The sequence below is a fragment of the Silene latifolia genome, chromosome 1 (genome assembly GCF_048544455.1).
Source record: "Silene latifolia isolate original U9 population chromosome 1, ASM4854445v1, whole genome shotgun sequence".
NCBI lineage: Eukaryota > Viridiplantae > Streptophyta > Magnoliopsida > Caryophyllales > Caryophyllaceae > Silene > Silene latifolia.
The window spans coordinates 118,671,592-118,743,680 of record NC_133526.1 but is presented as its reverse complement, the minus strand read 5'-3'; the positions used below and the strand labels follow the sequence as shown (position 1 = coordinate 118,743,680).

The 72,089-nt window shown below is 40.0% G+C and overlaps 1 protein-coding gene and 1 non-coding gene across 2 annotated transcripts; both read right to left on the bottom strand.

The window, feature by feature from the left end:
- Positions 1-1,581: 1,581 nt before the first annotated feature.
- LOC141619787 (small nucleolar RNA R71) lies at positions 1,582-1,688 on the bottom strand. The gene has a single exon (XR_012531807.1). It is a non-coding gene; the product is annotated as a small nucleolar RNA R71 (small nucleolar RNA).
- Positions 1,689-27,634: 25,946 nt separating this feature from the next.
- Positions 27,635-33,216, bottom strand: LOC141608712 (factor of DNA methylation 1-like). Its single transcript, XM_074428058.1, has 8 exons — positions 33,067-33,216; positions 31,779-32,665; positions 31,247-31,428; positions 30,567-30,656; positions 30,192-30,479; positions 28,645-28,860; positions 28,285-28,547; positions 27,635-27,924 (listed from the first exon to the last, which is right to left on the bottom strand). The coding sequence occupies exons 2-7, from the start codon at positions 32,656-32,658 to the stop codon at positions 28,320-28,322; spliced, it is 1,884 nt and encodes a 627-aa protein (XP_074284159.1). The 5' UTR covers positions 32,659-32,665; positions 33,067-33,216; the 3' UTR covers positions 27,635-27,924; positions 28,285-28,319.
- Between the last annotated feature and the right edge of the window lie 38,873 nt (positions 33,217-72,089).

Below are 72,089 nucleotides of genomic sequence, written 5' to 3'. Positions count from 1 at the left end.
CTTCATTTATTCAATCAAAGCAACCATCTTTACTCATTGTTGGTATATTTCTCCTCTCATTTACTTTTTTAGTCAATTGTTTACATTTCAAGTTGTCTTTTTATAGTTGTTTGAATTTATATCATGTCATCTCTTTTGATTACTTGTTTTTATACCTTTGTTTGTATGAACAATTTGAACATGAGTGAGTAGAAATCCTTCTAGGGTTTAGGGGGAGTCTTAATGGAATTGATGGGCATGATTGTGTGATTATTTGAGTCTTTGGTGAAATTGTTTATCTTTCTTAATCTTGCACACAAGGTGTTTGATGATTTGCATGAGTGAAAGCTTGTGCCTTTTTTCATTGTTGCTTAATCCTTCCATTGAATGAAAGTTTGTGGTGGTCTTATTGTTTACTTAAGAGAGGTGTGATTCTTAATGAAAGTTATTGGTCACCCTTAGGATAATCAAGACATTGATTCATCATCCTAGGATAAACTCTCACCATAGACCTTTTAAATCATCATGTTGCCCCTTAAACCATTTAGATGAACCCGAAAACCCTAGCCTTTAATCAATCGTATACATTTCCTCTCAATTGCTTGCATTAGTTACATCTAGTAGTTTAAATCAACTCCTTTCCTTTCATTTTTGACTAGACTAGACTCCCAATTAAGCTGAGTAGAAACCCCTCTATCCTCGTGGTTCGACCCCGATTTATACTACTAAATTGGGTTAAAATTATTGTTGGTGATAAGAGACTCGACCCTACCTACATCTTACTCATCAAATGGCGCCGTTGCCGATGATGGCGTTAGGGTATATTTAGTTTATTAAGAGTCTTTGCTTTAGTTATATCTCACTTATTAGTTTGTTTTAGTAGTTGTGTGCTTCATTGTACGGTGTGTGATTTCTTGCCCTCCCCTAGTGTGTAAAGACACTAGGAGACTAACGGTTTGTCGAGTGCATGCCTAGAAGGAACCATCAAACTCTACTCTTCAATTCCGACCCCGAAAGGCTTTTTAGGACCTTGAGGACAAGGACACTTGATAGAGTTCGGAACCTTCCTCAAACAAACATAGACCAACCAAACCCACACACCCTACCAATCATTGATACCACAACCCCACTTCAACCAAATAACACAATTGAGATCCCCATAGAAAACCCCTTTCACAACTTTCCACTTCCAAGTCCACCACAATCACCACCCCCTCATATACCAAATCCACCACCACAAATGGCTCTACGAGATCACAACCGGCCTAACCATAATGATTCATGTAAACCTATTAATTTTGGCACTTTGGCTCCCAACAACTTTGAGATGCATCCCGCCTAAGTTGGGTTGATCGAGAAGAATTTGTTCGGGGGCATATTAAAGAAGATGCCCATGCTCACCTACGAAAGTTCAAGAGGAAGGTCTCAATGATGAAGAAGAACGGGGTATCCGAGGACACTCTAAGGATGATGTTGTTCCCATTCTCTTTGACGGGTAAGGCGGGCCGGTGGTTGAATATTCACCCTCCGGATACATTCACAACATGGGATGCTTTAGCTAAGGCGTTCATGGCCAAGTACTATCCGTCCTCCAAGACCGCCATGCTTCGTAATGAAATTCATACTTTCCAACAAGAAGATGGGGAATCCTTGGGTGAAGCTTGGGATCGATACCAAGACCTTATTGCAAGTTGTCCTCACCATGGGATCCCGGAGTGGTACATCACCCAAACCTTCTTTCAAACATTGTTGCCTAGAACTAAAGAGATGGTAAATGCCTCCGCGGGGGGAGGATTTGATCCTTTAGGTGATGAAGAAGGCACGGCACTAATCAAGAAGATGGTAGACTCGGAAGCAAATTATGGCTCAAGAGGAAACATGCTTAGGAGAAATGGCAAATTTCCTAAGGAGAACTCTTCTAATGCAAATGCCGAGACAAATGCCAAGCTTGATTTTCTCACCAAGCAACTTGAGAAATTTCAAAGGAACCAAGTTCACCAAGCCACCACCTCACATGGTCCACCCATGGAAGAAGTAGCTCAAGTTTTACCTTGTGAGCTTTGTGGGGGGAATGGCCACACTTTTGACATGTGTGCCAACAACTATAATGGTGGGTACGAAGAAAATGTCCAAGATGTTAATGCTTTCCAAAGCTACAACAATAATACTAGACCACCAAGACCCCCCTACAACAACCCCAATGTCTACAATCCAAACACTACCTTCTACCATCCGGGTTTAAAGAACCATCCCAACATTAGCTACAAGAATACCATTGTTCAAAACCCACAACATCTTCAACCACAAACCCCAAATAATCCACCCGGCTTTTCTCAACCAAGGGGAGGATACTCCAACCAAAGAAATAACCCCGGAAATCAAAACCAATGGCCAAACAACAATCAAAACCAAAACTACGGCAACCAACCTCAAGGTTACCAAGATTTTGGAGACAATCAAAACAACCAAGGGTTATATCAAGGGAATCAAGTGAATCAAGCTAATCAAGGATTTGGGCAAGGGTATGCTCAAGGGTTTCAAGATCAAGGGCAAGGGCCAAATTTCAACAACAATGGTCCTAGAGGAAATTTTCAAGGGGGACAAAACAACAACCAAGGCCCCTACACTCGGTATGACTATGGTTTCCCTTTACCCATAGCCAACCAACCTTATCAAGAACCCCAAAGTGAACCCTCCCAAAATGAACTTTTGAAGATGATAAAGAACATGCAAATGCAACATAGCCAAGAAATGGCTAATCTAGCAAAGGCAAACCAACAAGAACAAGTAAACTTAAGGGCTACCTTCCTTAAAGATATGAGGGAAATGGAATCAAGGATGGCCTCTCATGCTATGGCTAACCCTCAAAGGCTGCCCGGTGGTCTATTAGCCCAAGGACAAAGTTCCAAGGACGCCTCAAATAGCCACCATGGTCATGCGGTAGTTTTGAGGAGCGGTGTAGAGCTTGAGGACCCCTACAAAGATCTTGAGGTAGAAGTTGATGGGGATCCAAAGTGGAATAGGATGGAAATGAGTGGTGAAAAAGATAACCCGTCCTTAACACCGTCGGCTAGAGTAAGTGAAGCCAAGAAGGGTAAGAAAGCTTGTGAAGAGTCTTCAAGTGGGGGAATTCAAGTGGAAAAAGATGTTGATGGATATGTGGAAGACCTTCCTTATGAGGAATAAGCAATTGAAGAAGTACCTTTGCAACACACCAAAAAGGTAACAAAGAATTCGGTTCCTCCAAAGGTATCTTCCAATTCTCAACTTGTGTCTAATATTCCTTATCCCACAAGAGCCATTAAGAGTAGGGAAAACTTTAAGTATGCCAAGTTTTGTGATATGCTTGAGAGACTTGAAGTCACCCTACCCAAAATATTTAGAGGAACACACCAAAAATTATGAACATGCCAACGTACTCAAAATTTTTAAAAGACATCTTGACCAAGAAAAGGGTTTTGGGTGACCAAGAGATAGTGGCTATGGAAGAGGCATGTAGTGCTCATATCCTTAACAAAATGCCCACTAAACTTGGTGACCCGAGAAGCTTTTCAATCCCATGTGTAGTTGGTGGTGTTCCTATATCAAGAGTTCTTTGTGACTTGGGAGCAAGTGTGAGTGTCATTCCTTTAAAAGTTGCAAAGAAGATTGGCATTCAAAATCTTGCTCCTACTACCATGACTCTCCAATTGGCGGATAGGTCCGTCAAGCGCCCTTTGGGGGTGCTTGAAGACGTGCCCGTCAAAGTTGGAAATCTTTTAATACCCGCCGATTTTGTTGTCCTTGACATCCCGGAGGATAGCCATACCCCCATCATCCTAGGTAGGCCATTTTTGGCTACCATAGGAGTGCTTATTGATGTCAAGAATGGGCGGCTAACCTTCCAAATTGAGGGCAACAATGTCGAATTTAACCTCCCACATTTGATGAAAGGACCAAGAGTTGAAAGGTTAAGCACTATTGAGGTGATTGACCAGGTAGTGCATGAAGTAGCCCGAGAAGAGGCGGAAATGGAAGAGGTTTTTCAAATCTCCTTGCGTGATGAAGCTATGAAAGAAGATCATGATGTGGATGAAGAACTTTTGAAGAAAGTGGAGGGCTTTCTCCCTCCAAAGGTACAACTCAAACCTTTACCTCCCTCACTCAAGTATGCTTTCCTTGGTGAGGGGGAGACTTACCCCGTGATCATAAATGCTAATCTAAGTGAGTCGCAAGAAATGAAACTTTTGCAAACCTGGATATAGCATTGATGACATCAAGGGGTTAAGCCCGAGTTTGTGCATGCATAGAATTGTCTTAGAAGAGGGGAGTCGACCCAAGGTAGATGGTCTTAGAAGGATAAACCCTAAAATGGCCGAGGTAGTTAAAAATGAAGTTTTGTAACTACTTGAGGCCGAGATTATCTATCAAATAACGGATAGCAAATGGGTAAGTCCGGTTCACATGGTACCAAAGAAGGGAGGGGTGACCATGGTTGAGCAAGAAGACGGGTCCACCCTACCTACTAGACCGGTGACGGGATGGCGAATGTATATCGACTATAGGAAACTTAATGCCGCCACCCTTAAAGACCATTTCCAAATCCCCTTTATAGACCAAATGCTCGAGAGACTTGCGGGTCATGCATATTATTGCTTTCTAGATGGTTACTCCGGGTTCTTCCAAATCCCCATTCACCCGGAGGACCAAGAGAAGACGACCTTCACTTGTCCCATAGGGGTCTATGCTTATCGTAGGATGCCATTCGGGCTTTGCAATGCGCCCGACATCTTCCAAAGGTCCATGATGGCAATCTTTTCGGAATATCTAGAGAAAAGTATGGAGGTTTTCATGGACGATTTTAGCGTCCATGGAGACTCATTTGATCATGGTCTAGTCAATTTGACGAATGTGTTGAAGAGATGTGAGGAGCACAACCTTGTCCTAAATTGGGAAAAATGCCATTTTATGGTAGAGGAGGGGGTTGTACTCGGTTACATTGTCTCTAGAAGGGGTATTGAGGTTGATGGTGCTAAGGTTGCCGTCATAGAAAACTTGTCACCTCCTTCCAATGTGAAGGGAGTGAGGAGTTTTCTATGCCACGCCAGATTCTATAGGTGTTTTATTAAAGATTTTTCAAAGATAGCAAAGCCATTAACTTCGTTACTCCTTAAAGATGTTTATTTTGTATTTGATGAACCTTGTCTTGAGGCTTTCCATAGGTTGAAGGAAGCATTGGTCACGGCTCCAATAATCCGGGCTCCGGATTGCAACCTCCCTTTCGAGATCATGTGCGATACATCGGATTTTGCGGTTGGTGCGGTCCTTGGGCAAGTGGTTGACAAGAAGCATCATGTCATCTATTACACAAGGAAGACCCTTGACCAAACACAATGTGGCTATTCCATGACCGAAAAGGAGATGTTGGCAATTGTGCATGCCGTTGAAAAGTTTCGGCAATATCTAGTTGGGTCTAAGGTGGTGGTTTACTCCGATCACACCGCCTTGAGACAATTAATGGTGAAGAAAGATGCAAAGCCCCGACTCTTGAGGTGGGTCTTACTACTCCAAGAATTCGATTTGGAGATTAGGGATAAGGCCGGGTCGGAAAACGTTGTGGCCGACCATTTATCAAGATTGACCATTGAGGATCATGGAATTCAAGACAAGAGTGGACCTATCAATGAGTGGCTAAAGGATGATGGGCTCATGGAAGTTAGCTCCAAAACTCCTTGGTTTGCGGATCTTGCAAATTACATTGTGAGTGGTTTCATACCGGATGAGATGGAGCCAAGGGAAAGGAGGAAATTGAGACATGATGCCAAGCAGTACTTTTGGAATGATCCCCACTTGTTTCGCAAGTGTGGGGATGGAATGTTCCGAATATGTGTTTCTACAGAGGAGGGCTTGGAGATTGTTGACCGGGTCCACAATTCCGCTTATGTGGGATATTTGGCCACCTCAAGAACCACTGTCAAGATCCTCCAAGGTGGATTTTATTGGCCCTCCATGTTTAAGGACATCCACTACTTAGTGAAATCGTGTGATGCTTGCCAAAGGGTTGGGAACATTGGCAAAAGAAATGAAATGCCCCTCACCAACATATTGGAGATTGAGCTCTTTGATTGTTGGGGAATCGACTTCATGGGACCGTTTCCCAACTCTTGTGGGAATGATACATCTTGATAGCGGTGGACTACGTGTCCAAATGGATTGAAGCGGTGGCCTCCCCCACCAATGATAGCAAAGTTGTGATGAAGCTTTTCAAGGGCACGATATTTCCAAGATTTGGGACCCCAAGAGTGGTCATAAGTGATGGCGGATCACACTTCCGCAAAAGTACTTTCAAAGCTCTACTTGAATCACATGGAGTGCGGCATAAAACCGCCCTTGCCTACCACCCTCAAACTAGTGGGCAAGTGGAGGTTTCTAACCGTCAAATTAAGGCCATATTGATGAAAGTCACAAAAAATAGCCGAAAGGATTGGTCACAAAAGCTTTCGGATGTGCTATGGGCATTGAGAACTGCCTACAAGACACCCCTTGGTACCACCCCCTATAAGCTTGTGTATAGGAAAGCTTGTCATTTGCCCGTTGAACTAGAACACAAGGCTTGGTGGGCTCTCAAGGAGATGAACTTTGACTCTGATGCCGCCAGAGAGGTGCGATTTCTCCAAATGAGTGAGCTTGAAGAATTAAGGATGGAAGCTTATGAGAGTTCTAAAATCTACAAGGACCAAACGAAGAAATGGCAAGATGGCAAGATCGTGGAGAAAGATATTAGTGTGGGAGACCTTGTTCTCCTCTTCAACTCCAAGGTTAAGGTGTTCTCGGGCAAGCTTAAATCAAGGTGGTCGGGACCCTTCAAGGTGATGCAAATTTTCCCTTATGGCGCATTTGAACTTTGGAGTGAAGAAGGTGGAACATTTTTAGGGTCAATGGTCAACGCATCAGGCGTTATTATGATGGTGACAACAAAGGACCGATTGAGGTGCTCTACCTCGGGGAACCCCTCCCCGAGGAGAGGGCAAATTTAAATTTTTGAACAAGAATTGGTTTGGTGGAGTTCCACAAGCACCACTATTTGTAAATAGCATGCATTATTAAATAGATAATGAGAGATTTTGGAAGCACATTTTGTCGACTTTGGATTGGTGACGGAAGTCATTTTGGAGGAAAATAAGTCTTAATTTCGTTTGACCCGAAATCCCGACATGATGCATCGGCTTGATAGTGGAAAACACGAGTCCCGAGGTCAAACGAATATTTCGATTTTCAAGTTAGTGCAAACTTGGAGAAGTTGGAAAATTGATGAAATGAGCTGAATGTTGTGCTCTGCCGGTGGACCGACAGCCGGTTCGTCCATCGGTAGCGCGCACAAATTGTTTGTAAATAAATTGAATTGGAATTGTGTCCTGCCGGTAGGCTGGCAGCCGGCTCATCGGCAGGGACAACATTGTACTTGGGAAATTGAAGAATGCTGCAGCAAGAGTGTGTTCTGCCGGCAGCCGGCCCACCGGCTGAACACACATAAAGAGTTTAGTAATTGAGAAAGAGGAGTGTTCTGCCGGCAAGCCGGCAGCCGGCTCCCCGGCAGGACACACTGGTCAGGGGGTCAAAATGTTTAAAACTGAATTGGGGGAGTGTTCTACCAGCAGCCGGTTCGTTCACCGGTAGCGAGAACAAGTGAAGTTGAAGGAAAATTCGAAAAATTGAAAAAAGGGGAGGTGTGCTCAGCCGGCAGACCGGCTGCCGGTCTGCAGACCGGCACAACGCAGCATCAGACCTTAAAATAAAACACGAGAAACCCTTTATGTTTCCTCATTTCTTCACTTCTCTCCTTCATTTCTCCTTTATTTTCCCTCAAATCTCCTCCTAACTCCATCAAAACTCACCCCATCTTCACCCCATATCAATCAAAAATCAACCCATCCTCTTTAATCTTCAATATGGCGGGAAGGAGAACATGAGCTGATGTTGCACGGGCACAAGCGGAGCTTATTGCACGCGCCGCCAGCGACACCAACTGAAGCAAATCAAACCGAGGAAGGCCTCATTTCACCCGGTTTTGGACCTCGTCACAATTTGAGGTCTAACACCAAAACCGTCTAAGAAGTCATGGCTCCAACCGTCCTAATTCTTATCTTGGGTGAGTTTGGGACGTTTTTGTGTAGGATCTTTTATCTCCTAGAGCTGCCATTCAGATTTTAATTCAAGAAACATTGCAATGGTACAAGGGGACCCGGTTTTGAACAATGAGCTTAATGTCGCTATCAATCTTTCTTCTTTTGTTCCAACAAAGCTCAAGGGACTTTTTGGCTGCAGCAAGGAGTCTTACACGGTTTCCTCAAGCCCCATTCAGTCCATATAATCATAAATAAGAAGTTGAGCTACAAACAAGGAAGAATGGACTATTAGTTTACTTTCTTTACTTTATGTCATTTTCATTTCAGCATTGTCATAGTCCTTGGCTGCCGTTTTTCTTGGTCTTTAGCTACTCATTTTGTGGCCCTTAGATGTAACTAGTAATCAAGGGTCAAGATTGTAAGCCTTGGTCTATATAAACCAAGCTAGGCACTTGAGAAACATCAGATTTGAATGAACATTAATACAAGTGAAAACCTTGTTTTCTCTCTTATAATTCTTTGCTTAGTGCTAGAAGAACCTCCTTTGCTTAGTGCTAGGGGCTGAGTAAGTTCATTGCTTTGTGCTTGAACCAACTCTTAGTCTTAAACCTTGGCTTTGTGCTTGGTTTAAGTCATATCCCAATACTCAATCCTTAGCATTTTGCAATCGTTCTATTATTCAATTTCTGTCCAAAATCGAGTTCTAGTAGTTTTATTCCAAATTGGTTATCAGAGCTTTGGTTAACAACACAAAAGCCTTTCTTTGTGAGTTCATTATACCCTAACCACATTAAAAACACAAAAAACAACCATGAGTGAGGAAAGGCTTGCTGGAATTGAAACACAAGTTACTCAACTTTCTGAAAAATGTGATTTGTTGCTAGATTCTTTCAATGTCATCATGGCTAATATTCCAACACCACCACCAAGAGGAGGACAACCACCTAGAGGCAGGGGTAGAGGTCGTGGCCTCATGGGAAGAGGACGAGCTCATGGTGGCCGTGAGGAAGAGGAGCTTTCAGATTCGGAGGAATCCATGGCCGAGGCCTTTCATGGAGAGCCCAACAAAGACTTAAAGGTAGAGATTCCTGATTTTCATGGTAGTTTAAACCCCGAGGATTTGTTAGATTGGTTTAGGACCATTGAAAGAGTCTTTGAGTTTAAAGGTTATTCCGATAGCAAAGCTTTTAAAGTTGCAATCTTGAAACTCAAAGGCTATGCCTCCCTTTGGTATGAGAACTTAAAAAATCAGAGAAGAAGGGATGGTAAGGAACCTATTAAGTCTTGGTTAAAACTGAAAAAGAAGCTTAATGAGAAGTTTATACCTAAAGAGTACACTCAAGACATTTTCATTAAGCTCACACAACTTAAACAAGACCAACAACCACTTGAGTCATATCTTAGAGACTTTGAACAACTTACTTTGCAATGTGAACTCAATGAGAAGCCCGAACAGAAAATTGCTAGATTTGTTGAAGGTTTAGATACTAAGATTGCTCATAGGGTTAGAATGCAACAAGTATGGTCCTTTGATGAAGCCGTTAATTTGGCTTTAAGGGTTGAGAAATTGGGTAAGGGGAAGGCTACAACCACCAAACCAACCGCCAAAACAGCCACCTTTAAACCCCCAACCGGTTTCAAAATCAATGAACCACCCTCTCAAAACAAAACCCCCATACTTGACAAAGGCAAGGCAGCCGAAACCTCACAAAAAAAGACCATGCCTCTCAAAAAATGTTACCAATGCCAAGGTTATGGTCACTTTGCCAAAGAATGCCCAACCAAGAGAGCCCTTAGTAGCTTTGAAGTGGTTCATTGGGGTGATGATGAGATCCTTGTGTGTGATGAGGATGAGGGAGGGACGGACCATGAGGAGGCTGATGTGGTTATACCGGATGCGGGTCTTAGCTTGGTTACTTGGAGAGTGATGCATACCCAACCCCAACCCTTGGAAATGGACCAAAGACAACAAATCTTTAGGTCTAGGTGCACCATTAAGGGAAGAGTTTGCAATCTTATCATTGATGGAGGGAGTTGTACCAATGTAGCCTCTAGTACTCTCATTGAAAAGCTATCATTACCCACACAAGACCATCCTAGTCCTTATAAATTAAGGTGGCTTAACAAGGGGGCAGAAGTTAGAGTGGATAAGCAATGCCTTGTGACCTTCTCCATTGGCAAGAACTATTCGGATGAGGCTCTTTGTGATGTTCTACCTATGGATGCTTGTCATCTTCTTCTTGGGAGACCTTGGGAGTTTGATAGGGATTCGGTACACCATGGGAGAGACAACACTTACACCTTCAAGTTTGGCTCAAGAAAGGTCATTCTAACACCACTTCCACCCGTCCTTAAGCATACTACACCACCATCCATGCTTGAGCCTTCAAAAGAGGTATTATTGATCAATGAGGCCGAGATGCTCCAAGAGTTAAAGGGTGATGAAGATGTCTATGCTCTTATTGCAAAAGATGTGGTTTTTGGGCAGAATGTTTCACTTCCTAAGGAGGTCCAAGAGCTCCTCCAATCCTATGAAGATGTGTTCCCAAATGAGCTTCCAAGTGGCTTGCCTCCTCTTAGGGGCATTGAGCATCAAATTGATTTCATTCCGGGTGCTACATTACCAAACAAGGCTGCCTATAGAAGTGATCCTAAAGCTACTCAAGAATTACAACAACAAATTGGAGAGCTTGTGAGCAAAGGTTTTGTGAGAGAGTCCCTTAGTCCGTGTGCTGTCCCGGCCCTCTTAGTGCCAAAGAAAGATGGGTCTTGGAGGATTTGTACGGATAGTAGAGCTATCAACAACATTACCATCAAGTATAGGTTCCCAATACCTAGGCTTGATGACATCTTGGATGAGCTTAGTGGAGCTCAATTGTTTTCAAAGATTGATTTAAGGCAAGGCTATCACCAAGTAAGAATCAAAGAAGAAGATGAATGGAAAACGGCATTCAAAACTAAGCATGGGTTATATGAGTGGCTTGTGATGCCCTTTGGTCTTTCTAATGCACCAAGTACCTTCATGAGGCTCATGACCGAGGTACTTAGACCTTACTTGGGCAGATTTGTGGTTGTTTACTTTGATGATATCTTGGTCTATAGTCCTTCCAAGGAAGAGCACCTCAAGCATTTGCAAGTGTTGTTTGAAACTCTTAGGGAGCACAAGTTGTATGGCAAGCTAGAGAAGTGTTCTTTTATGCAAAATGAAGTCCAATTCTTGGGCTTTATCATTTCTGACCGGGGCATATTGGTTGATCAAGAGAAGATTAAGGCAATCAAATCATGGCCTATACCTAAGAACATCACGGATGTAAGGAGTTTCCATGGGTTGGCATCATTCTATAGGAGGTTCATCAAAGATTTTAGCACACTTATGGCTCCTATAACCGAATGTATGAAGAAAGGGGAGTTCAAGTGGGGAGACAAGGCTGAATCATAATATCATCAAAGAGAAGCTATGTGAGTCTCCTATTCTTACTTTGCCAAATTTCAATAAGTTGTTTGAAGTTGAGTGTGATGCTAGTGGCATTGGCATTGGGGTTGTCCTTGTTCAAGAGCACAAGACAATTGCCTACTTTAGTGAGAAATTGAGTGGTGCTAAGCTCAACTATTCAACCTATGATAAGGAGTTTTATGCTATTGTTCGAGCCTTAAACCATTGGAGTCACTACCTAAAACCTCGACCATTTGTCCTCCATTCTGATCATGAGGCTCTCAAATACATTAACGGTCAACACAAGCTCAATCATAGGCATGCTAAATGCGTGGAGTTCTTACAATCCTTCAACTTCTTAAGCAAGTACATAGAGGGGAAAGATAATATAGTGGCTGATGCATTGTCAAGGAGGTTCATTATGTTGAGTTTCATGGAGCAAAGGGTCCTTGGGTTTGAGTACATGAAGGAATTATATGTGGAAGATCCGGATTTTAAAGAGGAATGGGAGCTCCTTCAATCTGGCCAAATCAAACTCAAGAGCAAATACTTGGTTCAAAATGAGTTCTTATTCCTTGGAAACAAGTTGTGTGTGCCTAGGGGACCTTATAGAAATTTAATGATAAGGGAAGTTCACTTCAATGGTCTTGCCGGGCACTTTGGCATTCAAAAGACCTATGACATACTCCAAGAGCAATTCTATTGGCCTAAGATGCTAGGGGATGTCCAAGATGTGATCAAGAGGTGTGCTCCTTGTCAACAATCAAAGTCCTACTTCCAAACAGGCCCCTACACTCCTTTGCCGGTTCCAAATCAGCCATGGGAAGACATAAGCATGGATTTCATTGTTGCTTTACAAAGAACTCAAAGAGGGAAGGATTCAATCATGGTGGTTGTGGATAGATTTAGCAAAATGGCTCATTTCATTGCTTGCAAGAAAACCGAAGATGCAACTAGTGTGGCCGAGCTCTATTTCAAAGAAGTGGTCAAGCTACAACAAGAATGCCTTGGTTGGAGATGATGAAAGCCAAGAATTGTACTTCACTTTACATAAATGAACACTTCTCAAGTTTACCATACAACTTGTGTTCTCTAAGAGTTTCGAACAATGCTTGCAAATGTTTGAAATGCTCCTCCTTGGAAGGACTATAGACCAAGATATCATCAAAGTAAACAACCACAAATCGAGCCAAAGAAGGCCTAAGTACCTCGGTCATGAGCCTCATGAACGTGCTAGGTGCATTACAGAGACCAAATGGCATCACAAGCCATTCATATAACCCATACTTAGTCTTAAAAGCCGTTTTCCACTCATCTCCCTCCTTGATTCTCACTTGATGGTACCCATGCCTCAAATCTATTTTTGAGAACACTTGAGCTCCACTAAGTTCATCTAGAATGTCATCAAGTCTAGGTATAGAAAACCTATACTTAATAGTGATGTTGTTAATGGCTCTACTATCGGTACACATTCTCCAAGACCCATCTTTCTTTGGCACAAGCAAGGCCGGGACGGCACAAGGACTAAGGCTCTCCCTCACAAAACCCTTGCTCATAAGTTCCCCAATTTGTTGTTGTAACTCTTGAGAAGCTTTTGGATCACTCCGATATGCGGCTTTGTTGGGAAGTGTAGCAGTCGGAATGAAATCAGTTTGATGTTCAATGCCCCTAAGGGGAGGCAAGCCACTTGGGAGCTCACTAGGAAACACATATTCATAGCCATTTAGGATCTCTCGGATTTCTGATGGGAGGGTCATCTCATTTTCCTCAAGCATGTCCTTGGCCACTAAGACATAGATATCATCTTCCCCTTTCAAATCTTGTAACATCTCGGCCTCATTGACTAACAAGACCTCTCTTGACGGTTCAACCATGGATGGTGGAGTTGTTGGTTTGATAGGTGGTGATAGTGGTGAAAGGATAATTTTTTTGAGCCAAATTTGAAGGTGTAAGTGTTATCCCTCCCATGATGTACCGAATCCCTATCAAACTCCCAAGGTCTACCAAGTAAGAGATGACAAGCATCCATGGGTAGAACATCGCAAAGAGCCTCATCTACATAGTTTTTACCAATGGAAAAGGATACTAAACATTGCTTATCAACCCTCACCTCGGCCCCTTTGTTGAGCCATCTCAATTTATAAGGACATGGGTGGTCTTGTGTGGGTAAGGAAAGCTTTTCAATAAGGGTACTAGATGCTACATTGGTACAACTCCCTCCATCAATGATTAAATTAAAAACCTTCCCCTTTATGGTGCACCTACACCTAAATATTTGTTGTCTTTGGTCCATTTCTAAGGGTTGGGGTTGTGTATGCATCACCCTCCATGTTACTAAGTTAAGACTCATATCCGGATTTAAGCTATCATGAAGGTTAGGACTTTGTACCTTTAAGCTTTTGTTGAGGACTCTTGAATCCGAGTATGGCTTTTGCATTCCATGAGCTTGCTCTCTTCCCATGCGGCTAAAATTTGGATAGAAACTTTGGGACTCATTTGAACACACGGCTGGACTATTCGAACCTCACAAATTAACTTGAGCAACACAATTGTATCGGAAGAATGATTAGAATTGAGTGACTCGGGATATGACTTAATCCAAGCACTAAGCCACTAGATTAAGCCTAAGAGGAATCCAAGCACTAAGCAATGGAATCACTCAACTCTAAGAACTAAGCAATAGAGGGTCTTCTTGCAATAAGCAAAGAATGTTTGGAGAAAAAAATGTTTTCACTCTTAATCTTTAATTCATCAAAATCTGAAAAATGCATGAGGAAAAGCCTTGCTTTTATAGACCAAGCTAAGCAATCCTCACCATTCATCCATCCTAGCATCTAACGGTCTAAAGACTCTAGAAAAACCGGTACAAAAGTGGCCCCAAGGCCTTACACAAAGTTCTTACACAAGTTGAAATTCAAATAGAAAAAACAAGAAGGTAAACTAATGGGACAATGCTTATTAATCAAGCTTGGAAGCTTCACATGGGCCGGCCAAAAGAGTGTAAAAGAGCTAAAGCATGTAAGGAGGAGGCAAGAAGTTGTCTTTGACAAATTGGAAAGCTTGAAAGCGACCCTTGTACTTGACATTGCAAACCGTGTAGCCTAGGTCCACCCGGTTTTACTTCCCTTATTTGAACATGATTCAAATCCTTTCAAGACAAAAGATCTTAGGCAAAAGTGCTCCAAACTCTTCATAGGAGGATCCTAGGCCAAAAAGAACCACATGTTCTTAGACGGTTTTTGTTTTGGACCTCAAATTGTGTGATGGTCCTAAACCGGGATCAATAGGACTAGATGTGGTTTGTTTTGCTTCAGATCAGAACGCAAATGGATGTACGAAGATAGGGTAGATAAGAGGAAACGTCCCACTGATAGATTTATTAAGGGGGTTCTTGAGTTTATTGAGTTTGCTAAACAACAAAATGGATATGATTTGGTAGAAAATAAACTTAGGTGTCCTTGTAGTAAATGCAAAAACTTGAAATATTTCATTACATTCAAGTATAAGAACATCTTTATACAAATGGGTTTTCTCCAAATTATTATAATTAGATTTGTCATGGAGAACCATATTCTGCAATTACCGAGCAACCTCAAACCAAACAAAATGATAACCCATATAGAAATATGGTATTTGATGCTTTGGAGTTTAATACTTTTAATAATGACAACCACGAACCTATCATTGAACAAGAACCAAACCCACAAGCAAAATCCTTTTTTGAAATTTTAAAGGCTTCAGAAAAACCTTTATATGAAGGAGTAGAATGCCATTGTTACAAGCCGCCTCTAGGATAGTAACCTTGAAATGTGAGTTTAATATGCCATTTAATGTCGTTGATGGTATTGCGTCTTTGCTTGAGGACGTTATCCCCAACAATAACGTCATGACCTGAAGTTTCAATAATACCAAAACAGTAGTTAAAGACCTTGAGCTTCCGCATCAAAAGATTGATGCATGTCCTGAAGGATGTATGCTCTTTTGGGGAGATGGTGCTTTGCTTGACAAGTGTATGAAATGTCAAATGATGTTAGAATGAGAGGAGACGTGTGTATGAGAAGGGGACAAATGATTAGTGAGGGGATGATTGAGTTAATGATGCGAATTGGCAGCGGAATCCATATGATACGATTTCAAAAGAAATAGAATCGCAGGTTTGCAGCTGAATTTATTAAACTGGACAGTGCTGAGGACTGTCTGATAGTCGAAGTTTATATAAATAGCAGAAACTATCAAATTGAACAGCTGGACGAACTGTCTATTTTAACAGTTCTGGGTTAAATTAACGGCTGAGGAGATTTTTATGTGATTTTTGATATTGTAAACAAAACAATAAATAAAGGATATTTGCTTGAGCTAGACCTATAAATCAAACAATGGTGATTGTTATTGACACGGTTGTCGCAGCCCTATCAAAAATAAACCAACCGGCTCTAATTGATATAGCAGAGGTAAGTCGGGTATCGTACTCCACAGGGAGGCTATTGTATCTACTTGTTATTCTAGTCCGTCACGGTAACAAATCGGGGGGTGTTTGAATTGTTTTACTAAACTAATAACCGAAGTAAAAGGTAAAGAGAGAGACAACAATTAAAATGGCAAGGTTTGAAATAATATGTGATCAAATAAAGAGAGAAACGCTATGAAGTTGGTTCATCATGATATCACACAATTTTGCTAAAGGTAAGGTCAGTCGGTCTGATGTGATAAGGGTAAAGGAAAGGTCCTTCTGGTCCACTATCCGCCCTAAAATACTACTAACTTAGCTTCCACCCTCATTAGTGTAGTCTATTGTTCAGAACAGGTTTATTCATACCAATCTTCCGATCTAGGTCTGAACGTAACCGGGTTAATTGATTTAGAAGCGTGCACTCAACTAAACAATTACAATTAAATTGTTATGAATCAATTCTCACAATTAAAACCGTCTAATCTAATTATAACATTATTGCTTCACTATTATGGCTCCCCTAATCCTAGCACTAAGGGATTTAACTACTCACGGTGATGAATAAAACAATGACAATAGATGAAATTATAGCAAACATGATATATAAATGAATAAGGAGAATTTGCACAAACTAATAACAATACTAATAAAACAGAAATTAGAGACAAGAAATTAAGAGTGAAAAAGAGAATTAAATTGAATAAAGAGAGTAAGAAAGATTACGAAAGTCTAAGATCCGGAAATATGAACGTCGAACAAGTGAGGAAGTGATTACTGAATGATTAAGTATAAAGTATGCAGAATGAAAGCTAATTAAACCTAGTTTAGTCTTCCCTTTATATAGGAAAGATATTTTATTAACCTAAAACGTAATTAAGATATTAAGTCTACGCGAGAAAATCTCACGACAAATAGCGAAATACTCGATTGAACACTTCCAAACTTCTCGATCGAGCAATCCTCTAACCAAACCTCTCGATCAAGTAAAACATCTACTCAATCGAGGACCACAAAAAGGCCACCTCTCGATCGAGAACAGCAGGGTCTCGATCGAGGTCTTTTCACCATCCATATGTACTCGATCGAACAGAATGGCCAACAAAAGGCTTCGATCGGTTCAATCACTGCTAAACCAGCTCCTTGTTTGTTGATTTTAACTTTCAATACCAGTTCACGCTTCCCGAGGCAGTAGTAATTCCGCTCCAATTCTTCCATCTCCATAAATGCAAGCTAAGGGACGATAAAGAAGCTCAATTCCACCATCTTTGGTACATTCCTCCAATAAAAGCCAAACAAACCAAAGTAGACTATTCGGGGCATTTCATAATATAAAACTACGAGAATCACATAGAAATACGTGCATTAAAGGCTTAAAATGACTATACAAAATGCACGTATCAAATCTTCCCAAACCAAACCTTTGCTTATCCCCAAGCAAACTATATGCAAACTAATGGAACGGAATAGAAAACTCAGAGCTAGCTACAAATTGTCAACTTAAACCGATTTAATGCAAACAACTAATTCTTATAGCAAAACTGTCAAATGCAATGAGCTATAAGATGTTCATAATAAAGCTGAACTGTCGACCTTGCAAGACCTTTGATAATGGACTCTCATGGGTCACTCTTCTCTCATGAAGCAAAGGGTAAGCATATGAATGTAAGAGAGAAAGAAATATAGTCGCTCACCTAAACTACGACCGACATAAACATGCATGCAACTAATATGATAGACAATTCTAGCTACCGTGCACATACATTCCAACCAAACAAAGTCATGTCACAGCCGAGTGCTTACAAAAATATAGGAAAGTGAGGTAATGGGTAAGAAGGGCAAAACATTTGGGAATGTGAGGTAATGGGCCAAGCTAGTGACCTAACAAAACCAAATAAAACCGCATCCGCTTCTAAACCATCTCAAAATTTGAACAAAATGCCCTTAAACGGCATAACAGCTCACTCAACCAAATACATACTCCTTATAAGATCAAACTAAAACATAGGAGCAAAACCGAAATTAACCAATCTTTTTTTTTCAATTTTTCTCTTTCTTTTTTCTTTTTTTTTCTCGGTTTTTTTCTCATTTTTCTGTTCTTTTTTTTTTCTTTTTTCAACTTTTTTTTTCATCATCCTCCTTCTCCATATATTACCAACTCCAAATCATCAAATACAAACCAAATTCGGATCATTAGCAATGTACCGCAAAACAATCACTAAACTAGCTTGACAAGGGACGCTAAATTTGGATGTAGTTAAGGATCAAAAGGCAAACTTGGCTAAATGTGGAGTTCAATGGGTAAAAATGAAAGAAAAAGGGAATGTAAGCACCTCCCTGCATGTGACACCAACCACTAACTCGAATGTATGTAGGCAAAAAGCAATTGAATTTCATATATGTGAAAATTAATGATATATGCTATGCAAGGAGTAACTACTCACAATCCTACATGAACTGGTCATCAATGACACCAGTTTAAGGCTCTAAAACTTAGAAATTATGAGTAGATTGCCAAAATTTCAGGTCAAGTCTATTTGTTCAGCTAAATTTTAACATTAACTCGTACGTATGCAAAAAAAAAAAGACAAAGCTAAAGATATCAGTTTTTTCGCAAGGCTTAAGCAAAAAGGACTAAAAGTAGTGCAATTTCATCATTGAAATCTACTGTTCCGACTCAACCTATATGCCAAAATAAACGGGAATATTTTTGATTTTTTTGAAATTTTCAATTTTTTTGGATTTTTCCTTTTTTTTTAAAAATAAAAGAGAATGCAAACAGAAAATGCAATAAACGTGAATACAAAAACAGATGCAGATGCAGACTCAAAGGATGCATTACCCTCCCCAAACCAAAACGGACAATGCTCTCATTGTCCTCAATAATAGGGAAAAGGGAAAAAATACAACCAAATGCAAACAAATGAAATAAACTAAAGGAGATGAAAAAGAAATAAAAGCAAGAAATACTTACAAAACGAACTTCCCCAAACCAGTCAGCAAACTGGGGAAGTCAGTAGTCAGCTACTACTCGTCAGCCTCCTCCTCAACCACCTCGTAGGTGGGGTCCTCCTTCTCCTCTCCTCTCCCCCTCTGACGACCTCCAGCAGCAAGCTCAGCTCGAAACCTCTCCTCCTTCTCAGCAGTGTCCTCCTCGCTCGCAGGTTGTGGGTACCCCTCCGCCGGGTACCGGTAGAAGGAAGGGTGTGGCCAGTCAGCTGAGACAGGACGTCCTCTCATCATGTGGTACTTGTAAAGAGGGAATAAGGCAAGAGCCTGATCCCGCTCCATACTAGCCACTCTAATGCACATCTCCAAAAGCAAAACATCACGGCGCCCTTGGTCCATGACCTCAGGCGCCTCAAAAGTAGGAGGAGCAACAAAATTAGCCGGTAAAGCCAGCTGAGGGACAAAGGGTGTAGGTGTAGGCGTGGGCGTGGGCGTGGACGTGGACGTAGGCGTGGTCGTGGGTGTGTGCCCAGCCTGTGTCTGTGTAGACCCCTCTCCGACTTCCCTAACAGTGGCGGAAGTCCTCTTCCGCTTCCTGGAAGCGGGAGTGGAGTCAAGGAGGTAAGAAGATGGAGGTGGTGGAAGTCTACCCGTCATAGTAGTCAAAGGTAAAAGACGGGGTAGAGAGGGTGAAGGTAAAGTCACGGACGTGGAAGTGCCTATCTTCCACGGCTGATGGTCAGCTGTCAGCCAATGCATAGAAGACATGACTAGAATATCTACGACAATATCCTTATCTAAACATTTAAGTCCACGGCAAAAGTCGGGGAAAAGGCCACGAGCAATGCGAGTCACTAACCCACCACAAGCTATCGTGCCCGTCACTTTTGACCCGACAACGTTAAAATGTTGAGCAGTCAAGTAAGCTATGTTAAAAACAAACGGGTCACCGCTATCGATGTTCAGCTAACCCGCTAAAATAGACAGCTCGACATTGTTAACATTGTTGGGCTCGTGACGACCAAAAATGGTCTCTCCTAGCAGACGGAGAAAGTAACGGGCTGGGGGTATGTGGACGTGAGCAACACGTCGCTGACTGAAGGGAGTGTAGGCCAAAGCAGAGCCAGGAGCTTCCTAGGAGGCTCCAGAAGACCGTCACTAACTAAACCCAACCGCCCCCCATACTCACCTAAAGTTCAGGTGAAAGTGGTGCTAAACAGTCTAAAGGTAATGCACTTGCTCCCGGGGTCAGTCGCATAGGCCGCAGGGGAAAAGGTGAAAGAGCTGAAAAATTCTAAGGTCGATTGTCGATATGTGAGCTCTTTCAAGGTGGCTAAACCTGACATTCCCGTCCCGTTGAGCAGCTCAGCAACGGGCTCAAAAAATTCCCAATTTCTCTAAGGATGGTCGACAATAAAAACGTGTCGAAGTCACGTCACATTCCAGAAAATGTAAGAAACGAGTGCGATGGGACGGGGATATAAAACGTACCTGCGGAAACTCAGGTAAAGTCTCTGTGGAGGTGTCAGCAGCGTGCCTAGCAGCGGCACGTAAAGCAGCAGATCGAAATCCCGTATCCTTCCCCGCACGTGAACCAGAAGCAGCTGCGGCAGTAACAACGGCAGTGGCAAGAGCATCAGAATAAGTAGTGACAGGGGCAATAGTAACAAGTGTGGGCGTCGACACAGAAGGGGTCGACACTACTGTAGTAACAGCAGTGGAAACAGTAGTAGCTGCGGTGATGGTGATAGTGGCGGTGGTAACAGTAGGGACCACCGCCTGAGAAACGGACGGAGTAGTAGCGGAAGCAGAGGCGGAAGATGACATACTACTATCCATCCTACAATCAAAAGACAAGTTCCTAATCAAAATACAATCAACTAAATTCGGATTTTCCCCAATTCGACTTTTCGAAACCCTAATTTCGAAATTAAAGCAGAAAACGCAATTAAACATCAAAGAAAAGGGGAATGGAACTTACCTATGACGATTACCCAGCAAAAGATCAATTAAAAACCGAAAGAAAGCTCAAAAATCGAATGATTTCGATTTTCACAAACCCCAGCTTACAATTCTTCGAATTATATCGACAATTAACTTGTAAATAAGGGGGAAACGGTTTAATTGATGATTAAAAACTATTTGGTAATTAATTTGGTGAGATATGGGGAAGAATTTGATGAATTAGGGTAGGGGATCAAGGGTTTTCGAGGGAGGAAAAAAAAGGGGGAAATAAAAAAAACAAATGAAGGTAAGTGAAGAAGAAAGACTCCCTCGTGTGCTTTAATTGCTTGAGTCACTCAATCGAGTGGTTTGAAACTGCTCGATCGATGATATTACTCCTCCATTTTCTCGATCGAAGGCTTTCAAAGTGCTCGATCGAATACTTTTCCCTGGCTCGATCGAGAACTCTTGGTTGTTCGATCGAGAACCTTTCCTCTTCAATTTTGCTCGATCGAGAACCCCTGAATTAAGCCATCTCGATCGAGAACGTTGAACAGTTCGATCGAAGGCTTTATCTTGGCATTTTGCTCGATCGATCACATAAAGTGCTCGATCGAGGTCTTTCTTCTGGGCACGCTTTCCAATGACCAAAAATCTCCCAAACCTGCATAAAACGCAAAAATACTTCCCATAAAAATACCAAATCCACAGTACGCAGTCTATATTTGGTCTTAAACAACTAAATCCAACTAATCTAATGCTATTGTCTAAATGCAATAAAAAGTCTTAACAGATCCAAAATACAAATTGTTTTTCCAAGCCGAATAGCACTACGGCTCATCTTCCAAAACACTTGAATAGCCCGGAAGAGGGCTTCTGACTAGAGGAGGTCCCTTCAGCATCGCGGACCGTTTCTTTAGGCCTCCATGAACTTGAATTGATCGAAGGAGAGTAGTCCGCATCTACATACGCCTTTACTCTCTGCTTTTCTTTGTCAGGCCTGTCCTTTTCTTCTCCTTGAATGCCTTTCGCGCTTTTAACACCGTCTTTAGCAACGAGCTTAAATTCCAATGTACTCTTATCACCGGGATCTCCAATGTCCAATCCGCCCAGGCCTATAACAGCAGAAATGACAGAATGGTCCTCCATATTGCTCCCAATCTAGGGCGGAGGTTTTAATATTGCAGCACATGACTCAACATTCTCAATTGGAGGTTCTGTGTCAGGGTCTATAGAGGGAATATCATTGCAGGGCTTGACCAACATAGGGGGCCTATGAACACTAGACTGGTAAAAGATCAACTCCTCATCACCTACCTAAAAAGTTAAAATCTGCCCCCGACATCTATTACTGCACGAGCAGTATATAGAAATGGTCGTCCTAAAATAATAAGAGTATATGAGTCTTCGGGGATATCTAAGACTTCGAAGTCAACGGGAATAAAGAACTTCCCTATCTTAACATGTATGTCCTCCAAGACACCTAAAGGCCGTGATACAGTACGATCGGCCATCTGCACGGTCATATTGGTAGAATGAAATTTTGTTAAACCAAGCCTCTTAGCAAGAGACAATGGTAAAACACTCACGCTAGCTCCCAAGTCGCATAAAGCATTATCAATTAAATGGGTCCCAATGTGACATGGTATAGAGAAACTACTCGGGTCAGACAACTTAGGTGGGGTCTTATTTTAAATAAGGGCAGTGCCCGCTTCAGTTAAAGCCACCGTCTCATGGTCATTAATATGCCTCATACGCGCTAAAATGTCTTTCATAAATTTCATATAGGAGGGTACCTGGGTTAGTAACTCAGCAAATGGTACATAAAAATGAAGACTTTTCAAGACTTCAGCCAACTTACCGAATTGTTGCTCAATCTTCTTGCTCTGCAATCTTCTCGGAAATGGAATCGTAATTGGAATAGCTATGCCTTTATTTTTCTTTGCCAACGAATTATCGCATTCAGCATCAGAATCACTCGATCGAGCAACAGTACCTCTCGATCGAGTACTTTTCTCAGCAATAGTTCTCAATCGAGCACTTTGATCTACTAGATCGAGAACAGTGTTTTCCTCAGTGCTCGATCGAGCACTTTCATTCTCTCGATCGAGAACCTTTTTAGCATAATCGCTCGATCGACCACCAGAAATCAGTCGATCGAGGACATCTCATGAAGTCAGCACTTTTTCGTCAAAAGACGACTGTTCATGTACAGCAACTTCAACTTCCGGGTCTGTAAATTCAGCATTTTCAGTCGGCATTTTGGGTCTCTCATAAGAAAGACCACTCCTCAGATTGATCAGAGTCACCATCTCGTGTGGTTTCTTATCAGGTTGTGACGGTAAATGACCCGCTTGTCTTGAAGCTTGATTGGTAGCCAGTTGAGCCATCTGGGATTCAAGTGACTTAATAGGGGCATCTTTCGCTTGGTCACTTTTTTGCAATTGAATAGTCAATTATTGCACCATCGACTTCAACTCGGCTAATTCACTTATGCCACTAGAAGAGGCACCTTGTTGCGGTGGTGGGAAAGAAGGAGGCTTTTGAAAGCCTTGTTGTTGAGCTTTATGAGGCGGCACATAAGCTTGTTGCTGCTGCGGTGGAGGCGTGGGATTCAAGACATTTTGACTAGTCCATCTCAAGTTAGGATGAACTCCAGCTTGGTTGTTGTAATAGGAGCCTCCTTGCCTATATTGTTGGAAGGCATAGACTTGCTCCTTCTCAGCTAAGCACTCCACTGTAGTATGACCATTTTTGCCACATCTCTTGCGTGATATGGTCTCTTGTTTAGTCAACAAGTGAACCGTCTGCTGATTTCCCGAGGCCTGCAACTCGAACTTATCAAATATGGCATTCATGGCTTCCAGTTGAGCCACAAGTGCACTATTATCTGTAGAGACCGTTCTAGTACCACATCTAGGATTCCCATATTCAGCACAATGGGTGGCCATCTCTTCTATAATTCCCCAGCCCTTATCATCATCAATGTTCTTCTGAAATCGACCATTGGCTGCAGCATCTAAAATAGCTCGGTGGTCATCATACAACCCATTGTAGAACTGGTTGCAAAAAAACCACTGGTTAAACCCGTGATGTGGGACAGACCGAACCAACTTTTTAAATCTACCCCATGCTTCATACAGATTCTCAGTCGGAGTTTGCTTGAAACTCGTAAGCTACCCTCTCAATGCGTTAGTTCTCTGCGGAGGGAAGTATCTTTTGTAGAAAGCAAGGGCCAAGGTCTCCCAATTAGTAATCCCAGCTGCAGTCCTATCCAAATCAGTTAACCACTCTCGGGCTCAATCAGTAAGAGAAAAAGGAAACAGGACTTTCTTTATCTTGTCTTGTGTCACTCCCTTAGTAGCGGGAATGGTAGAACAATAATCCGTAAAGACCTCCATGTGCTTCCTCGGATCCTCACCAACTACTCCTCGATACAGGTTTCTTTCCACCAAATTAATATAAGAGAGTCGAATATCAAAGGTATTCCCCTCATCATCAGTTGAAAGCTTGAAACCTTTCGGACTTTCTTTATCTTGTCTTGTGTCACTCCCTTAGTTTCGGAATATCAATGTTAGGCATCTTCGCAAATTTGGTTGCAGAAATAGAAGTGTCTTCCTCTAAAGACTGATATTCTGCAAATGTAAAGTTTTCAAGATCAGGTTCAAAAGTACTCAAGGCTTCCTCTTGACGAATCATTCTCAACAAGTTCTGTCTACGGCGAAAAGTCCGCTCCGGTTCAGGATCAGCTGGTACTAATTATGACTGTTGGACCTGGGCATACACAAAACTAAGAAAGAAAAATAATACGAACTGTTGGACCTCGATACTTGAAGGCACAAGAATTGGGACAATTCTTTTTGAAGAAAGGGCGGATGATACGAGTTGGGATACGAGTAATTCAATACAAGTCGGAGATCAGTTTAATACATTCCCAAGTATTATTTGGGGCAATAAAATGAATCTCGGGAATGATTAAATGCATCTCGATCTTTTATTGAAGACGTTGAGCCTAAGTTGAAGACGTTCCAATGGCTGATTTGGAACGGTTGTTTTAATACAAAAATGGATTAATGCTTGGTTGGATTCATTGTTTGTCATTATGGTTATTATCAGTTATCTTAATAGTGCTTTATGACTGTCATTTTGTGTAATAATAGCTATGCTTAATAGCTAGTCTTTTAGTTTTCCATTTCTGAATTTGTAAGGCTATAAATAGTCATTCAAATTCATTTTGTAAGACACGATTGATTTTAAGAAAAAAAAAAGATGTTGCTTTGTTTGGTATTTTGTTGTGTGCAATTACTGAATCGGATTGATGCGTTCGATCCAAAAATCGTTCTTACTTGACGTGTTCGGGCATTAACACGATTGATATTCAATAGGTCTTGAATAACAATCACCATTGTTTGAGTTATAGGTCTAGCTCAAGCAAATATCCTTTATTTCTTGTTTTGTTTAAAATATCAAAAATCACATAAAAATCTCATCAGCCGTTAATTTAACCCAGAACTGTTAAAACAGACAGCTCGTCCAACTGTTCAATTTGATAGTTTCTGCTATTCATATAAACTTCGACTATCAGACAGTCCTCAGCACTGTCCAGCTTAATAAATTCCGCTGCAAACCTGTGATTCCGTTTCTTTTGAAATCGTATCATATGGATTCCGCTGCCAATTCATATCATACTCCCTTTCTTCAAAAAGAATCGTCCCGATTCTTGGACCTATGATATGGGTTATCAAAAGCCGATCAACCCTCGAACTACCTCGCTCGAGTTTAACCTTTGAATTCCAATCACAATCGGAAATTCAACCAACATCTTAACTTTGACACACCTTAGGACCGTTTGGGACCAATTGTCTCCTTATCACCATATTCATCAAATATTGGAAGTAATGTCGGATCAAACTTAATATTCTCCTCGTAGGTGCTTTCAAATGAGAACACTCCCAACATGTCGCCGTCTTTTTTTTTTCGGATGAACAGTACCCATTCACGTGAACAGTAATTTTTTTATTTTTATTTTTTTGTCAAGCTTGGAATAAAAGTCACTAGAAACTCGCCCCTGAGATGCAAAACCGATTAACCCTCAAACTACCTGTTTTAGTTTAACCCTTGAACTCCAATCGCAATCGGAAATTCAACTAACAACTTGGCTTTGACACGTCTAGGACCGTCTAGATTTAGGAAAATCAAGAGCCGAAGCTCTGATACCATATGATGCGGGTTGGGATACGGGTCAATAGAGGGGCGGATTCAATGCAAGTCGGAGATCAGTTTAAGGCATTCCCGACGATTATTTGGGACGGTTGAAGGAATCTCGGGAATGATTAAATGCATCTCGAGCTTTCATTGAAGACGTGAGCGTTCATTGAACACGTTCCATATGCCTCATTCAATGTACGAGGTGGTTATCATAAATATTAGTCCGTATTCATTGTATTTACATTATGGTTCTTTTATTATGAGACAATGTGTTTAGTCACGACAATGTTAGGACTAGATTCATTGTATCCTTGAGATGTAATGTAGGATAAATAGAGGCCTTATGCCAAAATTTTAAAACAACTAAGATTTTGATGAAATAAAAAAAGAAATTGGTGTCTCTCAATTAAACGTATGTTATGTTTGTTTATGAAACTCGGATTGTTGCGATAATCCAAAACTAGTGATTAATTAGGACGTGACTCCTAATTGTTACTCGATTGGAACCAATAGGTCTTGGTTAGTCAATCTCGTTCATCAAGTTATAGGTATAACTTATACGAGTTGGGATACGAGTAATTCAATACAAGTCGGAGATCAGTTTAAAACATTCCCGAGTATTATTTGGGGCAATAAAATGAATCTCGGGAATGATTAAATGCATCTCGTTCTTTTATTGAAGACGTTGAGCCTAAGTTGAAGACGTTCCCAAGGCTGATTTGGAACGGTTGTTTTAATACAAAAATGGATTAATGCTTGGCTGGATTCATTGTTTGTCATTATGGTTATTATTAGCTATCTTAATAGTGCTTTATGACTATCATTTTGTGTAATAATAGCTATGCTTAATAGCTAGTCTTTTAGTTTTCCATTTCTGAATTTGTAAGACTATAGTCATTCAAGTTCATTTTGTAAGACACGATTGATTTTAAGAAAAAAAGAAAAGATGTTGCTTTGTTTGGTATTTTACTGTGTGCAATTACTGAATCAGATTGATGCGTTCGATCCAAAAATTGTTCTTGCTTGACGTGTTCGAGCATTAACACAATTGCTATTCAATAGGTCTTGAATAACAATCACCATTGTTTGAGTTATAGGTCTAGCTCAAGCAAATATCCTTTATTTCTTGTTTTGTTTACAATATCAAAAATCACATAAAAATCTCCTCAGCCGTTAATTTAACCCAGAACTGTTAAAACAGACAGTTCGTCCAACTGTTCAATTTGATAGTTTCTGCTATTCATATAAACTTCAACTATACAGTCCTCAGCACTATCCAGTTTAATAAATTCCGCTGCAAACCTGCGATTCTATTTCTTATGAAATCGTATCATATGGATTCCGCTACCAATTCGCATCAGTTAAGAAGGTAATTAGAGAAGATTGATTTGTGGACATTCATTGAGATCTAATCTCACTCATCCATTTCCTTCATCCAAAGACCCTAAGAAGAACTTAGGGACTCAATACTCTATATAAAATTATATATATAGTTATCAAAAAAAAATTAATAAACCAACAGTAACAAAGGAAAAGGAAAAAAATGCAGAGAGCAGTGGCAAGATGAAGTGTCTCAAAGTGACTAATAATATCCAGATCACCATATAATTACTACAGTAAATACCAGAGCCTTCAGAGGTACGTACTTGATAAATTAAAAAACCAACAGTAACAATAAAGATAATAATTGTCTGCCATTTAATTAGTCAGGCTAAACAAATGTTGTATCACTCAGCTTGGGTGGAGCGTAGGTGAAAATTAGCAGACTGATACACATGTGATGACTTAAGATCTCCTGGCCATAAACCAGAGGTGCTGGAACTCCGGAAGGTTGAACATAGAAGAGAATCCCAATGACCCTGTGAAAGAAAAATTCAAGAACCATATTCACATCTCCATGAAAATGAAGGCAGTAAAAGATCAAGTTAGTCTCCCAAAGTTTACTAACAGCGAACTACGATAAAGATTCACGAAAGATGTTCGGCAGGGACTGCTGACGAATAAGGAGAAAACACATTAAGTTATTAAACCATGCAAGACCAGGCAAGTGGGTCGTATTTTTGTAGAGTCAATTCAGGACGGCCATTCTGGTGGGTAAGTAAATTGACTCACAAGTTACAAGCTCAGTAAGCAAACGTAGCCTGTTTTCCGGACATTATATATAGTCTTCTCAAGAAGCTCCAATAGGAGCAAGAGCATAAGACACAACAGATTCTTACCTCACAAGACTCCATAGTCCTTTCACATCGTAACTTCACCTCTTGCGCTTCAGACTCTTCAAATTCTTGAAAATGTAGCTCACAACTTCTTTCACAGTGGCCTTCCGTCCCTCCTTGTAGTTCCAGAGCTCGTTTACCACATATCTTCCACTAGGGTTATATTCATTAAGCTCTAGAAGCGCAGTTGTAACTGCATTATATACATCATCTCCCCATTCTTCCTTGAGCTTCTTCAACTTTTCATCTTCTCCGTCAATTATTTCCTAAATCATGAAAGCACAAATTGTAATGAAAACTTCAAACTATTTCAATTTTTATTCGCCGCGAAACTTATTCTAATAAAAGCAATGAAATTCACACCTCAGTTCTCCCTTCAATATGAATAATTCTGTAAGGATGCCACATAGGATCTTTCAGATTTTCCTGCCACAGGGAGCATCCTTCACTTGCCTTGATCATGGCCTCATCATCAGAAAACTTATTCTTGCACACAGTGACAAAAGCTTTTTCATCGATTTCCCCCATGCGTTTGATCCCAATATTGGTCCGGCTACTTTGGAGAATCTCTAAGAGCCCCTAGATATAAACACAGAAAAGTGACCAAGTAAAGCATAGATTAGGCCACAAAAATCGTGCACAACACTAAAACTACTATTAAATCCATGTGAAACATTTGACATTATAATATGCAGCTACTAGCGCAGCAAGAAGAATAATAATAATTTAGTCATCTCAAATGTTTGAAAGAGTACCCAATAACATAAAAATGGATTAGATCTGGACAAAAACTCATATTGGAGCTTTGTATGTGTACAACCCGCCTTTTATAATGTTATATACCACATACTATAAAAGACTTCATTACTTGGTTGCACAAATAAATCGGTCTTACACAAAACCAATGGTTAGATGTAAGATGATAGTTGAACTTGGCCAACCAAACCAAAATCTTTTGTTGAACACAAATTCTAATTTGTGACGTGTCACAAGCTTGTTACGGAGGAAATGTGACCATCTTATGGTAAAAAGTAGCTACTATCTGATAAATAAGGTTTGTGAATGATTACTTTTTATCATAAAATGGTCACATTTTCCCCGTCACAAGAGAGACCAACTGTTTGTTTGATTTTTTGATTTTTTTTTTTTTTAGAAGGTAAGGAAACTAGGTTGACCATAAAAATCAACCTATACCATCCTTGCGGATGAGAAAGGTAAACGAAATTCAAAGAACTTTCGTTTACCACGGAGAACCATAAAATAAAAGGGTACAAAGAAGGAGACTCTCATCGAGAAAGTCCGTTACTTTAAAACCCTAAAAAAGAATTAAAAAATAAATTCATTACTGTTAGATATAAGCTTAGAAGTAATCTTACAAAACGGTAAACAACACAAAAGGGGAACAAAGAGACCCCAAAAAATCAGATTTGTTTATAAATAAAAAATGATTAAAAACTTCAATACACATTCATCAAAAAGATAAACTATATATTCTGAAAAAATCAACAATGACTTCAATTTAATCGATAAATATTGCTATTAAATCCTTGATTTAAACCTTCTTTAACTAAGACATGACTTAAAAATGCTCTCCTAGGCTAAATTGGAGAGCAAATTAAAGTCCCAATCTTTAAAAGAAGAAAATCAAGAAAAAAGGCTGAAATTTGTTCCAAAAAATACTTGATAAGAGACTAGGATCTACCTAATCTTGAAAGAGGAGGAAGATGACTATGAAGAACGGAGATTATAGAATAGGGGATGAAGAAGAGCGTGGGGAGGAGGCTTCTACACCCATTTCTTAAGTCTAGGATTGTACTGTTTGTTGAAAAATTTCTGCTCTGTGAATGCTCTACATGACTAATATGGATAATAATGTAAATACTTGCAGAACAAAAGTGATATAGACATACAGCAATTAACACTTTCCGGGCTTCCTGCAGTTCGTCGTTGCTCTGCCTTTCTTTAGTGACCAAAGTTTGGTTCATGGATTCCAAATGGTTCATATCATCAATCTTTACTTCCAGCTCATCTGTCAGCTCCTTCATCTTTCTTTGGATTGCATCATCATCATCATCTCCAAGATGTCTCATCACTTCTAGCTTTCCCCTTAGCTCTTCAATTTCTAATTGCAACTTTTGCCTGGCATCTAGTTCCTTCTCTAGCTGCAGAATCTTCTTTAAAGCCTCCTCCTTCTCCCTCTGCACATTTCAGTTTTAAACGGGGTGAACTAAGTTATGATTTGAGCATCTTTATGAGTCTATGTAGCAGGTCTGGTCAACAATTACCTTTTGTTCTTCGACAAGCCTTAAAACATTTTCATCTGCTCTCTTTTGCTCCATGGAAGCCATTTGCAGTGAGTTATTCCGTTCCTCATTCTAAAGAAACAAGTCATAACAAGGTGAGCTGTTTTAATAAAGAAAACCAATTGAGAAGAGTGAGAAAAAGGTCTACAACAGGAAACAGTAGATCAGTCTCAACAAGCATATCACACGTTCAGCAGTAAGTGAAATGGACAGCAACCACCAGAAAATGCATCTCTATTCCCTGGCATATTCCACTTAGTCAGAATCCACAAACAATATTAATTTTAAAGACATGCATGCTAATCATATAAACAACCTTGCGAGTTAGAGGCGTATTGGTGACCGCGAAAGGACCGTCGTTTGCTAGAAAACTTAAAACAAAAAATGGCAATAGCGACGACAGTTCTACTCTGCAAACTAAGACTTGACCACAAAGATGACAATAGAGTATGATACTCACACCCAGCAATTAGCATTAATCTCAGAATTTAACTTCAAAAAAACATCAAATAACCACAAGAAAGTGTTCATGAGGCATGAACTCGTCCAACAGCTTACTAAGACTAAACTATACTACTTTCGAAAATATAGCAGAGCAGATCATGCCAAGGAAAAATAACAATATGCGAGTTACTAATTGTGAATTGCATGCGAATAATAACCTGCTGCTTCTCCTCCTCGAGTTTCAGTCGCTCGCGCTCAGTCAGCACCTCCCGTTTGCTTAATTCTCTAGCTCGCCGGTCAAGCTCCCTTTTCTTTGACTCCAAATCATGGTTCATCTTCTCTTGCTCATCTAAGATACTCCGAACATGATCACGAGCAAGACGCTGCATCTTCCGGGTTTCTGTTGAGAATATTTCGTGGTAAAAACAATCAGGTCTTCTGCACTAATATTTAATACCAGAACTTTTAAAAGTTGTATACTCCCGCCACATCCCTCTCCACTCTTAAAGATAGAGAAACAGTTCAGAAGTAAAGTAAATAGTCTTCATCCTAAACATTTACGTACTGATAATTTCGCCTAACTTCTTAACCCAAGTTGAATAGTAAGATCCACTGCTCGCATAGGTAAACTAATAGCAATAATACAGTTACCTAATAGTAGTTTTAATTGATGCATTGAAAACGTGATAGCAGGTCAGTATATCCATGAATCAACATCTGAAAAAAAAAAATCTGGATAAAACTATTGACCTTCATAAAATGCCTGGTGCAGCCTGTCTTTGTCTTCAAGCATTCTACTCAAAGACATAGTTTTCTCATTGACTTTGGCATGCATTTCATCCAAATTCTGATTTCTCAGGTCAATTTCATTGGCCAAGTTGACAACAATAATTTCTTTATCCTGTTTAGCTTCTTGAACAATATCTGAAAAAGTTTTCAGTTTCCTGTTGTTGCGCAAATAGTGTCCAATCTGCCCTTGAGCATGATAATCGTCATCACGAGCAACCCATCCATAAATACCTGAGTCAAGATTACCTTGGTCTTCAAGGTATTCCTTCTTGCCACGCCTCCCAGCTTGAAAAGACTTGTCGAATTCTCCGGCATTCCAGTACCCAGGGACACCTTCATCAAAGTGTACCAAAGCATAGGGAGTTGTTCCAGGTTCTTGGTTATCAAAAACTTCAACTCCCAATGGCTTATGCTTGGAGAAAGTCTTCATCCAGAATTCAGTGCCGGCCTTGGTATCACTCACAATATTGACAACGATTCCTATCCACGGCCAGCAGTAGAGCACCTCAGACTCATTTGATGGAGGATTGGGATCAGGAGGTCGACAAGATTCAGTGTTAAAACTGAGGTCAACCTCAATATATTTTGCCAAAGCTAGATGAATGGCCTTTTGCTTGGCACTTCTACGGACTGCACCTTTGGCAACACCTGACGCATGCTGGTATAGATCTTTGATGCCATACTCCTGCTTCTTCTTACCAGCACAAAATGGACAACGAAGAGTACCATTAACATTCCTGACTTTATGCTTCCCAGTCTGTAAGTCTTGATAGGGTTTCACCATGTACTCCTCGATTTCAGAATCACTGATGCCAGATTCCTCATCTGAATTACTCTCCATGATGATCCTTCAAAATCGAAATGCAAGGGATGCATATTACATAAACCAAAATTAAAAAATAACAAAATGTAGATTAAGAAACAGCATGCAAACATAAATTTCTCCGTTTCAATCATTTGTTTACACATAATTGTGGGAGGGAGAGAGTCGTAATTAGGAAAAACCTAGAAACAACAAATGCGAAAACATAGCGACATCAATTAAACATTAAGTGACTAATTAATCTGAAATTAAAGCAATTAAAGTAGATATGCAAGAGAAAGAGAAGTTAAATAAGAACATTTTGAATTAGGTTTACAGGGAAAAATGAGAGTGATTATTATTGAAAAGAGTAGTTGAAAGAAGTTAAACAGTCGAAGATGAAGAGAAAGGAAAATGTGAGACTGGCAAATGGATGGCCAAATTCACCTGAGACCGGTCAGATGCGGCGGAGCGCGGCAGCAGATCACACCTAGCGAGACACACACACCCACTCACTCCTCACTCCTCACTCCTCACTCCTAACTTGTCAAATCAAATTTATTACGGACTGATTTCTGCTACGGTTCAATTCACTACATCTTTTATATATATATACTAGGTTTGGTAACGTATTGCTCTTCCACATACGCATTTTACTCTTTTACATATTCAGTTATTCACATACGCATTTTATTCTTTTACATACGCATTTTACCTCTTTTGACTAGGGGTGAGCAAATTTAGGTCCGGACCGAAAAAATGGACCGGACCGGACCATTTGGTCTGGACCAAACCCGGACCGAATTATTTTGGTCCGGTCCTCGGTCTTTATTTTTTCAAGGTTTGGTCTTCGGTCTGGTTTGGTCCAAGACCGATTAATTTAGGTCCGGACCGAATGGACCAAATTTCATGTTTTTATTGACGCAACATTAAAGTATTATGTATCAAATTAATATTTTATCTTCAAAAGACATTATAAATTAGTATTGTCAATGATTTTCATAAAAAAGAGTCGTCTAATTATTTAAATGCATTTTATTTAGCGGAATTAAAATGTAATTATCGTATTCGAAATAGTGAAAAACTAATTTTAGGTCCATTTCGGTCTAAGACCGGACCAGACCAAATATTTCGGGTTTGGTCCGGTCCAAAACCGAAAATTTTAGGTCCGGTCTTCGGTCCACTAAATTTTTATTTTTGGTCTTCGGTCCGGTCTTGGACCGATTCTCAGCCCTACTTTTGACCCTTTCATTTTCACAATCAATTTTCCATCCTCACCTTTTCCTTTTATACATTAACAAAAAAAATACTTGCCACCAATAACTCCACCACGACTTACCACCAATTCTAGTCTTCCACACTCTCAAAACACCCCTACCCAACTGCCCCCAACTCCGGCTACCACTACCGGTTGCAGGTCTGTTTACCGGTTGCCATCTTCGACCGTCAATCGTCGAAAAGCCTACGTGTATGAACATAGCACCACCTGTGCACAAGAATTAAAACTCATCCACTTACGTCTCGCCGGCGAACACCCCCACTCTCCGTCTGAGGCCTTGTATGTCGCGTCGCCTGACAAATTAACCACCCCTTACCCATAATAAACTTGAAAACCTCAAATTGTTAAACAGAATTATAGTAAAAAAGAGAAAATTTATTCAAAATTATTAATGATGATTATATAAACATGTTTTACTCCTATTATCTAATTATAATTCATAATAAAAAATCTTATCTGATAGGAGTTGCTTTAATATCGATTGAGAGGCAGTGTACGAATTTTTTTGGTTTTTAAAACCTAGGGTTTGCAAATTAAAGCATGAAAAAAAGTGTTCTATTGACTAAAATAAGTATACAAGGATACGCTATATAGGATAATGGTGAATTTGGTGATTTATAATTGCATATTTTAGAAGTAATTTGATTATAGTTTTTTCTTTTTTTTTTCGAAAAAGAAAGCCCGGAGGCTTACTGCATTGAGATTAAATCAAAAGCAACAGAACTGTTCGCAATCGGAGGTAACTCATCCGACCACACAAACCGACCAACTACTTTAGGAGAAATGTGAGCTAAAGCATGCACGACACTATTGTTCGTACGACCAGTATATGACCAAGAAATAGAAACAAAAGCAGAACGTAAAGCTAAAATATCATCTAAGACTAAAGAAAAAACGCTTCTTCCTGTGGAGTCCTTTTTTAATGCTTCAATTACAGTGAGGCAATCACTCTCCAGGATGACCTTCTCGTGGCCTCTTCTCGTCGCTTCCTTGACACCTTCTAGAACTGCAGCTGCTTCCGCTAAAAGGGGGTCCCAATCCTGCACCAAAACCGATGTAACGCCCCACAGGACCCTTCCCTGCTCATCTCGACACACCGCTCCCAGGCTCACCCCATGCCCCTCCTTGGCACCCGCATCCACGTTCACCTTCACACATCCATCCCTCGGTGCACACCACCCCGCACACACAGCCAAGCCCCCTCTCCCCGGTCCTTTCTCCCTTCTCCTCTCCCGTATAAACCCACCACCTTCTATCTCCTCCACCACATCCCTGGCCCGTCGAACCACCTCTCTATAATCCACCGCCATCGAGTCAAAAACGACTTTGTTTCGATGTTCCCATAATGCCCAGCACCTCACCATAAACGCGGCCTGTTCACGCTCCAACAAGACCCTCCACTTCGCTTCCACCCAGTCACGAACACTCCCTCCATCCACTACCTCTTCCTCGGCGAGACCAAGATCCTCCCAAACCCATTTAGTAAAGACACAATCACAAAATAAATGACGACTCGACTCAAAAGTAGAGTTACATAAAGGGCAAAAATCACACTCGCCTCGAACTCGAGCCGCAATGTTCGCTTTCGTTGCCAAAGCTTCGCTGCACAGCTGCCAAAAGAAGAGCTTCACTCGGGGCCAAACCGGGACTTTCCAAAGCCTGCTCCACAACCATTTTTCACGATCCCAACTCGAGGCACCCCCCACTTCCAACTCCTCCTGCTCCCCCGCTAACCGTCTATAAGCCGACCTCACAGTATATTCCCCATCTTTTTCAGCTACCCAATACCAAGTGTCACTAGGTCTATTGGAACTAAGGCGAATATTGCCAATTCGCTCGCGCTCAAAGGCTAAAAACAAAGTATCCAGCAAACCATCGTTCCAGCCGTCCCCATTTGGAGAAAAAAGATCAGCCACTACCATATCTTCTCGCCCCTGAGCTGGAGGAGAAATAACCCGACCCAGCTGCGTCCCTGGGACCCACGCATCCTGCCAAACTTTGGTTGTTAACCCATCTCCAATCCTACGACGCCACCCACCTCGCAACACCTCTCGCGCTTCTACAATCCCTCTCCACACATAGCTCGGGTAATTTCCTAATTCCGCCGACATCACATCCCCACCTGAGTAGTATCGAGCTCTCATAAGCCGTGCCCACAACCCCTTTGTCTCCGTCATAAGACGCCAGACCTGCTTACCAATTAGAGCCATATTGAAGAGGTGAAAATCACGAAAGCCAACCCCACCGCGCCCTTTAGACCGGCATAGTTTTCTCCACGACACCCAACATATACCACGTTTACCTTCCTCATGCCCCCACCAAAACTTGGATATCATTCCTCGAAGCTCATCGCAAAAATTAACGGAAATTTTAAAAATACTCATAACATAGGTAGGAAGTGAATTGGCAATAGCCTTTATAAGAACCTCTTTACCCGCTCTAGACAAGATTTTCCCGCTGAGCCGCTTGCTTAGCTTATCCCGAAGAATATCCGTGAGCACCTTCTTCGACCTTCCAACAACCGTGGGTAGCCCCAGATACCGCTCCTGCTCCGCCACTTCCACAATGCCCAATCTAGTAGCGAGACTGTTACGCTTCTGTATCCGTACCCCTTTGCTAAAAGAGACAATTATAGTTTGATAAAGGAGAAGAGACACAATTTGGGGTTTTTGTGAAGAGAAGGGAATAGTACGGAAAATTTATGGAAAAAAAGTATGTGAAAGAGTAAAATGCGTATGTGAAAGAGCAATACCCTAAATTTTATTTTCTATGAAATATGATACACTAAATTTAGTTAACACATACATTTACAATTTATATCTTGATGAGATGTAAAAATCATCAACAAATTATAAGACACGTTCACAACTCCCGCGGTTAATATTATTACTTTCAGTACATCCCTTGTTAATACTATTTCTTTGGTTGCTGTTGTTTGTTTAACTACCCCTACTATTTTTACGGTTAACCCGTTAGTTTTGTCAAACTCATATATTTAAATAAAATTAATATTTTCTTAAAATCGAATTGTTAGTTAATTTTTCATACTCACTCTGTTGTTCATATGTTACTTTCATTACATGTGTTGTGACTACTATCACTTTCACTTCTCCCGCCGTCATTATTTTTTTCACTACTCCCACATTTATTATTGTTAATTTCACTACTCCCACTGCTATTATTGTTACTTTTACTACTCACAATGTATCGATTAGCTTACCAATCGATTCAACAAATATAATATTATTAGATTTATATATTTAAATAAATCTGAAATATTAAATTAGAATATTATTAAAGAGCAATCATTATTTTTTACTAATTAAATTATAAATTTAATGAATTATGAAATATTATATTTTTTGGAAATCTAAATTTATTTATTTACCTTTTAATTGTTTCCAAAATATAACATATTTATATTATATTTGTGTATGTTAAATAACTAACATCGTTATACTAATTAAAATCATAAGTGGGGCATGTTTATTTTAAGAAAACTTACCATATTCTGGTATTCTCTAAATTTATATTTCAACCAAAACTATATAATATTTACATTGAAGTCCCTTGTCCAGGTCTAACACACAGTGCTATGATTTAAAACTATATAGTATAATTACATTAAAGTCCTTTGGTTTCTGGAATTAATATATAGTATTGATATATTACATATATGCATTAAATCAAATCGAAACAATTATATAATATTATATATTATGGAATCTAACTTGAACTATTTATAACCTACTTATATTATATTTTTGTATGTTAAATAATTAACATCTCTATACATCTAATAAACTATAAAGTTTAATAAAATTGCATAGATTTTAAATTTAATATATAATTTTATGATGATAATAATTAATAGCATAAGTGTACATGTTTATACTAATTTATTATTTTATTGTAAGGAAATTGACCATTTTCTAGTCTTCTATAAATATTTAGGAAAATTACCAAGCATCGTCTTTCTTTTAGTCTCCTTGAAATTGAACATCTTACTTAATTATTTTATTTTAAAAAAATTGACCATCTTAATTAATTATTTTATATTAAGGAAATTGACCATGTTTTAGTCTCTTACAAATGTTTAGGAAAATTACCAAGCTTCTATATAATTTAATTTTAACCCAAACTATATAATATTTGCATTGAGATCCCTTAATCGGGTTCATCACACGGTGCTAGTGATTTAAAACTATATAGTATAATTAATTTGTATAACTTTCTTTAATTACATGGAAGCCCCTTGGTTTCTGGATTTAATATATAATATTGATTGATTACATTGAAGTCCCTTGGTCAGGTCCATCACACCGTGCCATGATTAAAAACTATATATATATATATATATATATATATATATATATATATATATATATATATATATATATATATATATATATATATATATATATATATAGAGAGAGAGAGAGAGAGAGAGAGAGAGAGAGAGAAATAGAATCATATGAGTTGGGTCATTATTGGTGAGTTACCCCTCTAAATCTGGACCACTCATCTAATCTAAGATGATGGCTGAGATTTAATGTTGATCAACACATAAGAACCCCCCTTTTCCCTCAACCTCATTCAATCTTACATATATCACTCTCTTATCTCTCTACTCTCTTATGAAGGAAAACCCAAAAACATCAACAAATCTCTCATAAACTGCTACACTCCATCTTCAACATCGTCATTCTAATTTGTCGTCCATCAACATGATTCCTTCGTTTTTGCTTTTCTAATCTGATTTCGTTTTACTTAATGTAAGTTATTCATTCTCTTTTTTTACATGATTGTGTCGTTGAGGGACTATTTGGCGAGATTATAATCGTCGATTATGTTTTTTTCTGTCAAATTTATCTATATGTTCTTTTGATTTGGATTTCTGTATTTGTTAATTATTTGTTGAAGCTAATACCTAACTATATCAATTTCGAAAATTAATTAAATACTCGACTATTATGAGTGGAATACTTGAATATGAACATTAAAATAATACTTAAATATGAGGGTTGAGAATTGAAATACTTGAATATGAGAATTAAAATAACCACATATTATTTAAGAGCAGGTATTCTCGTTTTTTTGGTACATTATTATTTCTGAGATAGTTAGTTATTGTATTAGTTCAGTTATTCCAATGCATTAGTCGGATTATTGTATTTCATTTTTCTTAGTTACTCCATCCTGACAAACTATGTTTTTGTTTCTCTAGAATACCCAGTTATTTTATAGTGTTTTTATGGTTATTTCAATACTTATAGGTGGTTATTGTATTTCAGTTCCATAGTTATTTTCAACTTACGCCTTTTTTTGTTTTTATTTCTTTTAATGAGCTTTCGTTTTCTGCTGGTTCAGCCCTCATCAATAGACAAGACATGATTTTCGTCGAGAAGAAATATTGGCGGAAGAATGGTGAAAACACCGGAAAGACATGGTTCTCGTCGGGAAGAAATACTTTTAGACGTGTTGTAGCAGGAGCCACAGGCCAGGTCACCTCACATCCACAAGTAAGGCCAGGGCAACATCACACCAGTCTCAGGAACCAGTCAAGCTGAGCCAAGTTTAGTGGTCAATAAGTATGTGTACAAGCCCAACCACCAGCTGCCACCATGGCCAGCTGGTTGGCCACTGAATTAGGCTCAGAAAAGTCCTAGGTGTCCAAGGGTAAATCACAATGCCAGTCCCAGAAACTTAAGCTGGACAGAGATGCAGCAAATGACAAAAAGCAAAAACAGTCTTTCCATTTTTGGCTAAACAATGAGGAAAAAGCAATCAAAGAACTTTTGTCTTGTCTCACCATTTACCAGGTGCAACCTAGAGCCAATTTTAATGCCAAGGACCCAATCATTTCGTCCTCAAGTGCCTACATTCAACAGAATAGCCAGCAATGCAGCAAAGGACCACAACCTGTCACTGTCATCTGTATTTCTCTTTTGTTTTCATTCCAGTTTACAATTAAGAGCTTTTAAACCGTTGTAATATTGAATTTGGACTCTTATCAGCATGTGAGGAAGGATCCTGACCCTTGGATGTAGCTTCCTTTCAAGTTTGTAACCTAAAAAGGCCTATATAAGAACCTTGATCAGACTGTTGTAACACATCTGATTTATGAATAAAACCTAAGAATTTTATCAAATTTAAATCTCTTAATCTTGTGCTTAGTCTGTAGATTAGAGTCAGGCTTGATAACAACCTGTGCTTAGACTGTGGTTGTTGATTAAGTACCTGTTAGTAGAGTCTAAACTTTCCTGTGCTGAGTCTGTGGTTTGTTTGTGTGGACATGGGCCACGTCTCGGTCCGTGGATTTGGGGGTCCACCTACCGGTCCGTAGTCATGGGCCACCTGCACGCCAGGCCGATCTAGTGGACATGCAACGGTCTTTTGAAAGCCACGCTCGGCGGCGTAAAAATGCTTTCAACCGGATCGTTTTAGATCGGTCGGTTTCGTCTCGGTAAGGGTCTCGAAACGATTAGAGATTTTCAGAGTCGCCACCAAGCATTTGTGGGATGCTTGGACCCGTTCGAATTCCACTTTATACCTCGGTCAAATCGAAGCACAAAGCAGCGTTTGACATAGGTACTAAAGATAAGGAAATCGTCCCTCTTTAGCATCCTATCTCTAGAATGACTCTAAACGCCCGGATAAGGTCGTCCACTATCCAAAGTTTCGAGTAAGAGGTGAAGGTACGTATTGGGAAGCCCTTTAATCAGACACCCAATCCCGCCGCCATGTAGCGCTCTCTACCGATCGATCTTGGTTGGTTGAATGCAAAAGTTGATAAAACGGTTTAAATGCATGAATGCGCATCCAATAATTTAAACCTAACATGTGAGAGCTTTCTAGGTCGGTTGATTTAATCCAAGTATCAAGTATAAGATGTCGAGTTGGATTTACGGTTGATTTGCATACAAGACGGAAATTAAACATCCATTTACCGTATTAGGTTTATGGTGCATAACGTGTTCCATTTGTCTTAGTAGGGCATTTTGCAAATATTATTTTGAATAATCAACTATTCATCTGATCCGTCCTATATCCGGGCTAACCGGAGTCGGGATCGTCCTAGACTAATGCTGGAAAGGGAACAGGTCTTGTACTAGACGGCTACATGAGGCGCGAGCCAGCCGGCGGTATAAGGGGCCTCTTCCTGGTTCTGAAAATGAGAAATGGAGGGCCTGTTTAGGCGCGGGTTAGCCCACGGTTTATGTGCCGTGTTCTGACTTTTTAGAAAACGTTATAAAACGTGTTAAAAGATGGGTATTTGAACCCGGTTTGATTTGAAGGGGTCGTTTAGACCGCATTTGTTGATTTGAAGAACTAGACTCGAATAATCATCATTATTTTGATAATATTCGGTGTAGGGTTCGATTTGACAAACTTGACATGAATAGTTTTGAAAATAATTATGAACTAATTATTTTAAGTTCATTTGAATGTAATTAGTCGATACTCATCATTGTACCCGAGTTAAAATCCGGCATGGTATGTAGAACCAAGGATGACTTTGTGTTGAGGACAAATATGTTTGTTTTTAGAAATGTAAAGAAATGAAATAAAAGGTTTTAAAATACCTTTTAAATGTCATTAACCAAATATTATCACCGAAACACGGATTTAACCGTCATGGTATGAGGAACCAAGGGTGAAAAATGTTTTATGGTTAAAACAAATAAGATGAAATAAAAAAGGGTTTGAAAATATTTGAAATGGTGAAAACCGATTACAAATATGAAAATGAATTAAAGGGGAAAGACGAGAACAAACACGGTTGAGTTCTGGTCTGAACACCTCATTTAGGCGCGGGTAAGCCTGCAACCTAAGGTGCTTCTGTCTCAGACCAAAACTCAGTTTTGACTCGTTTATTCCGTGTTTTGGTTCATGTTATGCACGTTTTAGCATGTTATAGTCATGAAACAAATGAAAACATAATAAAAGAGGATTTTTACACCCTCATACTTACATGTTTGGTTATGGCGAGTGACCGACGTAAGTGTAACAACTCGTTTGGTCGGAAAAAACTCGGTTTAAAACCGTTTTGGTAAGTAAAAAGAGTGTTTTAAGTTTAGTGACGGTGTAGTGGTCGAAGTGGTCGGTCAAGTGATTTAATGCACGATGACGGTACCAAACAATGTGTAAGGCTTGTATTTACGATCGGTAGGTCGTAAATACGCGTCGGATTGTGACTTAAGAAGTCGAGTCGAGAATTTTAAGGGAGAAAAGAGGAGGCGGACACTCGCGTAAGTCTCAAATGGGGGGCATTTGCAACGTATGGGGTGGGTTGGCGGAAGCGTCTTGGTTTGTGTTTTGCAATTGTTCGTGGTTAAACGCCATTTTCGTGAATTTTGACGGATAAATATTTTTTTTTTGTTTTTTTTAGTGATGAATAGTACCGTGAACAGTACCGCGTGAATAGTGATTTGTTTTTTTTTTTTTTTTTTTTTTGTTTTTGTGTGAACTTTGGAGATATTTGCTATCACTAGACCTATAGCGATAACAATGGTTGGAATCCTCGTAAACGCGACAAGGAAGTTCCCCTTAAACTTTGGAGCGCGTCCGCTGTCTAAGTCGAGAATCGAAACACGACGATCTCAATTGTTGTCTCTACACAAGTGTAAAACCACACTAATGTTTTGACGGTTAAGAGAAAACTTCTCAAAACGATTTTTAAATTCTTCAAGATTGATCAAAAATGAACTACAAACTAGCCTTATATAGGCCTAAAAATCGACTCATAGAGGGGATGGGGAAACACAAATTTGACCCATAATCAATACAATCAACCTAGTTCCTAGTGAAATCTAGTAATTAAATTTTGTGGAGAAAATGAGTTGACATCGTAAATTACAAAGCAAGGAAAATAAAGCGTCTTTTGAATTTTTCGCCATTGCATTCTCACACGGCTCCCACCGTGGGTATTCAGCCCCGTTTTCCTCGTTTTGCGTACTCGTCTTTAATTATCAACCCGTAGTTTATTTACCCGTTTTATCTATTTCGGGTCTTGAGCGAACGGATTTTGTTGTGGATTCCCGCTGAAATTTATTGGAATTTTTACCCCCCTCTATACGCATCAACTCTCCCTTTCTTCAAAAAGAATCGCCCCGATTCTTGTACCTTCTTTTTTTGCGTCGGGCTATTCTTTTAAATCGTTTCGGAGGGCGGGAAGTAGCCGTGCTTTCTTCTTCATCGGTGTCAATTGGTCCGTTGCTTCCAATTGACTCGTGAAAAACAATTCCCGTCTTTTGGCGGTTCCACTTTGAGTAGGGGTTCAATCCAATCCAATCCTTCGGCCATGGGTCGGAATCCTCCTCGGGTTTTACCGCATTACTTGGACCCAGTTTCATCTCCACTGCCGCAGCCCTTAACATACTAACCGGTGAGGGTTTTGACGGAGAATCCATACCTTCGATATCAACGAATTGATTCCCGGAATTCTCTTGGCTTTCTCCCTCTGATTCGGTTTCTAACCCTTCATTTGGAATCACCGCTACTTGCTGCCGCTGCTATTGTTGGTGTCGGTTTTCTCTCCTTCCTTCTCGGAATCACTCTCCTCAAATTCCTCATTGCTAGAACCGTGACTACACTGGCATTGCTGTTGTCCCCGCTTGCTCTCGCCGGCCTCTCGGTGTCGGTTCTGCCCAATGACTCGGAGGAGTCCGTTGATTACGAGGATGAAACGAGCCAACCACCGTGACCGTTGGATTGGGGCGGCGAGACTCCTGGTGGCGTGGGTTTCGCTGGTCCAATTCGCTTTCCGGTGGTTCGTCGCTGAACCGTGAAGGGTGGTAATTGGGTAGTTATGGGTGCAATGTTGGAAGGGTTATTTTGAGAAGAATTTTGATGGAGTGTAGGGTTTTCTGGTGGAATAAATAAGGGAGAGTCGATTTCCATTGGTTCCTCATCAAAACGGGGTGGGCTATTCAAATCAAAGAAGGGGTCATTCTCGTCATTCAAACAAGAAAAGGTTAACCACTCGCATTTAAAAAAACGAGTCTTTAAGTTCGGATGTTGCCGCGATAGGATCGTCGCGATTTTGGAAAATCGAGAGCCGAAGCTCTGATACCATTTGCAACGTATGGGGTGGGTTGGCGGAAGCGTCTTGGTTTGTGTTTTGCAATTGTTCGTGGTTAAACGCCATTTTCGTGAATTTTGACGGATAAATATTTTTTTTTTGTTTTTTTTAGTGATGAATAGTACCGCGAACAGTACCGCGTGAATAGTGATTTGTTTTTTTTTTTTGGTGTGAACTTTGGAGATATTTGCTATCACTAGACCTATAGCGATAACAATGGTTGAAATCCTCGTAAACGCGACAAGGAAGTTCCCCCCTTAAACTTTGGAGCTCGTCCGCTGTCTAAGTCGAGAATCGAAACGCGACGATCTCAATTGTTGTCTCTACACAAGTGTAAAACCACACTAATGTTTTGACGGTTCAGAGAAAACTTCTCAAAACGATTTTTAAATTCTTCAAGATTGATAAAAAATGAACTACAAACTAGCCTTATATAGGCCTAAAAAACGACTCATAGAGGGGATGGGGAAACACAAATTTGACCCATAATCAATACAATCAACCTAGTTCCTAGTGAAATCTAGTAATTAAATTTTATGGAGAAAATGAGTTGACATCGTAAATTACAAAGCAAGGAAAATAAAGCGTCTTTTGAATTTTTCGCCATTGCATTCTCACACGGCTCCCACCGTGGGTATTCAGCCCCGTTTTCCTCGTTTTGCGTACTCGTCTTTAATTATCAACCCGTAGTTTATTTACCCGTTTTATCTATTTTGGGTCTTGAGCGAACGGATTTTGTTGTGGATTCCCGCTGAAATTTATTGGAATTTTTACCCCCCTCTATACGCATCAGCATTTTAGGGGTATTTATAGGGAAATGAGTGGTTGTGTGAGTTTTGAGCGACATGGCCACTTGGGCTACTCAAAGAGGCGCGAGCCACGTCGCGATTCTTCGAGTTGTCTTGTCACTTTTACAACAAACGCAATCATGATTTGTTCTATCCTAGGTTTTGTAGTCACATGTTTCGTACTTGACCAAACATGAATCCGGGAAAACTTAAGGTAGAAGGTTTGAAATGTTTTGTTTTTGGTGGTTGACTCGGTTTGACTCGTTGTTGGAGTCGGGATTTGAATTTTTGAGTCGGTTTTTGGTCCGGTGTCGGTTTTGACTCTAGTTAGTGTCGTTGCGACCCCGTCGCCGTGCATCAAACACTCCAGGTATTTTTGAAATGTTTTGAGATATTTTATTTTCGAAACCGTTTTAAGTTTTTCGACGTAAAGTTGTACACAAACTGTCGATCAAACGCCGCGATTCCAAAACATGTTATAGTCCGATAATCATCGGGTGTTTGTCGGAGTCTCAACAGATACTGGGTATCTACAGAGCCCCCACTTTGACTGAGGCTTGGACAAGGCGAAAGTCAAAGTAGAGCCCCCAGGTCAATCGAAGATTACAACATGGAGACCCAAGCGACGTCGAGGCGGCTCGAAAGGATTCGGGCCAAGGACCTGCCGTCGGGAAGGGCGACGCCAAGGTGACTCGAGGGTACGAGCCAAGGACCTGTCGTCGGGAACAGTTTAGAGTCTGTCGACTGTCCATGCGGGTCGTTTAAAGTCCATTAGACTACGTACAAAGGCTCGCCAGCCATAGGAAGGAGTCATACCTGAGGCATCTTCGGATATGTCCTTGCACGTTTGCGGACAAAGGCTCGCCAGCCATGGTAAGGAAATGTACCCGAGGCATATTCGGGATCTGTCCTTGAATGTTTGCGGACAAAGGCTCGCCAACCATGATAAGGAAATGTACCCGAGGCATCTTCGGGATCTGTCCTTGAATGTTTGCGGACAAAGGCTCGCCAGCCATGGTAAGGAAATGTACCCGAGGCATCTTCGGGATCTGTCCTTGAATGTTTGCGGAAAAAGGCTCGCCAGCTGTGACAAGGAAATGTACCCGAGGCATCTTCGGGATGTGTCCTTGAAGTTTGCGGACAAAGGCTCGCCAGGCATGGTAAGGAAATGTACCCGAGGCATCTTCGGGATCTGTCCTTGAATGTTTGCGGACAAAGGCTCGCCAGCCATGGTAAGGAAATGTAGCCGAGGCATCTTCGGGATGTGTCCTTGAGGTTTGCGGACAAAGGCTCGCCAGCCATGGTGCATAGTAAGGCTCGCAAGCCATGGCGGTCGGTTAACGGACCGTGAGCATAGCCGCGTCAAATGGGCTTGTTTTGAAAGTAGCGAACTCATGATGCCGCTGTGAAAATAGTGAATTTGAATTTTCACTATCACTGTTTTTGAAATGAGCGGGTTCCGTGAGGAAGCCCCCTGCTGGTATTTGAAGGAATAGTGAATTTGGAATCTTCACCATTCGTCGTTCTTTTTTGAATTTGAAGTGGCGGTTTCGATCGCCGTTGAATTTGAATTTTGAAGGAAATGGCAAATTTTAAATTTTGCTATTACGTTTGAAGTGACGGTTTATGTGCCGCCGTCGACATTTGATGGAAATAGTGAATTTGGAATCTTCACTATTAATTGAAGTGACGGTTTATGTGCCGCCGTTGACATTTGATGGAAATAGTGAATTTGGAATCTCCACTATTAATTGAAGTGACGGTTTATGTGCCGCCGTTGACATTAGGTAGTGAAAATGGTGGAATTTTATTTCCAACCATTATTTCGGAAATGACGGTTTTAATTGCCGTCGTTTGAAATTTTGAAGAAATAGCGAATTTTGAATTTTCACTATTATTTTTGAAAATTGAAGACAATAGAGAATCTTGGATTTTCACTATTAGTTTTTGTCTTTGAGAAAATGACGACCTTTAATATCGTCAAAGAAAATTCGAAGTTTAATATGGGAAATTGGGCCAAAGCCCAAATTTCGGTGAAAAAGCAAAGGGACGCCTGATTGAGGCGCGAGCCCTCTTGCGAATCAAATAAACCTCAAGAACGCCATTGTTGGTCCTTAAGCTTGCTCCCATTCGTGCCATTAACAACAATGTCATCTCAAGGTATGTATTTCCTCTTGAATCCATTTAAATTCGTTGATCTTTTAGCTTAATTGAATTAGGGCGGAATTTTACCCTAGAAAATCGAATTGGGCGTTTTTGATTGAGCCCATTTTGAGTGAAATTGATGCTTGCGTTAGGTTAGAAACCTGTTTAGGAGTATAGGGGTGCTTTTAGTTTGTATTTTGGTCCCCGTTCCCGCTCCCTATGCTCGAAAAACGTGAGTGAGGTGAGAAACCGTCTCATCTCGCAAAGCCAAGTTTATTTGCTTGGATAGTGGGTCCCACTAGGTTGCATTGTAGTCAGGAAAAACCCGTGTTTGCCATTTATGGACCTTCGTTGGGTATTGTGGGCAAAATTGGATTTTTGCCTTTTGTGACGGTCTTACGTCTGACAAAATAAGCGTCTGCTTGAGCTTGAATTGAGTCAGTTTGCCTTGAAATGGACCTTATTGGTAGTTTAGGTCGCCTTGAGATGTGATAAAATCACGCTTGCCTTTTTGCGGTCGGTTTTGAATTTTTTGACCGATTTGGGCTCAAATTAGCGTATGAATTGCCTTTCTGAGCCGTAGAAAAATACCCCATTGTGTCGGGAATGTATTTTGGTTTGTTGGCGGACCCTGTAGGGGTCTCGGAAAGCCGTTTTTTTGTGGTTGTTTGGACTCGTCTTTTGCTTGAAAAGAGGGGCGAGTCGTTTTGTGTTTGTTTGTTTTTTTTGTGAATTGTTTTGTTGCTGTTTTGTTTAGCTGGGTTTGGGCGGGATTGCCCTTGTTTTGTTTTGTAGGTTGTTGTTTTTTGTTTGTCGTTTTTTTTTTGGATTTGTCCATTTCATGCCGTCACAATGCCGAAATTTCGGCTGACGTTTTTTGTTTGCAGGAGAGTGTTCGGGACAGACCGGGTCCTTTGCTGCGACTCTAGAGGAGTTGTTCGGGACGGGGCCGGTTAGTACTCTGACTAGCACACCCGCCATGGTTGTAGAGGACGTTACTGAGGAGGGGGGACCTCCCGAGCAGACTGTTGGGGCCGTGGGGGCCGTTGAGGAGCGTGAGGTGCCCGTTAATGGAGCCACTGTCACTGGGAGAGCTCAGACTGGGTCTGAGGCCGGTACCTCCGGGAGGAGGGTTTCTACGAGGGAGCGTCGTTCCCGGATAACCAGACGGACGTTACAGCACGTCGCCAGGGTCGTAGAGATGGGCCCCATCCGTCATGTTGAGTCTCGTGGCCATAAGAGACGGAGGGCGGAGACAGTCGAGGACGATGCCGACGTCGTGAGTTGGAGAGCCAGGCAAGCTACAGCCCCACGGGGGTTGCACTTGCGGGCGGCGCCTGCTTGGGCCGAGGGTTTTGACGGCAGCCAGTTGTTGCTTCGACTGAACATACACATCTCCTACCGTGCTCATGAGGGCTTGGTGAGTCGTGTCCCTCGATTGAACTTTTGTCACTTTTTGAAATGTCAGGCCTGAATAGGAGTTCTGACGTTGTTTCTTTTCGATTTCAGGAGATCAGCACTATGAGGACTTTCTCGGGCTTCTCTACCTGCCTGGGTTTCTACGACGTTCTCCGAGCCGGGACGAGGGCATTGATAGAGAGGTCGGCTTTTGGGCCGTTGGTGTTCGATTAGGGCGAACCTGTGTCTGTTCCGCGCCATGTTGGATCGGTACTGGGATACGACGTCGTCATTCCACATGGAGTTTGGGGAGGTCGGCGTGACTTTAGAGGATTTCGCTATGGTATCCGGCCTTCCCTGCGGCGAGTTGCCCATTGATTTTACCGAGACGCTGGAGAGAGTGTCCTCTCCCGCGGTTACCCGTCTGATCGGTACTGCTTTGCCAGAGCCTTCCGACGTTACTCCGTACTTGATCGCAAGTTCGTACGTGAAGGACCACTTCACTGGGAGGGTGGCAGGTGTTACTCCGGCGCCGTTGGAGAGTCCGGAGGCAGAGGTTGAGGCTGACACGAAGGAGGCGCGGCTGTGGTTGTGGTACTTCTTGGGTGCCACGTACTTTGGTGACAAGGGTGAGCGCTTGTCGACCAAAGTGCTTCCTCTCCTCTCATCGACCTCGACACCTTGGGTCGGATTCAGTGGTTACGCCGACTCTGGCGAGTTTTACCCGGTACTTGCACGCGGCGGTGCGCCCGGAGTCAGTGAGAGAGGGTAGTGCCCCTGCTTTGGTTGGTCCCGGCCTCATCTTTGAGGTACGAGCATTTTTTGTAGTTTTTTTTTTGAATTTGATTTTGATTTTGATTTTGGCAATTTTTGAGAAATTGGCTGATTTGTGTTTGCTGTGTTTGATTACAGGCTTGGTTGTATGCTTACTTCACTCCTCCGCGTCCGGGGACCACAGACGGTGTTCCCTCGACCTACCCTGCTGTGAAGGGTTGGACGGTGGCTCGGAAGAAGTCGATTAAGTCGACTTATGAGGACTGCAGGCGTCGCGTGAACAAGCTTCGGATTGCTGACGTAAGCTCTTGTTCTCTTCCCCCTCTCCTTTATAGAAATAGATAGAGATAGGATAACTAGGTAGCTTATGAGGCCCCCAGTTAGCTGAGTAGCTTTGTTTTGAATGCAGTTTGTCGGGCGGTCTTGGGAGCACTACACGGGCGCACCGGCTGCCATCAGGAAGCGTTTGCGGCCTCCCAGCTCCCTGCGTCTGTACTTGGAGACGGCGATTGAGCCGGTTTGGTGCCTGGGCGAGCGTTTAGTTCGTCAGTGCTTCACCGAGACTTTTGTCGTACCGGTTGACCCGCCTAGGGTGTTGTTCCAGGAATCGACCCCTGATGAGGTTGAGGAGCACCTTCACGGCCAGGGAGGTGAGGAGCTGCTGTTACGGGATGCCGACTACGACACCTTCCGGTTGTCGAGGCTTGCTTGGTACCCGATCGAGGTATGTTTTCCTCTGTTCTTTTGTTTTCATTGCCTATCTTAATATGAGGGTTTGTCATCTTTGATGTGGATCCAAATGGTAGGGAGTCGACCTGCTGATGAGGACTCAGCCCCCAGCTTTCCCGACGGAGACCACTTTTCAGGGGCCGGGTGGCGAGGAGCTTGATTGCGCTTACGGAGCCGCGCGGCCTCGAGGTGACCGATCGGCATGGAGTGGAGGTTGATCGTTCTGAGGGTGAGTTCCTGACTTGAACATTTTCCTCAATTACACTTTGCCTTACATTGTATTGAAGGACATTTTTGATTTGTAGGTGACGACTGTCAGTCACCAGGACTTGTGGCGGATGGCTAACCGCTGGAGAGCGCTTGTTGGTGACCTGGCTGCGAGGGTGGCTCGGCTTTCTCAGGTACTTTTTGTGTGTTGTTTTTGTGTATTTTGTGTTGTATTTCACGTTTTTAGATCTTAAGGATCTGCTATTGTGTTTTGTAGGGTACTACGGATCCGTCAGAGCTTGCTTGGGTCCATGCTGAGTTGGAGGCAGCCAGGTCGATGATCGAGGCCCAAGAGCTGGGGATCATTCATCAGGACCAGGATTTGAGGCGTCGTGAGGACGAGCTGCGGAGCCGAGACTTGGAGATTGCCTCTCTCAAGGCTCAGTTGGCTGCGGCGGAGGAGCTTTGCGTCGTGATGGAGCAGGAGACGCTGGAGAGTTCTCCGGAGAGGGAGTCTGAGCAGGTGGTGGTGTCTGCGTTGGCGGCGACTCCTAGTGAGACCAGGACTGGTCCGGCGAGAGACGTTGAGCAGTTGTTGTAGTTTGTCCGTGTCTTGGACTCTTGTCTGTACATATTTACATTTTGCGTGAGGCGGTTTTCATATATGTGTTTTTGGATTGTGGTTTATTTTGTGATTTTTGGCTCTTTTATGTTGTGTTTCGGAGGAGCGCTGTCGGCTGTCAATTCTCCTTTTTGCTGCACACTAGTTCCTGCATCGTTAGTGTAGAAAAACAGGCAACAGGTAGCACGTATACATAATTACAAACACGTAAAAGCATTTGAACAAAATTTAACCAAGATGACTCGAAGTTTAAAATTGAAATTTGAAATGAATTTTGAAAATTTGCGACGAGTCGTCACGTTTGGACTTCGAAAGGAATCGATTTGAAAATTTGAGCAACTAACTCGTGTCGTGAATTAAATTGCATCGAAATTATTGAAATTGACTTGTGACTCGAAAAATTCAAAACTCAAACCGTCAGGATGAATTTTAGAAATAGATTTTTATGAGTATATTTGATTTTTGATTTTTTTGAGGTTAAGACTCGAATTTGTGAGTGCTTGAATTTTGAGGAAAATTGGCTTGGGAGGCTATTCCCTTTCTCATGACAGCTTTGATCGGGGAAGCAGGAATTGTGATTGTTTTCCCGTTGAAGGGGACCCTGATTTTCTGGTGGAGAGTCGAGGTAACCGCCTTGACGGCATGGATCCAGGGACGTCCTAGGAGCATATTGAAAGAGGCGTCGATGTCGACCACCTGAAAACTAGTTTGCCTTTCCAGTGGTCCGGTTGCGACGGTCAGAGTGATGAGCCCTACGACCTTGCGACGAGTGCCGTCGTAGGCGCGTACTCCTTGATTTGTCGGGACCAAATCAGCTTCCTTAATACCCAGCTTGTGAGCAGTCTTGAGAGGAACGACATTCACCGCGGATCCGTCATCTACGAGGACCATGGATACATTTTTCTTGAGGCATTGTACGGTGATATACAGGGCCAGATTATTATTGGCTCCAAAGGGAGGGATATCCTCGTCGGAGAAGACGACTGGGTTGTTCAGATCGGGGGCGTCCCTCGTCATATGTGCCACTATTTCTTCTGGGGAAGAGGTGGAGGGCACGGTTAATTTTCCCAAGGCCTGTAGCGAAGCCTGCCGATGTTAAAAAGATGTTGCGATTAGTTGCCAGATCGAGATCTTGGCCTTTGCCTTCTGAAGCTGCTTGAGGATCAAATTCTCCGGAGCCCTTGGTTGAGTGTCTACTTCTGGGATGACTTGGTCATTCGTTGTTGGAATGACCGTTGGATTGTTCGGGTTCTGATAGGGGCGTCCGGATCGGGTAAGGTGTCCGATTTCTTTCGCCCGTTTCTCTTTCCCTGGGATAATATAGACATCCTCAACATCATCTCTCCAGATGCCATTAATTTCAGGATCTCGAAGGCACCTTGGAGGGGTATTCTTCGGTGGGTAATTTTTGTGGAATATTTTTGTGGGGGTGATTTTTTGTGAGGGAGATTTTTATGAGGGTATTTATTGTGAGGGTAGTTATTGTGAGGGTGATTTTCGCGAGGTGCATGCCAGAATGGTCGCGGGAGTAATCCATCCTGGTGTGGGTAATTTTGAACGCTTGGGGAATTCTCCCTTGGGCGCGGTGGTGGCGGATTGAAGATAAGTCGACGATAGGCATCGTCAAGTCGGGTGATCCTTTCGGAGAGACTGGTTATGGCTTCCTCAACCTGTTGAAACATAGTGAGCATAGTGGCAGCACCAAACACAAATACCCCGTCCGAGGGATCTTTCTCCAAGGCATTCACCCCGTCATCATCAACTGGCAAGATGAGGTGAGAGCAGTCCAGAGTCGGCTCATCGTCGGAGATGGCGTGGATTCCCAGAGGATTTGTTTTGTTGTTCGGCTTAGTTGGCGGGGGTAGAGGCAAATCTCCTTTCTCAATCATGTCTTGGATGATGTGTTTGAGTTTGAAGCAGGTTTCGGTATCATGCCCTTTCCCTTGATGGTACTGACAATAAGCATTGGGGTTCCAGAACCGGGACTTCTTAGCATCGGTTGGATTCGGGGTGGGTCCGATCGGTTGTAACTTCCCCTGGTCCATGAGCCTCTTCAGAGCACTTGCATAAGTTGACCCAATATTAGTAAACACTCTCTGGGGGCGCTCGGCTCTCTTAGCAGATGGTTCAACGAGGTTGACTTCATCAATTTTGTTTGTTTGGCCGTAAGGGCGAGATCCGGTTGATGTGGATCCTTGGTAGCCTCTGCCAGTGGTCTTGGCCAAGACACCCTTCCGGAGGTCATCTTCAATGCGTGTCCCCAGAATTTGCAGATCCTGGAAGGTCTTAATATTCTGATACCTCAGTAAGTTGGCATAAATTGGGCGGAGATTGTTGACGAACTTTTCCACCAAAGTTGATTCACTCGGCTTGCTGACCAATTGAGTACTCACTCTCCTCCAACGGGTTAAGAACTCGGTGAACCCTTGCTTATCGTTCTGGGTTAGAACTTCGAGAGTACGGGTATTAGCTTGGATTTCAACATTGTCAGCATATTGTTTGGCAAATTCAACTGCGACCTCATCCCAAGTAGTATAGTTTTTCGGATCAAGGGAGTAGTACCACTGGCGAGGGATTGGTTCCAAGGAGGATGGGAAGATCCGGGTAAAAAGTTCCTGTTTGACCCCTTTTATGGCCATGTAGTCTTTGAAAGCACGGATATGATTGAGCGGGTCCTCCACTCCTTTGAACTTAGGCACATCGGTTAGGGTAAAGTTGTCAGGTAATTGATCCCCAACTGGTTCGAACCTTCGGTTGTTCTCAAGATGGATATTGTTGCCCCGGGCTAGGAGCTGTTCTTCCAAGAGTTTTAGCCTCTTCTCAGTTTCAGTCAGAGGTGGGGTATTATGTTCTCCAGTTTCCTTGTTTTCCAGGGCGTCGATACGGGTCTCGACGCGATCCAGGGTGACCTTAAGAGCGGTGAGCAGGCTGGCTAGCTGATCCGTCGTGACATCTCTGTTGTTATCATTGTTGTTGTGGTTGACAGATGAAGTTGAAGACGGGGCCATGGCTCTAAGGCAGAAAAACAGCGCACATTACAACTCAATCCGACACGGTTCAAAGACTGAACGCAGACAACACAAAGGACGAGACAAAGATCAGACTCAACAAGACGAGGGTGACCGTGTGTGGCTCCTCGGTGCTGACTCGATTTATGACGTGACGGTGTTGACCGAACCTTTGACACGAGTCCAACATAACGGCGCGACGCCATTGGACGGGTCTCGTGGTGAGACGACTCATAAGTAAAGACCCATAAGTACGTTTGCTCTGACTCGATAGACACGAGGCGGAATTGGAATGGTGGACTGAAGTTTTCGAAAATAGAAATTTTCAAAAAGATTCATTTGTCGCTTTGTGGACGGCTTCCGAAGATAGGGATCTCCGCAAGTCGATCGGTTGAAAGGGTTGTCTTAAGTTTATTTGCAAAAGACGGTTTTGAGTTTGAGTCGGCTCGGCAAACAGTGCATTGTTTTCCAAGACGGTTTTAAAATTCAAAATTGTACGTTTTGAAAATCGGGTTTGAAATGTTTGAAGAGGTCTCGGGGACGGTGTATGGTCCTCGGGATCTCGAAAGTGTCTCGAGAAAAGGGTGTGTGCTTTTCTCGGGTTTTGAAAGAGCCAATGTCGGCGTGAAACGGGTTAAAATCCGTGTCTAGACGCGGCGATTATAACGGCGTAAAAAAGTGATTTTAAAATGGTTGTAAAAAAACCGAGTTTGAAAATTGTCATTACGACGGCCTAGAAAGGCGTGTTGAAATGGTTATAAAAACCGGGTTTGAAAATCGTCATTACGACGGCCTAGAAAGGTGTGTTGAAATGGTTATAAAAACCGGGTTTGAAAATCGTCATTACGACGGCCTAGAAAGGCGTGTTGAAATGGTTATAAAAACCGGGTTTAAAAATCGTCATTACGACGGCCTAGAAAGGCGTGCAATGGTCGGCGACAGACCGAGTTTTGAAACGGCCATTATAACGGCGTAAAAAGGTGATTTTGAAAGTTTTGAAAATGACACGGAAGGACCTATGATCAAGTAGCACATAAGCACTCACAGTTCATTATATTATGCATTATGCTGACACGAGTTTTGGCTTAAGAGGGTGGGTTACACACCAAGCAATCAAACTCCGATTTGCGAGAGGGATACCAATCCAAACAAAATATGTAAGGAGGGTGCCCTAGCCTCGTGCTCGAAAGTGATGAAAGCTCTTTGAGGAAACAGAAATGTGTGACGTCAATGGTATGCTTGACTCAATCGGGATTCGAAACGCGGGGATGAGAAAACTCACGCCGACGAGACGAGCCAATTGGTCGATAAGGGTTAGGTTGTGGGCCCGAACAAGGAACCCGACCGTGACCGTAATATCAATTAATGCATTCTAACCAAGACCTCATTCGAGTCTCACCATCTAGGTATCACAAAGACGTAAGTGTCCTGGTATTCCCCAGCGGAGTCGCCAATCTGTGGACATGGGCCACGTCTCGGTCCGTGGATTTGGGGGTCCACCTACCGGTCCGTAGTCACGGGTCACCTGCACGCCAGGCCGATCTGGTGGACATGCAACGATCTTTTGAAAGCCACGCTCGGCGGCGTAAAAATGCTTTCGACCAGATCGTTTTAGATCGGTCGGTTTTGTCTCGGTAAGGGTCTCGAAAAGATTAGAGATTTCGGAGTCGCCACCAAGCATTTGTGGGATGCTTGGAACCCGTTCGAATTCCACTTTATACCTCGGTCAAATCGAAGCACAAAGCAGCGTTTGACATAGGTACTAAAGATAAGGAAATCGTCCCTCTCTAGCATCCTATCTCTAGAATGACTCTCATACGCCCTGGATAAGGTCGTCCACTATCCAAAGTTTATGAGTAACCTAACATGTGAGAGCTTTCTAAGTCAGTTGATTTAATCCAAGTATCAAGTATAAGATGTCGAGTTGGATTTACGGTTGATTTGCATACAAGACGGAAATTAAACATCCATTTACCGTATTAGGTTTATGGTGCATAACGTGATCCATTTGTCTTAGTAGGGCATTTTGCAAATATTATTTTGAATAATCAACTAGTCATCTGATCCGTCCTATATCCGGGCTAACCGGAGTCGGGATCATCCTAGACTAATGCTGGAAAGGGAACAGGTCCTGTACCAGACGGCTACATGAGGCGCGAGCCAGCCGGCGGTATAAGGGGCCTCTTCCTGGTTCTGAAAATGAGAAATGGAGGGCCTGTTTAGGCGCGGGTTAGCCCACGGTTTATGTGTTGGAATATGTGTCCTCCGACAATAATGCGATCACGACTGTTGATCATGATGATCACATGTTTAAGTCTCATTAAAATGAATACAATTGGGAAGTAATATTGTTACTGTCAACTGGTCAACATATATCGGTAATGATTGGTGACTAGAGTTTGACATTCTTGTCGTGTGACGGTGGTGATCGATTGACCCCCTAGGTCATACCTAAAGGGCGACACTCTTAATTGATTATTTAATTAATCGTATAATGTTACGAGTTAATTAAATTACTTGAAAATTGACGGACGATTTTGGAAGTAAAATTTACGTATCATATTGAAATGTGATTAAATGAGATACGGTCTGAGTAATTAAATTGTATAATTACTCGGATGAAATAAATTGTTTAATGTAACAATTAAATTTGAATGAATTGATATAAATACAATCTGTTGTGATTTATAAATGGTAAAATATTTTGGCACAAGTAATTATGAAATTACTAAGTCATTTTTGTATGTGACGTATTTTTATTAATACGTTGATTTTTAATATGTTAAAAATACATAACAAATTTATGTCACACATGACATGTGACATATTGACAATTGACAAAATAATATGGAATCCATATTATGTCAAAATGCCGAAATAATGGAGGAGCATTAGGCTAAAATTATGTTTATATTTAAAATGGAAAACATAATGATGAAAAAGCTATAATAGCCATGCAACCCTATTCATCTTGTGAAGACAAATATGGGCATGCATTGGCTCTCCTTCTCCTCCACTCCCACCGGTTTTGGGAAGAGAAAAATCCTAGTGATTTTTCTTCTTATTTTACCTATTATTCACTTAGATAAAAACTAGTGAATCATTATTCTTATTCATCTAAAATAAGAGTTTTAGAAAGAGAAAAAAATCCTCCATAATCTCTCCTCTCCTACCCGGTTTTAGGAGCATAAAACCAAATAATTTTTGGTTCAATTTTTCATAAGATTAATATTATACTAGTATTTGTAATATTAATCAAATTAAGAGAAGCCTTGGGTATAATACATAGGGAGAGATCTTATACTTAGATCTTTGTTCTTCCATAAGGATAAGCTCAAGAACAAGAGAGAAAGGTGATCTCTTTTGTGCCCTCTAAACCGAAATACTACAATGTAAGGACATTATTTCTCTTCTCTTTTATTAATGTTTGCATGCATAAAATCCGTTTTAATTTTATGACAAATTAATTAGACATATATGAGTATGTTAAATATGTATATAGATCTACATTTCTTTCAATCGGTATCAGAGCCACGGTTGTTTGCATGCAAATTGGTTAAAAGTTTTTCCGAGTTATATGAATAACAAAATAAAACTTGTAAAATTTGTGTTATTATGATATATCACGAAATAAATACATGCATGTTAATATTTCTGGTCCTAAAGTGTTTTAGGATATTTTGGTTAATTTTTCGGATTTTTATTGTTCATATTTAATAATAATGACATTTAAATGTGATTTTATGAGTAAAAATGTCATTTTTGGTCGAAAATTAGCTATACTTCGAATTTTCACTTGGTTTTTGGATATGTTGTTACATATATTATTTTGAGATAACCTGTAAATTTTCATAATTTTTGCACTTGTTATGCTCGAAAAATGAATTTTTCATTATTAAATTCGGATTTAAGAGAAAATAGGTTAATATGAGTTAAATTTCGAATCTGGTCATAGAAAATTTATATGTTGTCACATGCAATTTTACAAGATGTGTGTAAAATAATTGGCTATAAAGAAGTCCTTTAGCATGATTTATGAATTTTTGAAGAAAAATGACATAAATAGTGACATTATTAGTGAAAAATTAATAAAACATAATCTATGACTTAGGAAAAACGTCTAATGTTGCATTTTATTATATTTTTCAGATCTAAAATTGAAAAGTTAATGAAAATAATTTTTCCATGTTTTTATGATTATTTTATTAAATATCGATAAACCGCAACATTGTTTTTCCGAAAAATTTTCGAAATTTTTAACCTAAGATTTTGAACATTATGAGTGTCATGGAATTTTTCCAGAATGTTCATGAATTTAAATTTCAAATTTTGAATTTATTTGAAATTTTGTGATTTATTTGAAGTTTAATAGCTTATTTTTGTAATTTTGGTCCATTTATGAACAAATTTGTAAATAAAAGTTAATTATGGTCAAATTATTAGTGAAGACTATATTTTGAGTCCTAAGAGGTTAGGGTAATTAACTTATGCATAAATATGAGTTTATGTATTTTTGTGATTATAAAATGTTGAAATCACGCAAATCCGTAAAAACCGAGTTATATACGATATTGGCTAATTAAAAGGCGATTTAGCATAAAAATTGAGCATGTTCATACATATTATAATGCTGCATTTTCCTTATGATTGTCATAATTTTAATTTATGTAATTTTGAATTATGTAATTTTACTTAGTATGGCCTTAGATTTTAATTGGTATTTCCCGAAATGTATGGGAATATCGATTCGGTTGTAATTTTTATTGTGATCTCGTATCACCGTTTTGTAATATTTAATAGATTTATTTTATTTTAGTTACAAATGTATAATAGGAAATTATGTAATTTATTATGTAATTTTATTCATTCCGGAGTTCCAAAAGACGGATTTCTTCAAGAATGGCGATACATAAAGACGGTGTTACCTCGAGATGCGTGCCACAACCGAAGTTCAAGGGACCAATGGAGTTGGTTTCCGAATATGTAATAGATTAATAGTTTTTTTTTATTTTAGGAAAGGCCATACTAGGATTTTTATCTTTATGCTTGCCTTTTATTTTATGTCACATGCATCGCTAAATCGCCATAACTTAACATGCATTGTTTTCTATCGAGTTTATCGACCGTGTCAATTAGAATTATCGTAGTTCACCGCTTTAGTTCACTTAAAAAGTGATAGATAATAAATTGACATGACCTCTCGCTAAAACAAACAATTGAGACATAGCCTTACCAAATAGTAGAAACCATGAAAACCTATTTCGCGAGGGAGTGCACTCGGCCCTACCGGGGTACAAACCTTGTTACGTAGGAGAAGTGGGTGATGAGTGTTAATCCACCGAGTTCATGTTAATAAGGGTTTCATCGGCCATACCGTGCCCAAGTTGATGTGGATTTGGATAATGGACACATTTATTCGAAATTTGGATTGAGCTCAACGGAAGTATTCGCGACCGTAGTTGCATGTGTTCCGGGCTATAGATAAATATTAGAGTAAATTTATCGACCAAGAGTTCTAAAAGTAGAATCGATTAAAACGTTAATCCACCGAGTTATATTGATAAGGGTTTCATCGGCCATACCGTGCCTAAGTCGATATGAATTTGGGTCTTGGAATCATTTATTATAGTTGGGTAGAGGTCACTATATAAATGTTCATATCTTGTTAAATTTGCAAGTATGATTTAAAAAGACAAATGTTTATATTTCCTTTCCTCCATTTTGTAGTGCATTACAATGAATCCATCAAATGCTACCGCACCAATAACCATTGAGTCATATCACCATGTTCTTGACGACGTATGCTCCAACAATAATTTCGATACAACTAGAGAACTTCATTTCGGGATAGGTTCGGATGGAAACCTTAATTTCATCACCTCTTCTAAACCACCCACTACTACTAGACCTCGTGTGAGTCCGTCTCAGGAAGACTACCTCATACGATCTATAGGGTCTTTGTCTCTGGAAGATAAAGATGCCAAAGCTAGTGGGAGCTCTAGCAATCAAGTTCTTGCGTCAAAGGGCAAGAGGTTCAAGAAGAAGGGAAAGAAAATCAAGAACTTCAAGCAAGTTAATGATGAGTGCCATTATTGCTATGGCATGGGACATTGGCTAAGGAATTGCCCTATGTATTTGCGAAATATAAGGGAGAGACTCATTACTCCAAAAGGTACAATTCCTAAAGAAATTTATGTTATTGATATAAATTATACTTCCACTACGACATGGGTACTAGATACCGGTTGTGGTTCTCACCTTTGTAATCATTTATAGGGTTTAAGAGATGTGGAGAAGCTTAGCAAGGGAGATGTGGATCTTCGACTTGGAAATGGAGCTCGGGTAGCGGCCGAATCCAAAGGAACTTATGTTCTAGCTTTGCCAAACGGTTTTGAGTTGTATTTGCATAATTGTTTTTATGTTCCTACGCTCTCTAAAAACATTATTTCAATCGCCATGCTAGACATGGACGGTTTTTGTTTTGTCATTAAGAACAATCGTTGCTCTATTTCTAGGAATGATTTGGTTATTGGCCAAGCTTCTTCCATTAATGGCATTTATATTTTAGAGACCTCAAATCCGACAAATGATATTTATAACATTCAATCAAAGAAACTCAAAACAAGTGACCCAAGTGAAGCGTTCATTTGGCATTGTCGATTAGGTCACATAAACGAGAATCGCATCAAAAGATTAATTTCTACTAATGTGATTACACCATTTGATTATCAATCATTTGGTACATGCGAATATTGCCTACTTGGCAAGATGACTCGTAATCCTTTTAGTGGTAAAGGGACACGAGCTAGTGAGCTATTGGGACTCATACACACCGATGTATGTGGACCAATGAGTATCACCGCTCGTGGTAATTATGACTACTTTATAACCTTCACCGATGACTTAAGTAGACATGGGTATGTCTATTTGATGAAACATAAGAGTGAAGCGTTTGAGAAATTCAAGGAATTTCAAAACAAAGTAGAGAACCAGTTGAACAAAAAGGTAAAAGCACTACGTTCCGATCGTGGTGGTGAATACCTAAGCCTTGAATTTGATTCACACTTGAAAGGTTGTGGTATTATATCACAACTTTCTCCACCCGGAACACCACAACTCAATGGTGTTGCCGAAGGAGGAATCGAACCCTACTTGATATGGTTCGATCAATGATGAGCCAAACCGAGTTACCGAACTCGTTTTGGGGATTTGCGCTTCAAACCGCAATTAGATCTTTGAACAATAGTCCCACTAAATCCACCGAAAAGACTCCATATGAGATGTGGACAGGAAAAGTTCCTAATATATCCTATATGAGGATTTGGGGATGTGATGCTTACGTCAAGACTAAAGCCGACAATAAGCTTGCCCCAAGATCCGAAAAATGCACCTTTGTAGGTTACCCCTCGCATTGTCGAGGATACTACTTCTACAAACCTCAAGAAAACAAAGTGTTTGTGTCTAGTGAGGCTGTCTTCTTAGAAAGTCAATTTATTTCTAAAAGACAGAGTGGGAGAAATTTTGAACTTGATGAAGTTCAAGAGCCACAAACCGAGGTAGAGATGCAAGAAGATGTTCCTTCGTCGTCTAACGCGGTAATACCTCCTCCACTTAGAAGGACGGGCCGAGTAATTCGTCATCCCGATCGATATGTGGGACTTATCGAGGAAGATGGAACACTCGATGTGTTGCTTATGGAAAGTGACGAGCCCGCCACCTACAAGGCCGCAATCTCTAGTCCTAATTCCACCCTATGGCTTGAAGCCATGAAGTCCGAAATGGATTCTATGCTTGAAAACCAAGTTTGGGACTTGGTAGATTTGCCTAAAGGGGCAAGACCCCTCCAATGCAAATGGATATTCAAGGTCAAAAATGGCATAGAAGGACATGACGATGTCTACAAAGCTAGGCTAGTGGCAAAAGGATTTACCCAAGTCCAAGGTCTCCATTATGATGAGACCTTCGCCCCCGTAGCCATGCTAAGATCCATACGGATTTTGTTAGCGATCGCCGCATTTCATGATTATGAAATTTGGCAAATGGATGTCAAAACCGCTTTTCTAAATGGGCATTTAGAAGAGGAGGTGTACATGATACAACCCGAAGGTTTTGTTGATTCTAAAAATCCTAACAAAGTGTGCAAGCTTAAGAGGTCCATTTATGGTCTTAAGCAAGCATCTAGAAGTTGGAATCATCGATTCAATCATGTTATAAAGGAAAATGGTTTCACTCGAAATGTTGAGGAACCATGTTTATACATGAAATTTAGTGGGAGCAATGTTGTGTTCCTAATCTTGTATGTCGATGACATACTACTCATTGGAAATGATATTCCAATGTTGTCTTCTGTTAAGAAGTGGTTAGGTAACCACTTCCAAATGAAGGATTTAGGAGAGGCACAACGCATATTAGGTATCAGGATCTATAGAGATAGACCCAAGAGGATATTGGCACTAAGTCAAGAGTCTTATGTTGATAAGATTCTTCGACGATTCAACATGGACAAATCCAAAAGGGGTTTGGTACCTATGGTAACCGGAACGATATTGAGCAAGACTCAATGTCCCTCCGAACCCCATGATGTTGAACGCATGAAGTTGATTCCTTACGCTTCATTGTTGGATCAATCATGTATGCCATGATATGCACACGTCTCGATGTCTCGTATGCCTTGAGCATGACGAGTAGATATCAAGGAAATCCAGTGAGAGTCACTGGATTTCTGTCAAGAACATCCTTAAGTACTTGAGAAGAACTAAGGATTCTATCCTTGTATTTGGAGGAGACAATGAGTTGCGTGTTACTGGATACACGGACTCAAGTTTTCAAACAGATAGAGATGACATGAAATCAAGTGGTTTTGTTTTCATGCTCAATGGTGGTGCCGTAAAGTGGAGAAGCTTCAAGGAAGTCAGAATCGCGGATTCAACAACGGAGGTGAGTACATAGCAAAGATCGAGGAGGCTGCCAAGGAAGCTATGTGGATCAAGCAATTCACGGAAGGTCTAAAAGTAGTACCTACCGCCGATGATCCCATCACTCTCTATTGTGATAATAGTGGGACGATCTTCCAAGCTAAGGAGCCGAAGTCTAGTAATAGATCTAGACATGTACTTAGAAAATATCATGTAATAAGAGATTTCATTGAAAGAAAGGAAATTGCGATTTGTAAGGTTGGGACGGATGACAACATAGCCGATCCGCTCACCAAGCCTTTATCGCAGGCTAAGCATGATGGACATGCTACGTCCATGGGACTTAAACGTGTACCAAATTTCTGTTAGATTTTGAAATGAAATAAAAGTGTTGTTTTTGTTCATGTTCATAATCTCATTTGTCTTTTATCTTTATTTTGTACTTTGTTACATCCAAACGGGTTGTAGAGACAATTGAACCCCGTTAAAGTGAACACGGATTAACATAGTATTTGCCCATAGTCACTTGTATGAGGTGACGTCTCGAAGTGACTAGAGTGTGAGGCGATTGATGGCAATTTCAAGTGCCATAGAGTCATGTAAGATGGCTAGTCGATCACATAGGCAGACTGTTAGGAACATTTTGTCGGGCCTAATGACCGCTTATAGAGTTCTGGCAAATTTATATAGCCTGGTCGTGGCAAGAGCTACTATAGTATTCAAATGAGTCGATTCTTTGACTAAAGACTATTCTCCTAAGATGGCACAGTTTCAGATTAACTTTGATTTATGTTACTACGACCTTCGTAAATGGGGTCAAATGGGCATATTTTGGGTTATGATGGCTGTGGCTAGTCGAAGGGAATGAGTGCGATAGGAATTGTCCACCCCTAGTCAGGGTTATAACAATATCTCGGGGCCACTCGAGGAGTAATGAATTGGAAAATGCGTGGCCACGCTCGGAAGGTATCCGGTGTGGATAAATCCGGTCAATCGGTTATTCTCCGGATCGAGGAAACCACTCTCGATATGATCACTTGCAAGTACGACCGAAAGACACCTTGCATTGAGTGGGAGATAGTAATAGGACAAGAGAATTGGTGACGCACACTTGTCGAGGACAAGTGGGAGATTGTTGGAATATGTGTCCTCCGACAATAATGCGATCACGACTGTTGATCATGATGATCACATGTTTAAGTCTCATTAAAATGAATACAATTGGGAAGTAATATTATTCTTGTCAATGGTCAACATATATCGGTAATGATTGGTGACTAGAGTTTGACATTATCGTCGTGTGACGGTGGTGATCGATTGACCCCTAGGTCATACCTAAAGGGCGACACTCTTAATTGATTATTTAATTAATCGTATAATGTTACGAGTTAATTAAATTACTTGAAAATTGACGGACGATTTTGGAAGTAAAATTTACGTATCATATTGAAATGTGATTAAATGAGATACGGTCTGAGTAATTAAATTGTATAATTACTCGGATGAAATAAATTGTTTAATGTAACAATTAAATTTGAATGAATTGATATAAATACAATCTGTTGTGATTTATAAATGGTAAAATATTTTGGCACAAGTAATTATGAAATTACTAAGTCATTTTTGTATGTGACGTATTTTTATTAATACGTTTATTTTTAATATGTTAAAAATACATAACAAATTTATGTCACACATGACATGTGACATATTGACAATTGACAAAATAATATGGAATCCATATTATGTCAAAATGCCGAAATAATGGAGGAGCATTAGGCTAAAATTATGTTTATATTTAAAATGGAAAACATAATGATGAAAAAGCTATAATAGCCATGCAACCCTATTCATCTTGTGAAGACAAATATGGGCATGCATTGGCTCTCCTTCTCCTCCACTCCCACCGGTTTTGGGAAGAGAAAAATCCTAGTGATTTTTCTTCTTATTTTACCTATTATTCACTTAGATAAAAACTAGTGAATCATTATTCTTATTCATCTAAAATAAGAGTTTTAGAAAGAGAAAAAAATCCTCCATAATCTCTCCTCTCCTACCCGGTTTTAGGAGCATAAAACCAAATAATTTTTGGTTCAATTTTTCATAAGATTAATATTATACTAGTATTTGTAATATTAATCAAATTAAGAGAAGCCTTGGGTATAATACATAGGGAGAGATCTTATACTTAGATCTTTGTTCTTCCATAAGGATAAGCTCAAGAACAAGAGAGAAAGGTGATCTCTTTTGTGCCCTCTAAACCGAAATACTACAATGTAAGGACATTATTTCTCTTCTCTTTTATTAATGCTTGCATGCATAAAATCCGTTTTAATTTTATGACAAATTAATTAGACATATATGAGTATGTTAAATATGTATATAGATCTACATTTCCTTCATTTTGTGCCGTGTTCTGACTTTTTAGAAAACGTTATAAAACGTGTTAAAAGATGGGTATTTGAACCCGGTTTGATTTGAAGGGGTCGTTTAGACCGCATTTGTTGATTTGAAGAACTAGACTCGAATAATCATCATTATTTTGATAATATTCGGTGTCGGGTTCGATTTGACAAACTTGACATGAATAGTTTTGAAAATAATTATGAACGAATTATTTTAAGTTCATTTGAATGTAATTAGTCGATACTCATCATCGTACCCGGGTTAAAATCCGGCATGGTATGTAGAACCAAGGTTGACTTTGTGTTGAGGACTAATATGTTTGTTTTTAGAAATGTAAAGAAATGAAATAAAAGGTTTTAAAATACCTTTTAAATGTCATTAACCAAATATTATCACCGAAACACGGATTTAACCGTCATGGTATGAGGAACAAAGGGTGAAAATTTTTTTATGGTTAAAACAAATAAGATGAAATAAAAAAGGGTTTGAAAATATTTGAAATGGTGAAAACCGATTACAAATATGAAAATGAATTAAAGGGGAAAGACGAGAACAAACACGGTTGATTTCTGGTCTGAACACCCCATTTAGGCGCGGGTAAGCCTGCAACCTAAGGGGCTTCTGTCTCAGACCAAAACTCAGTTTTGACTCGTTTATTCCGTGTTTTGGTTCATGTTATGCACGTTTTAGCATGTTATAGTCATGAAACAAATGAAAACATAATAAAAGAGGATTTTTACACCCTCATACTTACATGTTTGGTTATGGCGAGTGACCGACGTAAGTGTAACAACTCGTTTGGTCGGAAAAAACTCGGTTTAAAACCATTTTGGTAAGTAAAAAGAGTGTTTTAAGTTTAGTGACGGTGTAGTGGTCGAAGTGGTCGGTCAAGTAATTTAATGCACGATGACGGTACCAAACAATGTGTAAGGCTTGTATTTACGATCGGTAGGTCGTAAATACGCGTCGGATTGTGACTTAAGAAGTCGAGTCGAGAATTTTAAGGGAGAAAAGAGGGGGCAGACACTCGCGTAAGTCTCAAATGGGGGGCATTTGAGGGGTATTTATAGGGAAATGAGTGGTTGTGTGAGTTTTGAGCGACGTGGCCACTTGGGCTGCTCAAAGAGGCGCGAGCCACGTCGTGGTTCTTCGAGTTGTCTTGTCACTTTCACAAGAAACGCAATCATGATTTGTTCTATCCTAGGTTTTGTAGTCACATGTTTGGTACTTGACCAAACATGAATCCGAGAAAACTTAAGGTAGAAGGTTTGAAATGTTTTGTTTTTGGTGGTTGACTCGGTTTGACTCGTTGTTGGAGTCGGGATTTGAATTTTTGAGTCGGTTTTTGGTCCGGTGTCGGTTTTGACTCTAGTTAGTGTCATTGCGACCCCGTCGTCGTGCATCAAACACTCCATGTATTTTTGAAATGTTTTAAGATATTTTATTTTCGAAACCGTTTTAAGTTTTCCGACGTAAAGTTGTACACAAACTGTCGATCAAACGCCGCGATTCCAAAACATGTTATAGTCCGATAATCATTGGGTGTTTGTCGGAGTCTCAGCAGATACTGGGTATCTACAGTTTGGCTTTGCTGTTTGCTTCAGTTGAGTTTTTCCTGTGTTAATCTGTGGAAATTCTCAGCTTAAGTCCTCCAAATTATTAACTTAACTCCATGTGAGTATTCTGTGAGTTTTCAGTTGATAATTATATCCAAAGATCCTTTCTTTCAGTCACTCTTTCAGAACTGCTTCATTCACAATCTATTGTGTCTGTTAGTCTGTTCAGTTGAGTCTTAAAAATACTTTGATTCCCTTAAAAATCCTGGAATTTAGCTCAGAGTTAGGTCTTATATTAAAGTCAATTACTGCCAAGTTTCATGATTTTTGAAGGTCATTTGATAATTTTAACAAATAGCACAAGTTTATTGCATTCCTGAGAAACTGTCTTTGGTTTGCTGGTTTGTTTGCTGTATTTGTCTAATCCCTTAGACATTACACTGCACGTATCATTGGAGATACATATATGTAATGTTATGGATGTTACTATTGTTAGATGTATTGTTTAAGATGCTTAAATGTAATGATGAAGATGCATAGATTGTTCGAGATGCTTAAGTGTAATGTGATGGAGAGAAAATAGTTATATAATAAAGTATGAGACAAAGTACACAATAGTTCAATCATGGTTATTGTAAAGTTCAATCACGGTTATTGTAAAGTTCAATCACGGTTATTGTAATAATTATTATATACACAATAGTTCACTCATAGTTATTGTAAAGTTCAATCACGGTTATTGTAATAATTTACGGCTATTATTATATGACTCTGATGTAATTAATCTATTTTTATGTTGTAAATAAGCATTGCTTCTGTCAGATTCAGATTCCAATTCATCTTCATCAGCTTTTTATAATCCAACTTCTTATTCATCTTCCTCGCCTTCTTCTTCTAAAGAACGCTCAACAAATCGGGAAGGGAGTATATTAATTTGGCTATTGTATATTAACCAATCTCAATCATTTCATTGAAGAAATCAATTATATTGAAAATGAGCAGTTATTCAATTAAACAAGATGAAAACAAACAAAAGATAAAAAGTTGGCTATATTTATACAATAACAAGAGTTATTTAATACAATAACTGAGTTTCTAAATTAAAATAACTATACATACCAAAGAACATTATTCTCAATAAACAAGTTATTTTATTACAGTAACGTAATTATTCTATCATACAACATCAGTTATTCGATTACACGACACTTCAATTATTCCATTAAGCATCAATATCCATGTTCAACGTCATTCACCTGCAAATTACCAAAATATAATGAAATCTTATCAGTATTTGTTGTAATCAACAAATTTTCTGTTGAAATTGTTCTTTACTAATGTTATTAATCATGAAATCGTAAAAAGATATAAATCTAATGAGTATTTGTTATTCTCATCATGCTTTTGCTGAAAATCATGGGGAAAAAACACAAAAATCGGATTAGTATTTGTATTTTTTATTCGAATAGCTACAAAAATCAGTGAAGTTATTTGATTATTAGCTACGAAATCGTAAATGATATTCATACCTTCGTTCTAATTTGAAGAGTTAGGGTTTTCGAAAATTTGGGTATTAATTGAAGAAAAAAATGATAGTTTCAATTGAATTAATCGAAATTGTGAATGAATTTTGTGTAAAATTATGGATTTTACAAAAATAAAATAAAATGAAGAATCGGTGAATTTGTTGATCAAAATTGAAGAGTTTTGTGCGATTTTGATCGTAACAGAGTAGTGGTATATTTGATCAAAAGATAAAGAGGGAGAGAGAGAGAGAGAGAGAGAGAGAGAGAGAGAGAGAGAGAGAGAGAGAGAGAGAGAGAGAGAGACTAGTTTTGGTTTGACGCGAGTGAATGTGAGGTATTGATTTTGTGAGGTCAATTGTTTATATACGTGGGGGTAACTCACGAAAAGTGGCCAACTCACTGGATCCCGCCTCTATAGAGTAAAGTTCTTATGAGTCCTTTGTATATTTTGAGTCCCCCTAAGTCCTTACTACATCCCTTGGATCTTCCAATAAAGATGGTTGTAATTGAAAGAAACAAACACACTTAACACTAATTTACCACTCTCTCTCATACTCACGCTAGTTATCACTAACACACCCTAATTAAACACTAATTCACTATATATATATATATTTTTTCCACTCACCCACTTCTCTCTCATCTCACACATTTCACTCATCTTCTCACTCAAAACCTCAAATAAAAAAACCCAAAAAAATCCAAATAAATATAAAACACAAAAAACCAAATAAATAAATAAAACCCAAAACATCAAAACAAATCAAAAAAACCCAAAACAAATCCAAATAAATATAAAACCCAAAAAACCAAATAAATTTAAAAAAACCCAACACCCAAATAAATCACTCATTTATCTCTTCCTCACTCACCACCACTATCCACCACCCACCACCGCCACCCTCACTATCACCACCACCCGACCACCGTCGCTAGGAATGTCATTGGAGCAGGGCGGCGGTGGATATAGGCTCCCTCGTACCCGTACCCACCAAGAAAAACTCGTACCCGTCCCCGCCCCACCACCCATGGCGGGTACAAGTTTCCAAAACCATCCCCGCCCCAACGGGTAGAAATATAAAACTGTACCCGCCCCGCTTATCCATTAACCCGCTACACCATAATTTTATTCGATAAATTTTTTCGTAAATGTTGATTTAGTCATTATTAATTTCCATTTTTTTTGAATTTATCTTCATAAGTTTAGTTTTTCATCAAGAAGTTAGTAAAAAACTTTATAAAATAGTTATAATTTACATTATATCTTAATTATAACTAAATAAGGTTTAAAAAATTGTCATAATCGCACTAATGTTTTTAGCATTTGGCGCGTAGGCGGGTTTGAGGCGGGTAAGATGCAAAATCCAACCCTGCCCCATTACCCATGGCGGGTACAATTTTCATACCCGCACCCGCCCCACCACCCGTCAAAGCTCTCCCCATCCCCGCCCCAATTAGAGCGGGTGTGGGGCGGTATCCACTTGTACTCGCCCCGCTGACATCCCTAACCGTCGCCCACCACAGCGATTTTTTTTCATTTTCCGTTTTTTTTTTAATATTTTTTTTTTCAAATTTGATGTTATTATGAAGTACATTATTTTTTGTTTGTGTCATTTTTTTTGGTGGTTGTCGAATGAATGGTGGTTGTTGTGTCGGGTTTTTTTAATCAATTTTTTTTTAGAATTAGTACCTCTTTTTAGTAGATCTACACATGAATATGAGAAAAATTTATTATTAATTTTGTTTGTTGTTGTTGTTGTTGTTGTTGTTGTTGTTATTGGTGTTGTTGGTGGCGATATAATTTTTTGTTATTATTGGTGTTGTTGGTGGTGATGGTGTTGTTATTTGTTGATTTTAATCTTCTAATAAAGTTAAAGTTACACTATCTCTATTAAAGTCACATTTTTTTTTCAAATTTGTTTATTCAAAGCTAGTAAAATTTGTTGAGTTAAAAAGACACACTTATCTCTAAGGAGTTACACTTATCTCTTTTAAAGTTACAATTATCTGTATGGACTAAAGTTACACTTATCTCCATTAAAGTTATACTTATCTCCATTAAAGTTACATTTATCTGTATGGACTAAAGTTACACTTATCTCCATTAAAATTACACTTATCTCCATTAAAGTTACACTAAAGTTACATTTTTAATATGGACTAAAGTTACACTCTCTATGAACTAAAATTATACTCTCAATGGACTAAAGTTATACGATTTTGGACTAAAGTTACACAAATTTTGGACTAAACATACACAATTTTTAACAAATTTAGACAAAAGTTACACAATTAATTTATATTGAGTCATTGATAGTGTGTAGTTTTAATCATTTTATGAGTATAACTTTGGTCCACTAAAGTGTAACTTTAATTAATTGCGAATGTAATTTTAGTTCTTGAGAGCATAGCATTGGTCATGTTAAGTCATTCTTTTTATTAAGACATTCTGAATTGAGACAAAAATTACACAATTAATTTATTTTGAGTCATTGATAGTGTGTAGTTTTAATCATTTTATGAGTGTAACTTTACAGTCCATTGAAGTGTAACTACTTTAGTTCATTGAGGGTGTAACTTTAGTCCTTGACAGTCCACTAAGGTGTAACTTTAGTCCACTAGAGTATAACTTTAATCCATAATGGTGTAACTTTAGTTCACAAAAAAAGTGAAACTTTAACTTAACTGGAAAATTAAAATCAATAAATTTTACAAGATTTGAATTAACAAATCTGAAAAAAAAAATGTAACTTTAATAGAGATAAGTGTAACTTTAATAGAAAAAAGTATAACTTTAATAAAAATAATTGTAACTTTAATAGAAATAAGTGTAACTTTGACTTTACTAGAAGTTTGAAATCAACAAAAAAAAGTAAAAAATGGGATTTGAAAAATCAAATCTGAAAAATGGTAAAACAAATCAAAGGTCTAAAAAAATAACAAGACGATATTTTAAATATATCTAAGATTAAAATTTTAAATTATATGCTAAGATTAAAATAAAAAGATATAATAAAATAAAAACAAATCAAAAGAAAATAAAATAAAATAAGACAACAATTTAAATCATACTCCCTCCTATTCATAATAACTCTCCCCCTTTCCTTTTTCATCTATTCATATAACTCTTCCCCTTTCCTTATTTAGTAAAGTTTTATACTTATTTTAATCACCTCACCCCACAACAATACCCCACAATACTCATACTTTATCTTATTTTAATCACCTTACCCCACAACAATACTTATTTTACTCATCTTATCCCACAATAATACCTTCCCTCTCTCCAATTATCTTACACTACCATAATACTTTACAATAAAATAACTCTCCCCTTAATTTGTGTGCCCTTTTGAAAGGAGAGAGTTATTATGAATATGAGGGAGTATAATTTTAGATCTAATAATAAAATTGAGATCTCACAAAATAAAAATGAGATCTCACAAAAACTATTTCATAATTAATAGACTTAATATTAAAATCAAAATATAATTTATAAGAACACCAAAAACCGAAAAACAAAACAATAAAAAAAACGGATCTAGAAAAAAAACCAAAAAAAACTTGGATCTTAAAAAAAACGACAACCACGACAACACTCCACCTAGCCTCGAGCCACCGAAAACACAAAAAAAAAAACCGGAACCAGATCTAAAACTACCGTCACAGCCCCACCCACCACGACAATCGGTCCACGCCAAAAACAACCACCGTCCATTTAAAAAAAACAGATTTGAGAAGCAAAAAAAAGAGGAGATCTAGAGGCGGTGTCAGTGGCCTAGCACGGATCTGCTGGTGGTGGCTTCTTGCGACACTTGGGAGGCAGCCGGTGAGTGTGTATGGTGGGGGTTAGATCGTCGTGAATGAAGGTGGTGTCGTGATAGATCTAACAATGGAGGTGGTGTATATCTAAAGTTTCTGACTTCGTAGTGGGGATGGGCGCGGTTGTGGTGGGGTTGTGGTCGTGTGGTGCGTGGTGCGTGGTTGGAGAGATCTAGGGTGGTGGTTGGGGGCTGTTGAAGGCGGTAATGGG

Bases quoted from the DNA above. Each gene is read 5' to 3' on its own strand.
- LOC141608712 (XM_074428058.1), bottom strand. From the start codon at position 32,658: ATGGAGAGTAATTCAGATGAGGAATCTGGCATCAGTGATTCTGAAATC. The intron at 31,429-31,778 runs GTCAATAGTTTT...TATTCTCAACAG, and splicing joins GCACCAGGCATTTTATGAAG to AAACCCGGAAGATGCAGCGT. The intron at 28,861-30,191 runs GTATGTCTATAT...GTTTATATCTAG, and splicing joins CCCGGAAAGTGTTAATTGCT to GGGCTCTTAGAGATTCTCCA.